General features: G+C 34.9%; 1 protein-coding gene across 1 annotated transcript; it reads right to left on the bottom strand.

Moving 5' to 3' along the window:
- Nucleotides 1-46,592: 46,592 nt before the first annotated feature.
- On the bottom strand, nucleotides 46,593-56,433 carry SLITRK6 (SLIT and NTRK like family member 6). Its single transcript, XM_071431003.1, has 2 exons — nucleotides 55,863-56,433; nucleotides 46,593-52,614 (listed from the first exon to the last, which is right to left on the bottom strand). The coding sequence occupies exon 2, from the start codon at nucleotides 52,594-52,596 to the stop codon at nucleotides 50,074-50,076; it is 2,523 nt and encodes an 840-aa protein (XP_071287104.1). The 5' UTR covers nucleotides 52,597-52,614; nucleotides 55,863-56,433; the 3' UTR covers nucleotides 46,593-50,073.
- Between the last annotated feature and the right edge of the window lie 15,656 nt (nucleotides 56,434-72,089).

Below are 72,089 nucleotides of genomic sequence, written 5' to 3'. Positions count from 1 at the left end.
GAAAGGTCACAGAACAAGATCAGTCTTCTAAAATATTTTGAGGGGTTAAAAAAATGATTTTTCTTTCAAACAATGATCTTTTGGGTTTTTTGATTTTTTTTTTCAGTGGTAGATCCTCTAGACATGGAAAGAGTCCAACAGAAAAAGATGTCTGACTCAGAGATGTATGGTACATTTGTGATTTAAATTAAAGTAACTAAATAATGTTATTAAATTCTGCTAAATTGTTTGACTTTACCTTATTTTGTATGCCAGTGTGTTACTAACCTTTGCACTACTGTATGAAGAAATACATTAAAACCTGTATAAACATACCAAAGAAATCTTACAGACTTGTTCTTGTGTTTACATAAATAGCCACAGAACACTGCCAAGCTATCATTCACTGCTAGATAAAGTTTAATTTTGGCTGTAGACATTGGTACTACTGAAATGCTAATTTCTATATTCTGTGTGTATAAATTTGTTTCAAGCAAATAATTTACCACTAGCATTTATTTCTATGAGACTATTACAGAATCACAGGATGGTTTGAAAGAGACCTTAAAGATAATCTATTTAAAATCCTCCTGCCATGGACAGGGATGCCAGTCACTAGAATAGTTTCCTCAGGGCCCTGTCCAGCCTGACTTTGAACTTTCAAGGATGGGGCATCTGCAGCTTCTCTAGGCAATTCGTTCCAGTGCTTTACCCCCCTCTGAGTAAAGAATTTCTTCTTAATATCTAATCTAAACCTGCTGTCTTTCAGTTTCAAACCATTGCCCTTAATCCTGTCCCTATGCATACTGCACTAACTATAAAGCAGTAAAACATTCTAATTGGGAAGATGGCAAACCACAGATTGGGCCACATTTCAATGGTTATCATCAGCAGATCATGCACACTGTTAGGGGCCTTGAATACCTGACATATTTTGCAGGCACTGGAGGCTCAAAATAGTCTAATAGTTTCCTACCACAGTTTGAAAGAGCTGCTAAGATAGTGCCAAGCAAACTCCTCTTGGTTGTAGCATATGATATAATGATGGATAACATCTACAGATTCCAGCTTGGACGTTTGGACAGTAGAAAAAGACTTTTGCATTAAGAGTTTGGATGAAATCTGAGTATGTTGCCCAAAGAAGTTGCAGAACATTGATCCTTGAAACTTTTCAGGAGTTAAAAAGCTGAACTGGTCCTGTACTAGCAGTAGTTCCTATATGAGTGGGAAGTTGTTCTCCATTGCCTTTATTTCTGTGACTCTTTATGAACAAAACAAAGCTAACAAAAAATCAAAACCAATCCACCCTAAAAACCCAAACAAACCCCACCCTTAAAACCCCAAACCAACCAACCAACCAACCAACCAACCAACCAACCAACCACAGCAACAACAACAACAAAGAGACTCAGATGTCTACCAGTTTCTTTTTTTTTCATTGACAGAATCACCAACAGTAAGCAGATGCCTGGAAATGGTCTGAAGTTAACAGTCTTAACATTTCTTAGAACAGAATTGGTTAGTCTGGATTTCATTATGTCGACAGATTTATTATTTCATTGTTCATAGAAGAACAAGAATAGCAATTGTATCATTAAGCAGAGAGACATGAGCAGAACTGGGCATCAGTACCATTTCACTTTTTTAGTAAAACTTTTTCCACTTTCAGACACACAGGCATTTCATGGGACTTATAAATGAAGGATAGTGCTAATTTTCTGACTGATCAGGCTCACTGACTTTGCTAACAAAAAATTTATATTAGGACAACCATTCATCCCCAAATCAAGCATTAAGAGCTACAAATCTTCAAAAACAGTGGAGTTAACACTTTAAATATAAACCTACAAGTCCTGATCTTCATAAAACCATCAATGCAAGCAATGAGACTGCATTAAAAGTCTTAAGGAAGATACTGTATTTGAGGAGTTAGTGACCATGAGCAACTCATATCTGGTCTGTTGAGGCTTGTACTTAGGGCTTGAAAAGCCTGCATAACAGTGTGTGACCAGAGTGCAACTCTCCCCCAATATAAAACAGTAAGGGAATGTTCTGGGACACCCTGGATAACTGTAGTTCCTTTGTGAAGTTCTTAGATATGTGTAGCTAGACATGTTCTAATAGACATAGAAAAGACCAGATTTCTTCTTGTCAAGACAAGATGCATAAATTTTGCTTACATCAGATGTAAGGAGCCATGGCAGGGGTGAAGGTGAACCTCTTCATGGATAGGCTATGCACAGTGTGCTGCAAGAGGATTGATCCAGTGTCCATCTGATGGTGCACAGAATCAAGTTCTCAGAATCTGAAGGAAGATAAAATTTGGTAAAATTTACTTGGTCTCCCTATTTTTCTTCCTCTTCCTGTCTTATTATTAAAGTATTTGATTATTTATTTGTTTATTTGGGTTGGTTTTTGTTTTGTTTGTTTGGTTTGGTTTGGTTTTTTTACTGTGCTGTTTGGTGCTATACCTTCCTTTCTGAGAACCAGCAAGGGCGCTGCTCCTTCTTCATAAGAGACAGAAGAGCAAATAAGAGGCATGGACTAATATGTAACTCCTGAAACAGATTTAGAGACCAATATCTCTGAAAAAAAATGGACCTATATCCATTTTACCTCAGCAAATATGGTTTCCCCATAACTTAGTCAAACCACCCTAGTTTTTATGTAAATACAGAGTTAGAAAATAAATTACTCTCTTTACTTTTCACAGGCTTCTTTTTCTATGTAATACAGATTTCAGAATAAAAACAGACGTACATAAGCTAGTGGTCTGGATATTTTACTTACATGGAGAAATAATTCTTGGTCACTTATTACTATAGGCAGCAGCAGCAGGAATAGTATATCTGGATATTAATATAACTCAAATTACAGTTTAAACCCTAAAAGAACAAATCATCAAACTTCTTTTATTAGTATGTTTTTACTTAAAGTTATTACAGATAGGGTTTGGGATTTTTAATTTTTTTTAAATATCTTGGACTTTTCTTTAAAGTTTGCCAATTGTAATTTTTTAAGTTTCCTACTGAGAAAGATTGAATTGTATGATAATTTTCTCTGAACTGAAAAAGCAAAATTGCAATGCAGTAATCCAAATTCTACAGTGTATTACATCCCTCTGCAAAGGTGTTGATCAAGCTGAAAATATTCAAACACATTTACCTAGAGCCTGAGGTACATATATTTCATTTTTAATTACCACTGGTCAGAAAATTTCTGCTTTATTCCAATACTGTCTCTCTAAAAACTATTAGAAATAGATAAATCAATTTAAAAATGCTTTTGATATGCAAAGAAGAATGTTGTGTAATGTGTATAATTTTGCCAATGTTAGCAGAGGTGATGGCCAGCTCAAACTAACCAAAACAAGGCCCAGAATTTTATATTAATCATTGGCTGACAAACATCTTGAGATAGACACAGTACATTCTTTCCTCAAGGACTGCCACTTCTTGCCATTGCAAGACATAGTCCTGTATGCATGAGGCAAAGTTGTTCACTTCACATCTTACTCCCAGAAATCATATTTTCTTGAATAATCATATCAGCACTAGTATATATTAATAGTGGTTGTTGTAATGAACTTTGGATTCACCTTCACTTACTGCTGGAAAAAGGTAAATTAATTTTTCATCCATACAGAGATTTTGTTTCCTATATTTTATCATGAGAAGGGGAAATAATTTTCTGTTTCTTTTCCAAAATTAAAAACTTTCTGAAGCTGCATGTTGCTACTTTCAAACTTGAAAAAACTTTTTCAGTTTTCAGACATCAGCTTTCAGAAACTTTTCTTCTTCTTTTTGATAGATTTTATAGCATAAGAATGACTTGTACAGTTTTAGTTTTCCTCCTCTCAAGCTGCCATTCTCTCTTCATTAATAAAACTATGTTTTCTTGTCTCAGTGTAAAGACCATCAGTAAGATAGTCTTACCAAATAACTTTATTCCCAAATGTACAAAACGAAGCTACTGAAAAATAAAATAATGCAACTTATGCTTGCATCCCAGTTGTATCATATTAAATGAGATATAAAAGATGATTTATAATGAATTATTTATTTGGTACATATGGTAATTGATAATATTTACTGAATAATCAAATTCTGTACCCAAAATTACATAGACAGAAAAAATAGTTCCTTTTTTGCTAACATCTCATCTACCATTACATCTCCACAACATCCTAGCTAAACTCATAAATTAATGTAGGACCCCATAGACACACTGTTGGAGTTAAGGAACAGGATAAAACATTGTTCTCTAGACACAAAAAAGGGCTACATTCCATTCCTTAGTATCTTTAAGCTACTTTCACCTTCATCTATTTGGAGAACAATTTCATATTGTATGAAAACTACCCTGGACATTGTCTCATGTCAGGACACTATCCACTTTGAGCGGTTGCATCTTCTCCAGCAGCGGCCATTCCCTGCAGTTAACAGCAGCATTTATTATACATTTTGTGACAGCCACATCACAGAACACTTGCAATATCTTCAAGCTTGCAATCTGTCACCTAAAACTCTGGTCATTAAAAAAAAAAAAAAAAAAAAGGAAAATCAAAAGCAATCCAGCTTTCTGCTGTTTAATGTACTTCAGCATTTCAGAATATTCAAGTGAGGTAGCATCCATCTATTCCTTATCATTTAAATCACTGCTCTTGTTAAATCTTCTATAATATTCGTTCAGATGTATCAAAATCACCTTGGCTGTCTTCTTCCTTACTTCCCTTTTCTTTTTCTAGTTTAAACTTGCCTCATCACTGGAGTACAGTTATTATTTAAAAATGGAAATTAGTAGAATGACTGAAAATCATGTCACAGATTTTAAGGACTTCATTTAATAAATCTTTTCTTCATTCCAGACTGATTTCTAAAAATTTTGATTCAAAAGTATATGGCCCAAATTTAAATACCTGCATTTTGCCATAATATTAGAATCTAGACATTTATAAACCTTACTTTGCATTAATGCCTAGATCCTAAGGGAAACTTCCAGGAGGCTTTAACAATCCATCAATTTACTGAATATATCTACATTTTTTAGTCCCCATTTCCAAGTTTAACCATGTGATCTTGAAGGAATGGACAAATAGTGGAGTTCAGAGCATGAAAACATTAATCTGTCATTCTTCATAACAGGTCATCTCTATCTGGCAAGATGATGAAATTGTCATTTTCTATGGCCACAGCTCACAGGAGTCCTTCCTAAAGCTGATTCCAAATAATCAGCATCACTATATCTTCCTTAACACATAATCTTTGAAATAACTGCCATTCATTTTTCCTGCAAAGATAAAGTACTCTTGAATTAACAGAAGCAGCAATAGGGTTGAGTTTATTAATTTGATGGAGAAAATTCTATTTTAGAGAAAATTCTATTCTATTCCTTTGTACCTTTTTAAGGCACAATGACTTAATATCATCTTTTCCGTACTTGGAATAATATCTGATTATATCTGAGCAAAATTTGTCAGTAGTCTTTATAGGATCTTAACATTGCATCAGGCCCCCAGCCAGGTAACAATTAGCATTGACTCTATGATTCACGGAAGGCTGATAAATCTCTTTATTATATTATATCATTGTTAAGAAACACATTGCTTTTATAGACAGTTACACCTGGATACTACAGTTTTATAGACAATACACCTGGACCTGATTGGTCTTCCAATCCAAACACCATCGCCATTGGCTAATTAAGAAACCACCCTTTGGTAAACAAATCTCCATAGCACATTTCACATGTTCACAATACCAGGTGCAGCAAGTGAAGACAATAATTGTTTCTCATTCTTTTCTCTGATCTTCTCACACACTTTGCCCAGAAAGGACTGGGAAAGTTGTGTGCTGATCTCTGTGGCCAGAGAGCTGCTGCCACAGGAGCTATCATTTGAAAACATTGTTTAGGAATTTAAAATCTTTGGGAAGTTGCCTCTCTTTAGGATAAGTCTAGAGTTTTTTGCCCTTAAAAAGAACTGAGCAATATAAGTGCTAGTTGTTTTATTCCATCTCAAACGGATGGAAAACAAAGTCACAAAGGTCTAGCTGTGTCCAAATATATTAATCAATGGATCTCAGCATGAGCTGTCACAATCTACTATTTTTTATCTTGAATGACTAGAAGGGATGTCAGTTACTTCTATGGAAAATAGCTAGGTTTGAATTATAGGAGTACTACAACTCTTCCTGATTTCAGACTTGAAGGCAGATAAAAGGAAAGTTTCTTGCCTCATTTATTCCAAAAATGTTTATTTTCAAAAAAAAAAGTGTACTTGCAAATATTTTGAAACATTCCTGAATTGAGAGAGATATCTAAAATACTATCCTGGAAAAGTCTTAAAACAGCAGAGAGGATTTGGTGGGTGTGGGTTGCTTATTTCCCTTGCGTAGGTTACTCATTTAGCATTAGGCTCATTTAGTCTAATTTTTGGTTTGACTATTTTTTTTGAGGATTGATGAATGAAAAAAATTCACTCTGTTATTCACTCTGATTTAGCACTGCCACAAGGACATGAAGAAGCCCTGAGATTTGGTCAGTTGGTCAGAGCATGGTGCTCATAATGCCATGGCTGTGAGTTTGATCCCTCTATGGACCATTTACTTTAGAGCAGGACTTCATGATCCTTGTGGGTTCCTTCCAACTCAGTCTAGTCTGTGACTGAAATGCAAAGCTCTCAGCTCTATATATCTCTACAAGCTCCTCCAGTTAAACATCTTCAAAAAAGTCAGTTTCAGGAAGACATGCAATTTAATATTCAGGTTGTAGCTTGACCTCTGTTCTTTCTTTCATTATAGTATTTATAGGCTTTCTTAGAGATTACCCACTTAGAGAACAAAAAGTCCTCTTAATATTTACTAGTTAATGAATTGGATCCTCTAAGTTTAAAGAGTCACTTGATTGTGAAGCTTTAAAAAGAAGTCCTAAGTTGTTTAGTTCTGGTGTGAAAATAAAGGATATCTAAGTTGGCAGTTCATTAACATCCTTGAGGCTTTTGTTCTCCTAACAATACTTTTATTACAAACTTTAATGCTCGTGTTTTCAGTGAAGAGAAAACAGTGAATAGATGATGAATTTTCAACAGAATGTGCATACTCCAAGTGAGACAATCAGAACTGCAAACAGGAATGCTACCTGTCCTGCTCAGCACCTTCTCATTCATTCTCAGAAAAAAAAACTAAAAAAAAAAACCAAAAACCTAAAAAAAAAACCAAATTAGATTAATATAATGCATTTATTTAGGAGTCATCTGATTTAAATGCCTGAGTGTCTACCTTGCTTATGCATAAATTGTCTTTAGATGTTTAGATATCAGGCTTACATGCAGGCACTGCTGTGATGCACCCAGGTGTCTAAGTTTTGAGTTTTTTTAATCACTGGCTGCAAAATCATCCATTCTAGCTGAGACCAGACCACTCAAGTCCAGAGAAAGATTCCATAGAGGCCCTGACACAATGAAATTGTGAAAGTCTGGTGTAAACCTGGAAGTACAGCAACAAAATCTCTGCTACTGAACAAACAAGATGATAAAGAACTTTTATATTTCCTTATAATTTCATTATTGGCCAAAAGACAGGGCATTCATTTCCCCCGGTTAAAATGTTATTTTCTACTGTAATGGTAACTTGCTAAGAGATATATAGCTTGAAAAAAATTGAGACCAGGAATCCATGTCTGTCTTACAGAACAAGGAATTTTTCATATGGCCAGGAACAGTTCCGAGGAATAGTTCTATTAGAATTTCTGGTTTTTTCTTATACAAGTAAAAAGTAATCTTTACATTTGGAAAATAATTTTAAGATACCTCCTGTGTTGCAGTCTAAAAGGCATAATTTAGCATGGTAACCATGGCTGCTGGTCTAAATTGTCTTCTTGAGAAATAAGGTTATGATCAGCAGATGTGTCATTTTGATTTTGTATTTTCGTGTGCTTTAGATTTCTCATCTGAAACGTTAAGGAGTTTAATTCCTTAAAAGGAAACTCCCCGAAAGCCCCCTTTTCATCATAATTGCTCAGTCTTAAATCATTAGACTGCATTTAAACATTGTAGCAAAGCCCTACTACAAGCTTTGATCTTGCTCATTCAAGTGACTGTACTTTCCACAAAAGAAAGAACCAAGAGGCAAAAAGTGTGGTAAGAAACACACCACTGCTGTGTTTTCCATTTATTTGTATTTATGTAATATTTATTTTCTCATCTGTTTTCTGCCTTCTGTCTGTAGAACAAAAAGCACAGCTCATTTACTGCTGCTTGCTACATACACATGCAAGCCTTATCCACAGCTGAAACACAAACAGATAGAAACTTTATAGATATATATTAGTCTTCACTAACAAAAAAAAAAAGCAGCATGTTATTAAAATTATTTGCTTAATTTCTTCTGCTTCTTGAATGACTAAATATTTCATTACAAGAAAAAGTTAGGTAGCACCTGTAGTCATCATAAGAGATAAATTTTGAAAATACAGTACAGCAGAGGAATTGTACATTAAGGAGTGAGTCAGACAAAGAGTTTCTAATGGAATTCACTTAGCTGCAATGCTAACCAGGTTCTGTACATGTCCTTTTTGTTATTTCAATAGTTCCCTGGAACTATACAAAGTGGATTCCACAATGTGGGTGTGGTAATGAAAGTACTTACTTTACCTTTGAGACTTTCAGTACATAGAAAAACGAGTTTGCCTAGCTATGTATTATGAGCTGTATTAGCTATAGCAGTAAGGAGGAGTGTCACAACTCAATCATACATCACAGGGGCAGAGAGATTTATGAAAACAGGAATTAATTCTGTAGGCATGCATACTTCTTCTCATGTCCTGAGCAGGAAATAAGGAGTTCTGAAATACAAGACAACAGGTTTAAGCAACTCCTAAAATTTACTGTGGCAAAAGAGAGCAGAGAGAGTTTAGAGTATGCATTATTTACAATTTCTGGCATTGTTTTTCATATTGATCAAAAATTTTGCACTCTGCTGTTTACTTCCGAAAAAAACCTAGCCAGCAATTGTATATACAAGGTATATACAAGGGTATACCAGAATAAATATTTCCATTCCAGCTCCAAATACTATTAATGTCAATCATAAACTCTTCTTTCTTTTTTTTTTCCTTCCTTCACGATTACAGTTTCTGTCATCTTTATTATATTCAGTTAACACAAAACTGTGAAGATGTGTCCTTTAGTCACCAACTCAAACAGCTAACTAAAGCAAACTGGTTTAGTCACCAGTAAATTATATTACTAAATGAAGTAATTTGAATTGTAATGCAAAGAGTACAGCTCAAGAAAGCTGTCATCTGAACTACTGAATCGTTATTTGAATTCCATCAGATTTTATATTTGTGGGTTTTTTAATTTAATTGTCAGCAGTTATTTAATCCCAATGATAGCTCTTGGATACATCTCTCTGGTACACTATTTACATTTCTGCTTATTTCTGCCATTATCTGAGAAATAGAGATAATTAACTTCTAAAAATTGTAGGTACAGAGTTATATTTCATTCAGGTTATCTTTTGATTTGAATTCCATATAATTTGAGGTTGTTATGCTGCAAAGAATATGTGTATATGTAATTGTTGTTGTAGTTCTTGTACAGATGAAGCTTTCACCCACAAGGCAGGATAAACTTCTGGAATTTTGAAAGTGAGTTTAGACATTTATACCCTCTCTAGAATTTATTGTTATAACATGCTGAACCAGATGTTCAACTTTAGAGCCTCAGTCTCGACCTACTTCTTATTTCAGGAATTGAACTTCTTCTCAAGTAAATCTTTCTTTTACAAAATTTTGGGGTGTTTGGTTTCCCCCTCCCCTGATACATTTTTGGATTTTTTGGTCAGTTTTTTTTTCTTTTTTTTCCCTTTTTTTTGGGAGGGGTGTTTTGTTTTTTTTTTTTTTTGTTGGGTTTTTGGTTTTTTCTGCACCTTCCCAACATTTTAAACTGATATGAAAGGCCACTTCCTTAAAGTAACAAAAGGCCAAATTGCCAAATTTGACATGTTTATTTCTTGGGAAACCACCATGTTGCTCATGATCAGACAAGAACCTAATAATAAACATTGTGTTCTCAGTCTGGATTATGTCTAAAGTAAAATATAAAAAAAAGGATTAATTACGCTGAGCAATTCAAGTGAAATAAGTCATTCTTTTTCTCCACCATTTTTTCTGGAAAATAGAATAGTCATGGAGACATTATGGGGGTCTTTTAGTCATGTGGGTATCCTAGAATCATAGTTCAAGATACATAACCTGCATTAGGAAGCTGAGACAGACTGACTGCTGAATAATCAGCTTGTCCCTGTTTGTTCATACAGCTGTAGTACAGGCCTTCAAGAAGAGTGCCAATGTCATCTGTAATGCTTTGGGACACTGAGTGGAATGAAACTAGGGGAAAAATATTGGTTCAACTTTTCTGAAGAGTTGTAAGTGTTGGAAAACTTTCCAGACAGGGAATGACATGACTCCAATCTTAAGACATTGGGATGAATGAAGAAAATATTTCAAGGCCCTTATGAGGAAGTGAAGCTGGTACATCAAATCTTAAAAAAAGTAGCTCCACTTGTTGTAGGAGAACATTCTTTGATAATATAATCCTGAATTATTTTTCAGACAACAGCAGATATTGAGGGAGATCAACATATTTTATGATTTTGTTTGGTTGAGTGCAATTTCTTTGGTCATTCAAAAACACAGTATTTAGTGAATTGTCAAAAGATTGGTGGAAAATGCTGGCATTGCCTTATGCTCCTGAAAAAAACAAAGAGGTATCTGAGACATGAGATCCTAAACATTGTTTCAATTCTGAAAACAGTGGTTGAAAAAGAATTTTCTGAGGTCCAGCATTTTAGATGGTGAAGTGACAGCTGTCATACGTAAGAGGTAGCCATAATATCTTTATCATTTATCTTCTATAGATTCCACCACCTTAAAGAAACTTCCTCTATAGTACTAAATGTTGTCAGCTAAAGGAGGAGGCATAGATTTATTGTATTGTCAAAAAAGATATGAGGGAAGGCAGTTCAGGGGAACATCTGTGAGGGGTAGACTTGTGTCCTGTATGACAGCATGTCTGATTACAACTTTGCCTTGAAAAGCATGAAAGAGCCTTTTCCAGAAAATACAGGATGACAGACGTACAGGAATTTGGTGCCAGGTTTGTCTTCAACTGCAGAATGCTCTCTCATGGTGTTTGTAGGTCTGCAGATGTGCACTTCTGGCTGGACAGATGTGCCTGATGTTCCTGTTTCTCTCGTGTTTCTCTGGGGATAAGCATCACCTCCTTCTCAGTAGCTCTACCCTAACATGAACTCCTCTGTCATAAGGATTTAGTTGACTGCAGATCTGTATTTCAAAGTTCCTCAAAATTAAAAATAGCTGTTTGAGTTTTTCATAGCATTTTACAGATATAATGTCTCTATAATTATTAATACAACTAATGGGATAATGCAATGAGCCAAGTCTGCATAGATCAACAGTGTTGTCAGAATGGTTTCATATTATATGTTACCTAATGTGTTTAATCACTGGCCTCCTTTACTCTAGACCTACTTTGGTGCATAGCAAACATAAGGCGCATGATTAGATGATTTTATCTCCACAAATGGAGTGCATCAGCATTTTGAGTTTCATACATATTTCAGGTGTGTTTCATCTAGCAGCTTTTTATGGCATCTCAGTAGAGAAAATCCAGATATTAGTGAATTAGAAGTGCAAGTCTCTGCTAAAATTCATATCTGGAGAGCTTTGTGAAAATTCAGAATTTTTTTATGCTTCTTAAGAATATTTTTCTGCAAATCAGACAATATTTAATAGAAAACACATGAAAAAAAGAAACTAATTTTGAGAGAGGTAAGGTCTAGTAGTATCCCTATAATTTGACTTAGAGTTTGCAAATATTTCTTCAAATCAATAGAAGGATAGTGTGATTTATCATGCTATAAATAAGATTACTACAATAAATCAGAGCAAGTACATCATAACATGGTCATTTTTCTCTGTGGATTTTGAAGGAGACCTAATATTGCCTGCTCAGACATAGATTTCTAAATTGTAGATATCTGGAATTAGCCAGCAAAGATAGATCACATATCAAGGCTCTGTATTTTAATGCCATAACTATTTGACTCAAGTAATTAGACAGTTAACAAAAAACAGTTGTGGAGAGATAAGGGCCAAAATACCACCTAGCTACTTGCTCACTCACTCTCTTTAGTGGGACAGGAGGAGAGAATAGGATGAAAAATCTAATGGATTGAGATAAAGGTAGTGAGATATCTTAGCAGTCTCAGCTTGACAGACTTAGTTCAATTTATTAGCAGTTAATGCAGGCTTGGGTGGTGTGAAAGAAAGACAAAAATCAAACCCCCACCTTTCTTTCACCCTTTGCCAGGCACTTCACTCTGCTATTGCCAGATCCTCTCCCCACCTCGAGCAGCACAGGAATGGACAGGGAGCAATATGGTTGGAACACAACAGTCTCACCCTTTGCTATCCTGCTCTGGTGCAGGCTCTTCCCATTGGGTGAGCTTCTTCAGGAGAAAAATCTGCTCCCACGCCAGGTCCCCATGGGCATAATCTCCTTTGGGAAATATCCAACTGCTCCTGTGTGCTGTCCTCCACAGGCTGCAGTGATTGTCTCCTCCGTGTGCCCTTCCAAGGGAATATCAGCTCTAGCAGTCTCCTTCACAGGGTAAAGGCGAGGATGCCCTCCTTCAGAGATTTTGCCACAAACTGTAGCTCCCACTCTTTACGTTCCGAGATTGGTGTTCACAGAACAGTTTCTTGCTTTTGTGTTCCATCCTCTTCTGTCTGTGTGGCATCTTCTGATCTTTCTTAAAAATGTTTTCCCTGAGATGCCACAATCTTGGTTGAGGGGCTCGGCCGTGCCCTGGGGTGGCTCAGCTGGGGCCAGCTGGAGCTGGCTCTCTCTGTCACAGACCAGAGCCCATCCTCCTACCCCTGGCAGCCTTGACACACATACAAAACCAACTCAGTAGCGTTTCTAATTCAGCTCATGGTAACCTTCACATTAAATGTACATGGAACAATAGCTCTGGTATCTTACAGAATTTCAAATCTGTGGGTAACATAGCAATATTTGAGTAATACTAAACTTATATCAAACTGTGTCCCAAATTTTACAAAAGGCAATAAAAATCTAGGGCTGTAGAGTGATAACTAGCTACTTTTGTTTCTCAAGAAAGGGTCACCTCTTAAGGTTTGTGGCTGTTTTATAAAACACAGGCACTTCCAGAAAAGTAGATCTGTTTTGAAGAGGCTTATAGAAAGTTAATTACATCAGCAGTCTAGGACTTCACATTCAGAGAAGCAATCAGGCATCAAATTGTTGAATAGATTTCAAATAAATGACAAGTAAAAATGACATTGGTATGATGGAAATTCTTAAAGAAATTTCATTAGCTACCTCCGGTGATGGTCCAAGGTGAGATGAGATGCACAGAGCAGTGGGGCTGAAGATAAAGCAGGACACCCTATAGTGAATTAATATTAAAATCTCAGAGTGTGGCACACTGCCAGTTTTTCTGAGAGATTTAGCTAATCTAATTAGAAGAGAGAAGTGAGAGGACAAATTCTGTGTCTGGCTGTCAGCACTGAAATAAGAAGGAATACTGAGCAGTAAAATGGCTGTAAACAAATACTCAACACAAAAATGATAACCAAATTGCACATAGTATTCACTACTCTACCAGTACTAAAACTGACTTCATTTTTTTTTATAGTAACTCACCATAACTTAGTCAATCATCTTAAAATTTTTGCAGTGGTCATAATGGAAGCATATTTTTCATAAAATATACAAGGCAAAATGAGACAAAACAGGCAGATGAGACAAAGAAAAGCTGATCAAAAATGCTTCTAAATAAACTCAATTATTTTTTTTTATGGATTTGTTTCAAAGGTTTGGGTTTTTTCTTTTCTGATATGAAACAACAAGATCAGGATTAATTCTAAATTCATCAACCCGTTACAAACAGAAACACTTGTGTTGAAAATCTTCAGATGATTGAATAAGGTAGTAGAAAGCACTATCCTATGAGGTCAGAATAGATCCTGTAATTAAAATATAATTTTATTGACTCATGCTTTACAGGACAATGCTTTGATAGTTTTATGACCAGTGGTATATAATAAGTTATCAATTACATAGTGCATATATATATTCAGTTACAAAATATTACTCATAGTATTTTGGTTTTATTAATGCTTTTGCCTATTTGGCGCTTATGCAAAAAAAAAAAAATCCTGTTGTATATAAAAAGAATTTTACCATCAAAGGCTGTGAATAAGCTGTATGTGAGGCTTTTTTTACATCTCAACACTTCAGAAACAATCAGCTTCTATAGTCTTATTCTAGCTACTTCTGATACATACAAAGTGGAAAACTGTTTTGGTGGCAGAATTAGGAAGGTGACACATCTGCATTAGATGGAAAACAATTAATTTATTTCTCTGCAGTTGGTGCACATCTGTGCTCATTAAAATCAAAGCCCAGACTTGCATTTTCTTCAGTGATGTAAGATGAAATAAAAGCTCATTTTAAGTTTAAAGTCTGAGTTATTCCCATCCTCAGAATTAAATATCTCTGTGATTGCTGGGTGTTATGGAGGGGGAAAGAAGCCAAGCTTAATGTCTGTTTTCTGTAATTTATCTGCAAAGTTAACTTTTGTCAGAACTAATAATAACATTTCCATATGGATTTTTTAGTGTTAAGTACACATTTAGCATTTTCTTAACATACATTCTTGCAGTACAGTCAATTCCTTTGGTTAATTCTGTATTACACATATCTAAAGATACAATGCTTTATTTGTTCAGACCCATCTTAATAGGAAAACTAAAAAAAAATATGAAATTCACTGGCTCTCAGCTGGCACAGAATATCCTTTTAATGATAAGACTAAATCCTGCAAGAAATCCTAGATTTTCACCAAAGTATCAAGTTAAAAACAAATAGGAAAAAACTAAAGTACTCTAAACAGGAGCGATACCAAAGATTAGATACAAAGACTGGAGAAGCCTTGATACACCTTCAGCAGTTGTCATGAATGAAAGGTTTAGGCAATTCAAAGAATGTCCAGCAAAGGTATTGGCAGAAGCAGGTTTAATTTAAAAGTGAGAGTGTGACAAAGTTCATTGGCAAGATCCGTTCTACTACTTACTAGATGGTAAAAGCAAAGAGAAAAACAAATCAGTTTAAAATCTAAAATAAATCAATCTATAATTAAAATCAGTGTGAAATTATCTGTGTGGATGCTGGGGATAGAAAAAGGGCACAGATGGGAATATAGAAAGGAAGAAAGGAGGTCCCCTATTGAGTCACCAGTTTCAGAGTGGACTCCCTTGACAAACCTGGCCTCAGACTTGATCAATGGTTTAGGCCTAAAGGTTTTAAGTACTTAAATTTAAGTACTTAAATTTAACAGCACTTAATCCATAGCCTAAGTTAAACAATTTAATAAAAGGTTCTATAGAATTCACTGTAGCCCAGCAGTAACTCACTTACAGTCCTAACTTACTTACAGAGCTAATGTACTTAAGAGTCTAAGACAGCAACATCCATAATATATTCATGTTTGGACTCACACAGACCCAAAGGAGCATGAGCAAGGTATATACTTGGGAAAAATTCCCCTTGAGTTCACTGAAGTACTTACATCAGATGTCTTTGCATCTGCTTAATGGTTGAAGGACTGGGGATATCAACCTGGGCTCTGCTGTCAGTTGTCCTTTGAGTATAGCAAACTTGAGAATTTGCTCTCTTGAGAGGCAGCTCACTTAGAGGCAGATCCTAGAATCATAGACTGTCCATGGTCAGAAGAGATCTTAAAGATCATCTTGAGCACCTCCAGGGGTGGGACATCCACATCTTTGGGCAACCCCTTCCATTGCCTCTCCTCTCTGACAGCAAAGAGCTTCATCTTAACATGTATTCTAAACCTCCTCTCTTTCAGTTTGAATCCATTCCCCTTGTCTTCTGTGGTTATATCAGCACAGTAGGATGTAAACTTGGTATCTCTGCTTAAATATGTAAATTGGGGGAAAAAAATGAGGGTTAGTATTACACATTACAAAATATTGACAGGGGCAGGCAGCAAAATTTTGCAAAATTCCATCAAGTTTTAGGAAACTTGCACTATATTTAATGTCTTTGAGATCTTTACTGATTTCACAAAGGTGATCAGCATTTCATTTGCTGGTGAGGGGAATGATCACAAAGACATACAGACAGGAATATGTCATAAATTTTGTTTCTGTAGGAAATCAGATTAATAAAGAAAGACTCCAAGCTTCTGATTTAACTGTAATTGCAGCAACCTATCATTTCCAAAGAATGAATTTGCCACATCTGCTAGGAAGTAAACAGTAAATGAAAAGATCAGGAACAGCTCAGAGGAAGAGACTCTTGAAGTCTCTTTACAGAAAGAGTGACTAATCTTGGTTCCAGAAAGTTTACGTTTTTTAATTAAGATGTTTTAAACCTCTGTGGAAGAGATGTTGTTCATGGAATTATTTACTTATAATGCCTTCTCACAGTGAAAGTAACTGTCCCTTGTATACTTATGATTTTATATACGCAAAAATTTAACACACTTTGCACATGGACATGCAATTTATTGTTAGCTCAGCCAAAATTTTAAATACCAAATATAACTAAAACAGTTATCTTGAGTCTGGTTACAAAAATATAATCAAATAATGTAACTTTATACAGAAAATTAATATTCTAAAACAAAGTGTCACTCTGGAATAGGTAAAACTCTTTGGTGCTGCACTCATTCTTATAATCTTTCCAGGGGTCCTAATATGATGACAGCCATTTTCCTCAGTAGAAAGGTGGTCTGTTGTGCAAAACATGGATAATATTTCAACTTCTTCCCTGCAGAACTTGCAGTATTTGTAATGGTGGTTCCTTTTTTATTGTCTTTGTGTTTGTTTGCATCTTTCTACTTATTACTACAGTCTAATACCTTTTCATTTGTTTCCAGTTACCCATTAAAAGTTGCACAACTGCTTCTTCCAATCTCAGTGGACACAAAGTCCACTATAATTTAGACAATAGGATATAAAGAAGTTACAGCATTTGTAAGCATTTGGCACTTCAATTTTATTTCACGCTTTAGAAGATAGAATGAAATATTTCAGAAGTGGCATCTGTTTTATGTATTTCTTCCCCTGATATTATTCCCATCCTGCTGGTTATTAGAAGGATATTACTTCTGAACATGATTTTAATTTCATGGTCAAAAAAAAATGCAAATAGACATTTTCATCATGTTATATAAAATTCAACATAAAAGATACTCTACAAGTTGCTACTCAAATATGCAGTCTGTCATCTTGAAGTAAAATTCAGACGTAATGCGTACGATGAAAAAACATATATGGTGTAGTTCAGAATTAATTATTTAGAACTTTACAGGTTTAACATACAAAGAAAAATGTCACTTTACTTTCTGCTGACAAAGATATAAATCATTTTAGTTTTAAAAAATTCCTCTCCATGATCATCCACATACATGGATGAGCAAGGACCAAAACAGGATCAACAGGATCATTATCTTTTGTAGAACAGTTAAGAGAAAGTTTTAGCCTTATAGTTTATTGATGTCATCAAACCAGACGATAAAATTTTCTTCTCTGTTGTCAGTTTTAACTTCTAAATCATGCCTAGTCATGCAGTAAAATAATGCAGCAAATATTTCCAGAGTAAGAAGAGACATAATCAGTTTTTTTAGGGAAAAAAACCCCATGTTATCTTATAAGGTGAAGAGAAACTAATGCAATATCAGATTGTCTGTCCAAAGGAAATCTTTAAATAACTAGAAAAATCATTAGAATATATTTGGATTTTGATAGAAGACTTTATGATATGAGGACTTCTAGAATTAAATATTCATTCTTTGACTAATAGAAATAGAAACTAAAGGACACATCATGGGTAGAACAATCATAAAGAGTTCAAAAATGCAAAAGTATACAGGAAACATTTTGCATTCAACAAATTATTTTGACAACAATTGTCAGAAACTATAATACTAAAGTTTTAAGAGGAATGTAGAAAAACTAATTCAGCAAGAGATAGGTCAAGGAAAATAAAAACACTCTGATTATTTGTTTGTTTGTTTGTTTGTTTGTTTTATGATTATGATGGTATAGAATAGGGCTGGATTCAAAGGTTTTCTTTGCATCATGATCTGCATCATTGACCTTTGTTTCAATAAACTAATGGAAAAAAATATATATAAAGCCTTGGTTTTATTTCTTGCTGTCACTGCTATAGTGCTGCATTTGCACTCTAAAATCTTGAGTATGTGACTTTTTTATACAAACCCGTGGAGAAAAATCAATTATGTCATAGTTGTCTTTTTAGGAAATTGTTTACAGAGATATATATCTGTGAAGATTTGTTATTATTACAGTATTACATTGTTGAATATATTATCTAAGTAGGCAATATTACATGGTAGCATGTAATTTGTATTTCTCAAAACCACTGGAAATAAAATAAAATTAAAAACTTCAACAGATTTAGTTATTTGAAACAGGAACAAGATTCCTTTTAAGAGAAGAGAATGAACTTTAATCTTTCTTTGTAACTCACTTTTTTTTTCTTTTTTTTTTTAATTTTCTAACAAGCATCACATCTGGAAGAAACCAAAAATGCTCTAATTATATTTCCACTGTATGCCAGTAATGATCAGTGTTTTATATTCCACTGAAGTTTGTATGGAAAGATTAAGGCTAGGTAGAGAGAACAAACAGCAGTCACATGTCCATGCTTTCCTTCTTTTGACAGGTTTAAACCTAACAAAATGTTTTTACAGACCTAAAGATATTTTACAGAATGGACAATCTTTTGGGAATCATTACTGTTAAAAGGCTAATGAATGCAATTTTAAAATTCAGTTGTTATCATAACTCAGAGACATGATTTCATAGTTCACTGTTAATTTGTTTTGACATAAATGACAGCAAGACATGGATCTCCAAAATTTCTTATTTCCTTCTCTTACTCCTTAAGACTAGTGTTTGGACTGAAATCTGTCTGATACTCTTTAAACCAATATTGATGGGGTACAGCAGGGTGCAACCTGCTTGGAAACATTTAAGATGCCTCTTTTGTTTCAAAGACAACAATAAAAGTCTCTTTGTTTCAAAGTGGCATTAAGTTTAACTTAAAAACAACTTATGTTGGTTTGGGCTGAAATAGATTTAATTTTGTTCTTAGTGGACATTTTCTGCTTCCCATGCTGCCAGTGAGTAGGCTGAGGGTGCAGAATTTGGCAGGGGATGCAGCTGGGACAGCTGACCCCAAAATACCCAGCAATAAGAGCTGGGGGAAATAAGGAGAAGGGGAGATTATTCAGAGTCATGGTATTTGTTTCTCCAAGTCACTGGAGATGCAGCCCTGCTTTCCTGCAGGTGGCTGAACACCTTCCTGCCCACAGAGCAGTGGGTTAATTCTATGTTTTGTTTCCCTAGCATGTGCCAGTAGTTGCTGTACCTGTTAAATTGTCTTTATGTCAGCCCATGAGTTTTCACACATTTTCCCCTCCTTGTACTGATAAATCTTATACTTTTTTATATAGCTTTGCTAGCTGAAGTATTTTCTTTATTGTGGTTTTCATAGGTAACACAGGCAGTATGCTTCTGCAATCTGTACATTAACCACAAAGGGTTGGCCTGAAATGAATATGCGCTATGTAGTGCAAGTCCTTTAAACATGGCATTGTACACATAAAGAATGCAGTTGTTGCTATTGGAAGAAAAAAATAGTGGAAGAAAAGTGAAAACAAAAAATAAATTGGACATGGCAGTTAAGGAGAGTAAAATAGATGATGAGGAGTACATTTTTCATGCATAAGATTGATTTCTTATGTTGGTTAGTAGCTAATAACTGTAAAATACAAAATGGAATGGTATATCTTGTAAGAGATGATTTTCCACCGAATTCCTATTTGTTTTGGATGGGTCCATTCTAATTTACTCTTCTGAACTAATTCAACCTTAAATCATCTTATTTCTCTCTGTCTTTGTAGCTCAACTAGGATTTTTCCACATACCTTGTCATAAATCTAGTTGTAGTCTAATAATGTTGCCAGCAGCTGCTGAAAGCTTTGTTCGGGGTGCTCAAATTAAATTCACTTATTAGTAGCACTAGAAAATGCAGGTCAACCTTTTTTTTTTCTTTATTTATGTCTGTGTATACGCAGATTGTGAGTGTTTATGTAGTGAAAGGAGATATAAAACAGATACAATAGCCGTAACAGCCATTTCTCTTTTTCTGTGTAAACAGTTCCAGGCAATCTCACATCCCTAGTTTATATGTTTTCCTTAGCACTTCCACTTGTGGCAAGAGAACTGCTTTATGTTTTACAAATTTAGACTAAGACTTTTCATACTTGTCATCTAGTTGAAGTGAAATGTGAAGAAGTGCTAAGAGATGCCATGTTGGATTTACTGGACAGCTATGAAAGCCCAATGCTGTCTTTGTGTGTAAACTGTAGCTTCTAGAAAGGAAGCACTCACATTGAACATTTCTTTCCTTTCTGTGCTGGTGAACAGAACATCCTCTGTATCCAAATATTGTGAGAATTTGTAACTAGTGGGATTTCTACAAGCCACACTGGACGAAGAACTGGTTTGTGGTCAGGGCTCAAAATGTAGGGGATAGGACTACATCTGACTGCTAATTTGTCAGCTGCAGCATTCCTCAGGGTTCACTCTAGGGCTAGTTCTCTTCAGGATTTTTATCAATGATCTGGGTGCAGAAGTTGGATGCACCATTAAGAAGTTTGCTGCTGTTATTGAGTATTGTCCCTGCACATGGTGGGGAGCATAGGATGGGATGGTATTTGAGGTCCCTTCCAACCCAAACCTTACAATGGTCCTACAAGAGGTGGGACAAAGTGCCTTGCAGAGGGATTTAGATATATTGGAGCATTGGACAATTAACAGTAATTTAACAAATTGGAATGGCATTTAACTTCACCAGGGATGAACTCATGCCAGGCACAAGTAAAAATCGGGAGAGGAATATGTGGAGAGCAGCACTGCAGAAAGGAATGTGACAGGTTGAGTGTGGGACAGATGTGTGCCCTGGCAGCCGTCCTGAGATCCATGAAACACAGTGTAACCAGCCAGCAGATTTCAGTGGGCCCAGGGAAAGGCCACCACAAAGGGCTTGAACACCGCTCTTATGAAGAAAAGCTGAGAGGTTTGGGGTTTGGGGCTGTTTAGCATAGAGAAGAGAAAGTGCTTGAAATATCTGATTGCTGCATTTCAATAGTTAAAGGGGGCTTACAAAAAAAAAAAATGGAGAGAGACTTTCTAGAAAGGCCTGTCATGTCAGTGGAAGGGCCAATGCTTTTAAACTTTAGGAAGGTAGATTTTTAGTGCATGTGAGGAAAAAATTCTTTACAAGGAAGGTGGTGAGATGTCACAACAAGTTGTCCAAAGAAATTGTGGATCCTTCATCACTGGAAGTGTTCACAGTCATTTTGGATTGAGCAACCTGACCCAGTGAAAGCCACCAGGGCAATGCAGTTGAACTAGATAATCTTTAATTGTCCCTTCCTACCCAAACCATTTAAGGCTCTGGGATATCTTTAACAGCAATGTGAAAAAGTAGCTTGACACTTGTCTGGAGCTTTCACCTTTATTGAATTTATAAAAACCAAAATATATATATTTAGAAGCCATGACAGATATGAGGGAAATTTTACCACATGAACTGATAATTATGTTCTGCCTTTATATAATTTACGTCAATAATTAACTTGAATTGAGAACATCCAATGGAAGAAACCATGCATATGTGTATATATAATTCTCATTAGAAATTAATCTCAGATAAGGATCACAGTTCATGTAAATCCATCATAGTTGTTATGAGGAAAATGACTGGTAAAATTCTAATGCTTTCAGCATTCTGAGATTTCAAATGATTAAAAGATAAAACCTGAATTTTTCAAGCTATGAAAAGACAAGTGTTAACCTCTCCTGAGTCTTTTTCCAGCTACCTGCCAGTCTCAGTACAAAAACTAACACAAAAATGTAGTACACTTTCATGTCCATAGAAAGCCTTTACAAGGATTAAAGCTTTGCACTATCTCTCCTCCATGAAAAAAATCTTTTTTCCCTTAGTGAGATCTTTTATAACTGATTTCTATTGTGTGCTAGATATTTTTTTAATGGATATGATTCAGCTTCTGGTTTCTTCCAATACTCCCCTCCCCCAAATAAGAAGCACAACCTGTTAAAATTGAATAGAGGTGGCTACAAACTGACATCTGTGTCAATGTGAAGAACAAGGGCAAAGTTTCTATGGCTCTCTTTTAAGAACAGAAGGACAGGGTTTTTTCCTAGAATTCTGGAAGTAGTCTAAAGGCTTACACAGGTAGTCTTCCTTTCTAAATGGAAGATGAAAGGACTGCAGAAAAAAAGAATCAATGTCCTGTAAATTAATAAATAAGTTCTTATTTGGGGAAATACTGAAGACAAAAGCTGGAAGTCTATACACACCCTGTAAGGTTCAATGTTTAATAGTAAGCTTCATATCATACAGGTGTTTTTATACATATATTGCTTACCTTTAAGTAGACATTTTTGTCAGAGATTAAATACCTTTGTGCTAAGTGCTTTCATCTATGTGCTGCAAGCATAAATGCTGCCTATAAATAGATGCTATTCTTAACTTTGTCATCTAAATAGAAAACTTTATACTTGCACTTTAAAGACATGCTGACAAGTGCAGTACTCCATAGGAGTAACCACAACTAGATCATATCTTATTTTTCATAATGGAGCTACATGAGGCATTACAAAAGGTGAAGTTGTAATTTAAAAACAAAAAAGCTATTTTTCAGTAACAAGACATTACAGACATTTAAAAAACAAAGTTTTTTTTGACTGTGAGGCATTAGAAAATAGCATTTTAGATGGGCCCTATTTTGCTGAAGTTTGAACCTTAAGTTTACAATAAAGATAATTTAATCCAATGTCAACTAAATACAGACAGTCACATCTAATATAAGAAAATATAGAATATATCAAGTTTCAAATCTATGCTAATCATAATTGTATTGATATTTTCTTTAGTGAAAAGTACATTTCTGCAATCATTTTTCCTATACCATCTTTTATCCAGAAGGTAATTTTTAAGAGTATGAAAATAAATCCTGAGAAAGTTTTTCAACCCACAGTGGGATTGAGCAGTGGGACAGGTTCCCAAGGGAAGATGTCATAGCAGAAAGCCTGACAGTGTTCAAGAAGCATTTGGACAATACTGTCAGGCACAAGGTGTCATTTTTGGGGTGTCCTGTGCAGGGCCATGAACTGGACTCAATGATTCTGATGGGTCTTTTCCAACTCAGCATGCTCTCTGATTTTATGATCACTCCAAACATATTAAAGATAAAAGATAACTCTCTTTGACAGGATGTTATAACACATCCAACACATCCACATTTCTAGCAGATATGATACAGGAACCTTGAAAAAATATTAGCCAAACAGAATTGCAGAAATAATTGTTTTTTCTTTAAATGAATACAACTCTTGAGAAAAACCCCTTTATATAGGAATTTTTATCTTTTTAATTGCAACATTAAAATATGAAAATTAGTTATCAGCTTCTCTCATTAGGCCATATCAACTTGTGTTTCTTAAGTTTTCTTAGGATAGATTCTCTAGACAGGTACTTCTCTCAATAGGTGTAGGATTTTGATGTGATAACCATGAATCTCCTTAAGAATCACTAAAATATTTCATAGACCTAGGCCATAACTATATATGAGAGGAAAAGAGAGTTGAGATGACAAATTCATTGCTGCTTCATAGTTAAATTTGAAAATTAAAGTAATAAACCTTTGTCTTAGTTAAAATAATATTTTTTTCTGGCATTTAAATGTATTTATAATCAATTTTCATTATTTTTACAAGAAAAGTAGCATTTGAAGAAATATTAAATCTTGGAGCAATTACATACTGATTTTGCCATGCAAATAAAATCTTGACTTTGTATGCACTTACTAACATTTATTTTAATAGAAACCATCCCCCTCCCGCCCCCCAAGTAACTACATTATTGAATTTCTTTGGCCATGTTTGACACCTCAAGGTCTGGTACCAAATTTAGTCAAGTCATGTCTGCCTTTCATTACATTAATGTCAGAAGACAGAGTTCAATCATTCTGCTAATAATAGACATCTTTTTCTCATTATTAGAAAATTCACCATCCAAATATGTCTTTCTCTTTTCATAGACAGCGAAGCAGCCTCTGGAAATCATCTTGGAAGACGACATTAAAACTTTCAGTTTTCTAAAATTCAGGCAGGTGAAACCTTCCCTAAGCTCCATTCTGAGGTCAACCTACCTGATCTTGAATAGACTTAGTCCTGCCTGGCTGAGAAGTCAAATGGCATCAAACATTTGGTTTATATTCTTACACAGTACAGCAAACGTTATTTCTGAATCTCATTAAATGCCTCTGTTTGTTTCAGATACGCTCTTATTTTTCATTCAAGTTTTTTCTTGGCGTGCTTAATTAGAAAAAAATAGTTAGCCAGTAAGTAATTATATTTTCTGTTAGAAAAAAAAGTAAAAAACAAACAACAGGTAAATAACAACCAAAGAAAGCAAACAAAAATCACTAAATCAAAAGGAACTGTTTTGATAATATGATATTGTTCTAGATTATGTCTAATTAGAAAGCTATTTTGTTTAAAAACAAGTCTTCTTTAATTAAGAATCTTTTAGTGCATGAGACATGTTTCTTTTAACAATATTTCTAGTCAAGTATCTCATAAACCAGAATTTTTTTAAATAAGAATTTTTTTTAGTTTTGGTAGCAACATCAAATCAGCATGTTATACAAGCAAGATGTAAGCTGTATGCATTACAAGGTATCTTGGTGAATTGGCATCTAACTATGGTAATTATTAGCACTTTTACCCTTTTTGCTCCAGTGCATCATGCCACTTGTCTTTATGTACTGCAGGGCCCTCATTCTGCAAATTGAAAAGCATTCTAAAAAGCATTTATGCATTTATTTCCTAATCTCACTATCCTCAGTTAGTCATTGCCAGATCCAGTCGACTTGACATAAATCACATGTCAAACTTAAAAATATTTAACATTTCAAAATATAATGCTCAAGAATATGTGCCATAGCCAGTTTACAATTATTTACTGTTTAACTCAGTGCCATTAAGAAGCCACTCTTCCTTCTATGCATTCCTGGTGGAAATAAACTGGATAATATTTTAAGGTGAGAATACCAGACTACAAACAGAAACAGAAACAAAGACTGTTTCTGAGATGAGAGACACTCATCTCAATTCTTTGCATTCAAACTATTGTCAATAATAATGCGAATGTTATCCAAATTATACTATAGTAACAACAAAGAGAGAAAATATCTACAACTTCATAGATTATACAAGTTAAATACCCTCAGGCTTTGGATTTCAACAAAATATGCATAAAAATATGCACTTCAACCATTAAACTAGAAAGGACAAGAAGACCAAATCCATCACAACTTCTGAGAAATTACTCTGTATGTGATAAAGGCCCTTAATGTCAGGAGGGGGATCATGAATCCCCAATGGAGAGAGAAGCTTTTTTCCAGACCAGAATAAAGTGCCTCTCTTTAAGAAATAAAGCATAAGGCCTGCAGTTCTGCTCAGTATTCTCTTCTAGCAAATCATTTCTGCTTATTTCAGCAGCCTGGCTTCATGGATTGCTTTAGGTCTGTAACAGTCCTCAAGCACTTCGAAGGGGTTTGGGCACTGAAAACAGAGTATGTATTCTACTCTGTGGCAAAATATATGGAAGAACAAGACATTTCCACAACAGGCATTTTTAAAGCTACCTGCAAACCCAAAGGCTTTATTGTCTAATGGCCAAGAGTTTCTTATCAGTTCTGTGTAAACTACTTGTTATCAAATTAGAGAAAATATTACTCTACCTAGCTGTTCTGCTTTCTGGTATTTTAAATGTATATATAGATAATTAATGAAAGTTGTTTTTTTCTTTTTCTTCTTTATGAGAAATAGGAACTCATAAATCTAATATTGTTTCAAAGTTGTAGCAGTTAAAAAACACTAGTGATCTAATGAGGGATCTTTTGGTATTGGTATAGTTGTTTATTTGTTGGTTGGTGTGTGGGGGTTTTTTTTGTTGTTTTGTTTTTTGGTTTTCTTTTTTCCTGTAGTAGTATAATCTGAGTGGTGAATCATCACGGAATGGAATAAAATTGAATTCAGCTTCTGAGTCTGCTAAAGCCAGTAGTTCCTGTGTTTTAAACATCCTCATTCAGAGCAGACACTTCAGAAAGGCAGATTTTAATCTGATATATATCCCTATAAAACCACTGTGTGATTTTATTTTTGCCTATTTTAAAATTGAAAGTACTGTACAGAAACCCATGGAAAAGAAGATTTTTGACTCAGCTGTTGTACACGCAGAATTTTTGCAGAGATGCATTGAAGTACAAGCTTGAATCTAGCACCTGTGTAACTAACTTGTGTAGTTCTGTCTTGGGGTTTCTTTAGTTTTAAGCTGTGGTCTGTGTGATGGGCTGACCTTGGAGGGATGCCAGACCTTCACCAGCCCCTCACACCCACTCAGCTGTTCTCTTACTCCCCCTCCTCAATAGGGCAGGCAGAGAAAATAGGATGAAAAAGTTCATGGGTCAAGATAAAGACACAGCTTGTGTGTTACAGGGGGATGGGGAATGGAGGTTGCAGTCAGTCCATAACAGTTCCTCTTTGATGCTCTCTGCTCATCCTGCAATTGGGAAGTGAAGTAACTGCACCAAAGGTATAATTAATTCTTTTTCAATAAACAGTGTCAGTATCATGGCATTGGCCCAAATGCTTTTTATTCCTGCCTCCAGATAGTTATTAAACTATTAAACTATAGTTATTAGTTACATAGTTATATTTATTATTTATATTAAATCTATATAAATTTATGTGAATTTTCATGGCCTTTGTGGTTACACAACAATTGTCGCTTTTCCATCATATCATTCTATTTTTCATTTAAAAAAATTAAATTTTCTGTAGTAAAGAAAGCTAGGTAGAGTCTCCATAAGGTTTGGACATTTTTATAGGTGTTTAATTTGATCACATCCATTAATGACTTCTCATTAAAATTTCTTTAACAACAAATTTCAACTTTTAAATTCAGTGTAACAAATAAGAGAATTTGAGCTAAATGCACTCATTTTGAAAACTGGAAGCAGATATGCTCCAAGATGGGATTGTAATTTGCTTTACTTTTCTAGCTATAACCACTCAGGACAAGACTGTCAACAGAAATTAAACATTTCTAGGGTAAGGAATAGATCTGGTTAACTTTAATGTGTTCACAATCTGATTTATTTTGTTGACTGTATCACAGACTATTCAAGAAGCAGTTAGTATAGAAGAAACCAAGAAGGATTTACACCTGACTTGAAGCAGGAACAATTTTCATAGTTGCATATAAAATACTCTTTTTGCTAAATGCTTCAGATTTTCTTTTGCATTTACATATAAAAGTATTGATTATTTTCACCTCTTGTAGTCAATATTTTAATTATTGCTACTAAAAACATCTATTATTAAACATAACACGATTTTTTTATGTCCAAGTTGGCAATCATCCTTTTTATTTTACATTATTTAATTTTTTTTCTTGGTTTTTTGTCTCTGTTGTGACTATCAGAAGTAAGTTGGTGGACATGGAGTGTTGGCAGTACAAAGCAATACCTGTCTTTCTAACCAGACACAGCTTTCACTGACACTGGACAGATCAAGACTGAATCTTAACAGCTCAGCCAAAGTCAAAACCACAGAGTTCAGCAGGCTTTGGATCCGGCTGAAATGCCCATGTTTTTGCATCTTCATTTTCCTCAGGCAAGCTAGTCCTTGCTTGCAGGAAACCCATCTGGTTCTGTTGTGTAGGAGGTGGCTGCAGGAGGTCAGGATGTGAGGAGCCCAGGCTGGTGCAGAAATGTGTTCTGATCCCCAGGAAGCCCCGGGCAGCACAGCCCAGCACAGCACAGCTCTCCCAGTCTCTCATGCGGAGAACTTAAAGCAGCTCTGGGCAGTAGCTGGGCAGTGGTTGGAAAGAAGTACCACTCAATCTTCCTTATTCCTCATGGATCAGAAAAAGAGAAGTTCATTCAGAGTATGTGCAGGAGAAAGGCTCTGCTGAATGGTATTCTAATGTACTTCTGTCAAAATTGTATTTGTGCATTTTGCAGTTTTATCCGAAATGTTTTTAGTTTTGTTTTGGTTTTTTTTTTTAATGTGGATTTCTTTAACATTGTCAAACATTAGCAATTTGTACCATTATTAAGGAGTTTATCAGTAGCGAAGGTATGAATTTAACAGCAATCTGACAGCAAATATTTTTATTGTGGTATAGTCACTAAATGCACTACTAAAATGCCAAAAAAATCATAAAGGACTTGGTGTTCAAGAGTCTTGTTAACAGCTCAGATCAGGTTCAACCAAAGGTAGGTAAAGCTTTGAAGAGAACTTTACTAGTGTCTTTGGGCAATTTCTGTGTTTTATACATGTATTTTGAAATAACAGAACGAAGACAAAATACCAAAGCACATAAATTAAATAGGAAGTAGGTACCTAAATCTAAAATTTTAATGCCTATTCATCTGTCACTGAAGTGAAAGGAGTTTATACTAATGCAGACTTTACAGATAGTATTACTAAACATTTCCAAGTTAGAAATCCTGAACATCATAGCATCTGCCCAATTATTCCTGAAAATCCTAGTTCAAGAAATAATATGACACAGAAAGTGTAGTTGAGCCTCCTGTATACTTCTATAATGCTTTTGATGAGAGGTTGTGAAATGCCTTTAAACAAACCTGACAGGCTGAAGTATCTTTTTGTACAACGAAAATCTGCACTTCAGTTTCCCCTACATGCATGAAGGATTGCAAATGTACATTTCTCATGCTCATGACAGTCACTTAAGCACTAAACAGGAGGCTGTCAGTTAGGTAAAAGAAACAGTAGTAATACTTTAATAAAAATATAGAATGGTTTGTATTAAAGGGCCTTAAAGATCATTCAGTTCCAACCCCCTGTTGTGGGCAGGGACACCTTTCATAAGACCAGACTGGTCAGAGCTCCACCCAATGTGGCCTTGAACACCTCCAGGGATGGGACATCACTTCTCTGGACAACCTGTTCCAGGGTCTCACCACCCTCATAGTAAAAATTCTTTCCTAATACCTAACCTAGATATATTTTCATATAATTGAAACCCATTTGCCCTTGTCCCATCCCTACAAGACCATGGAAAAAGTACCTCTTCTTCTGCACTGTGTAGGAGCCCTTGGTTTCTAACACAGGGTTCTCAATTCCCTTGCATGGATAACTCTGAGCACAGAGGCACCTATGCTTCTTTTCACATCTAATAGTTCACATGTGCTGTACAAACACACATAGTTTCCACAGTGTATGCTCAGGGGCTGGATACAGCTGAGTGATGGGTCAGAAAAGGTAAACTTAATTTTCCCAGATACAAGCCTTCAGAAGACAGGCATAATATATAGGCACAACTCATTTCACTGTTAAAGAATGTGCTAGGGGGCTCATCACTCTTCATTGACTTTGAAAAATATCCAGCAAAGTTTATATAGACTAAAACGCTAAGTTGTAAACTGTTAATCCATTTTGATTTATGCCTCCATTCCCACAAGATGATTAAGCCTTACCATTTAAATCAGCCTTCAAAGTACTCAACCTTGTCATGGTTTGGCCTTTTAATCCTTTAAAACTGAGTCCAGAGCAAAAATTTTCTGAATACATTAATTCAATTTCAAATACACAACTTCAATCCATAATTAGTCTTTTTTTTTTTCTATTTTATTCAATCATCCAGGGATTGTTAAAGCATAATGGCCTCTGGCTTTTTGAGGCCCCTTAGGCAAATCATAATGTAGCTATAAAATAAAAATAGTGTAGTCATGCCTACCACTAAAGAGATATTTGATATAATGTGTTATGCATTTTCTTGAAGCTCACCAATGAAAGATAAAACATGAAAGCCTGGAAATTATTAGAATGAGATTCCTCTCATTTTAGAGTGAGGGAATTTTGTTACATGTTGCATACACCAAAGAGATACAATATTGAAGTGAATATTAAATGCTCATAATGACTAACTATCACAGTCCATATATATTTTACCTTTTTTAGTAATTTGAATGTAAATTCAGGCTATTTTATAGATTCAGAAATTTAGTTAAATTTTAGATAGCGTTTTCTGAATTACGTGCTATGTAATTTTAGCCAATATGAAGAAAATCAGAAAAAAAATCACATTTAGCTACCTTTTGCTCTATTTTGTTTTAAATTTTAACATTAATACTTATCAAAAAGGAAGCTTTTGCTAGTAACTTTGCTGAAGATTCTAGAATGTTAAATACAGCTGCTTACAAAACTCATGGCATTTAAAAGATTAATTTATATACGTCATGGAATGCATGCTAATTCAATGTTATATTAAACATATGTATATAAATTTTAGACTGGTAAGTTAACTATATTGTGGTGTAATGTTCATAGTAATTCTTAATGTCTATAGCAAATCTATTGCAAATGTCTTTATTGTGCCTGCATATGTAAAACTGTAATGAATAGATTCTTTCCATAACTAAAATACAGTTTTTATTTCTAAACCAGAACCAGTATTCCAGTGAATCCTGGGGAGAAAAATGCATCACTTTTCATCAGTTAATAAGATGGGATGTGGTTAATTTTTTTTTGCATATTCCACAGAATAAGAAAGGCATTTACTTTTAATATGGGCATCTGTGTTTTAGCACAGATAACTTTGTTGATGCTGACAGTTGTTCTGTAGGCTAGAATCATTCACAAAGTCTCAAGCATGCATTTGACAGCAAATGCTTATATAAAATGATTTAAATAAGATGACAAAACCTATTTAGCAGTACTAATGTCTCTGAAATAATGGAACTGTTTCTAAATTATATAATTCAAGAGACAGATTGTGTCTGTACAGGCAAAACAATGGCAACATGTAAACCACGTGTATTCTGATGAAACATAATACATCAATACAATCAGGTGAGATTCTAGCAAATATTCCCATATTCTGTGGAAAGCTATTTGTTCTGGCTGCATTGGGAACAATACTGACTGGAATACCCTGTTACAGATGTTATGAATATAGGAAGGATGAAACATACAGACAGAGAGAAAGCAGCAGATATAGTTTGTCATTTATACTCATATTAGTCTGTTGCTAAAGGTTAGCAAAAATATAGTGTTGTTTGAAGAGCATATTATCATTAATACAAGTCAATATAACAATCATTGAAGACACTAAAACTCAACCCATCCAAAAAAATTCAGAATGTTTCACAAGACATGCAATACGAAGCTTAAATTCAAGATATTCAAGCCACTGGACAGAGTAACAATTTAAAGCTGAACTGGTCATTCTTGCTTCACCTCAATTCTTTCCTGCTGTCTCCACATCAGCCTGGAGAACACAGTGATCTTCAATCTAAACAAGGCCAAGCCATGACGTCTCTTCTTGTGGACCAGTTCTTTAGGTTTTCTGCAATTATTCCTCATCTTTCCTAAAGAATGGTGTAAATTTTGTGATCTTTATTATGAAAAATTCATGACACAGTGAGCGTCTCCACACTTGCTGTTGAGCTTGTTCTATGGGTGGAAGAGAAGTTGAAATTCTTTATACCAGGGAAAGAGGAAGTCTGTAACAGTAAAGTGCAGCCTTGAGAGCTGTCAAAGGCTCCTTTACGGTCAGGGGATAATCAGACAATTCAGGCAAGAGAGGCTAGAGGGACGTAGCACGTTAAGAGAGGCACCTACATTCGATTAGCAGACTAGTCTCTTGGCTCCAAGGGTTTTCTTACCTAGCTCTTCACTGACCTTGACAGATGGTTAGACAACTACATTTGGACACTTAAATCAGTGTCTCTAGTCTAATGCTGCATCAATTTTCATTGATTATTTAAAAAAAAAAAATCTAAAAAATTTTAAAAATTTAAGCTGTGGTGAACTAATAGAAGATAAACAGATGAAGGAGAAACACTCTCTTAAAATTATTTTTTTAGAATACTCTGTGGCCATAAAACCATTAAGAGTTTCTTATTTCTACAATCTTTAAATTACAGAAAATTGAAGGAAACATACATGTTATTTCTGACTATTCAACATACATACTATTGTGGAGAATAGCTGCAATATTTCCCTTGTTAGTAGCATCAACCCTGAGTGAATTTGTGTATTTTGTGAATTTTGTGTATATGGTGGGAGTGCGTGTCCATTGAATGGAATATGATACATGTTTTCTTTCAAAGTCTGAAGTCATCTCCACAGTCACTGTGTTGCAGCATATTCAGAATTGAATGTATTTGGAAATTCCTCCAGGTTAAAAAAAAAAAAATTCCTTGTCAACTGACAAATTTGTGCAGCATCAAAAAGTTTTAAAGACTGGAGTTATTTTAGTCAGAGTTTATATTGTCATTAATAGATATATCTAGTGCTTGTGTAAAGAGTTTTTTTACAAATATGTTATATGCCTATTATTGTTGATGTCTATTGTCCCTTATTATGAGTTTCAAGTCATCTGATCTGAATAAAAACACAAAAAATCCCCCACCTTATTGCAATTTTTTCTTTTGTATTATAAAAAAGGTTTTGATTTTATAACTCTTACATCTGATGAAGTCTAGAGAAAAAGCTGGGAATTTTGGTAGGTATGAGAAAAACAAAAACAATGAAAGATTTTAAGGCTAAATGCATATAGATTAAATAGCATTGTATAATATTGTAAAATATCTCAAACTTCTTTTCAAAGTTACGCATGCCCTCCCCACCGAAACACAGAAAATGCTGACGTGCCTTGTGAACGTCCCTGTATTGTGCACTCCTCCCACCTTCAGAACCCAAAGCATTACTAACTTTGCAGTTACTGACTCACAAACCCTAGTTTTTGATCTGTGTTTTCATTTAGAGGAGAATTTCAGATAATTTAATAGAAATGTATAAAGCTTCATGTATCAAACACTATTTGCCAATGGATCAGTCACAGCTTTGGGAGAATGCAAATTCATTTGGTGTAGTTTGCCCCTTTCAGTTTAGGCTGACTCACTTTCCCTCACCTGTCCTTTGCCTTGTTCTAAAAAGTGAGAAATGTACTCCTTCACGAGGAGAGGGAAATGGATCCATTATGCACTTTTTTCCTCTGTGTGGCCTCACATTATTTCTCTGTGTGGTTTTGCTTCTTATTCTTGCCTGAATTAGTCAAAACAATGGCAAAATTGTAAGTATAAATGCATGATTCAGGCAAATGTGATAGATAACATATTCACTGCAAAGGTAGTTTGGATAATAATATGTGAAAAGGAGAAAGCAGTACACCATTTCTAATAAATATATATGCTTCAATAATTTGCTTTTTATTCTCTTCTGGTATGGCAAATCCACTTAAATGTACAGTCCTAGGCTCCAGAGCTTTTTAATAGCATTACTATTATTTATCCTGTTCCTGTGCCACAGGTTTTTTTCCTTTTTTTTTCATTGATTTTTTTTCCCAATAGAAATATCTGTTTTCTATTTTCCATTTTTCATAAAGTTTAAACTTAAATCAAATGTTACCAGTTACCAAACCAAATGTTACAGCTACATGAAATGCAGTGCTATAGCATGTGATGAGACAGAAGATAAATTTGGAGATAGCTATAATTTATATCTATAAAAGCTTGGATATATGTATATTTTTATATGCATATGTGTGTATGTGTCTGTGTGTATAGAAATATATATATACACCTTCCCTTCAAAGGTGTAGTCAGCTTTTGGTGAATATATTAAGACATTTAAAGTTTTAATATAAAGTATATGGTGTCATTACCTTTAAAAGTCCCATAACTTAAGCTCAGTAATATAATTGAGCTTTATATATCAAGCCAGCTTTAACTGTTCAAGTCAGATTATAATGCTGAAGCAATATATGCTATACTGCTTCAACATATGTTATATATGCTTCTATAGTATTTTGCCCAAATTTATTTTTCAAAAGTTGTAATATATTATACTCAATACTTAAAGTTTTGGTTCAGCACATGAAGTACTACAAAGAAAAAAAAAACCCTCCCAGTAATATGAAAAGTCAATCTTCCAAAATGCTTTGTATTTGAAGAGGCCTCTCATAAAATCATAATCCTAATTCTTTGTTTGCCAGGCATTGGGCAGTCATGCAAATTACATGTTAAATATTTGTTTAGAATTATTTTCTACTCTGTGTACATACTTTAAAATAATTACTCTTTATGAAAAATCTCTACAGAATGAAGCCAAAGTAACACTTGTATTTAATAAACATCTTATTTTCCTCTATTTGTACTGAAAGGATGAGAGGCAAATGCAGACTTAACGTAGATATTCATATTCAGTGTTTTATGAACATAGTTTAGAAACATAGTAAATCGAAATTGTTTGAGCAACTGGTAAAATTATAGATAATCAGTATGGAAATTAATTTGATCAAATAATCAGGAAACCAATTACTTAATGACTAATCAGAAGTATGAAGATAATTACAGGAGGGAAAGAATTAAATTGAAGTGACCACAAAATCATGGAAAGCATTTTTACCTCCCAGCAATACACCTTCAGTAATTCCCCTCCAAACCCCATAAATGTTATATTTATAGACTGTCAGTACAATTCTTTTAGGCAGGAAAGAATTTCTACAAATGAGACCCAAGGGACCTGCACTGAATTACCTTTGCAAGGTATTTCCTGTGAACTTGGAAAAGTCCTGACAGCTCTCTGTGAGGATTCTGCCTCATACAGCTTTGGGGAGCTGTGATAAAGGTGTCTACATCACCTGATCTCCTATTATACTCACAAGAGAAAAAAAATTTTTTAGAGCAGATTCATCTGATTTACTTTAAATATCTACATTGTGATGAGACAATGTGTCTTTCTCTCAGCCACAAAAAAAAGACCCTGGGATGAATCCCATTTTACATGTCCTTCTTTTGAGAATTGTAAAATGAAGAATGTGGTCCTGCCTTTCTCCTCAGAAGAATAATGAGTTTTGAATCGGAAGCATTGTGAATTACACTGATTTTAAATAAGATAAATACAAATATCTGGATGTAGAAATAGAATTGATAGATCTAATTATCAACAAATAATGCTGATATATCAATCTACTAATGAATGAGCCATGACAGAATGACTTATATAGCTTAAAGGACAGAGAAAAATGTCAGATTTACAGGCCCATATATAAAATGAACCTGAAACTCAGTCCCAAAAATAAGTGTTTCCTGAGGTCAGATCTGTTCTTGTTCTTCTACAAATAAATTTAAAGTAAATATACAAGATTAGGTGAAGTTCTCAAGATCACAGACTCATTGAATAATTAGGGTAGAAGGGACCTCAAAGAACATCTAGTCCCACCTTCCTGTAATAAGCAGGGACATCTTCAACTAGATTAGGTTGCTCAGAGCCCCATCCAACCTGGCTTGGAATCTTTCCTGGGATGGGACACTCTTTTGGTGTTTCACCACCCTCATTGTAGAAAATTCTTCTTTATAGCTAGTCTAAATCTACCCTCTTTTCATTAAAACTCATTATTACCCCTTCTCCTATCTCAACAGGTCCATGCAAGAGGTTTGTCCCCATGTTTCTTACAAGCTCCCTTTGTACTCCCATGTACTGCAAGACCATGATGAGGTCTTCCTGAAGTCTTCTCCGGGCTGATCAACCCAAACCATCTCAGACTTTTCTTACAGGAGTGGTGCTTCAGGCCTATGATCATTTCTGTTGCTCTCCTCCGGACCCACTTCAACAACCCACTTCTTCCTGAGCTGAAGAACCCAGAGCTGGACACAGTACAGGTGGTGTCTCAAAAGAGCAGAGCAGAGGAAGAAAATCTCCTTCATTGACTTGCTGGTGAAGGTTCTCTTATCTTTCTGTCCAGTTTCCATTCACCAGCACCGCCAAGTACTTCTCAGAAGAGCTGCTCCCAGCCCCTTCAACTCCAAGCCTGCTTTGACACTGAGGGTTGTCCTGACCCAGATGCAGCACCTTGCATCATATGGCTTCACCTGAGCCCACTTTTCCCCTCTTGAAAAGCACCCTGTCCTTCAGGTATGTCACCTGAACCACTAAACTTGATGTCATTTGCAAACAGATTGAGGGTACACTCAATCCAACTATGTCACTGATGAAGACATGAAAAAATACTGATGCAAATATGGACCCCTGAGGGGCACCACTTGCCACTGATTTCCATCTGAACATTGAGCCATTGAGCATTACCTTCTGGATGTGACTATCCAACCAATTCCTCATCCACCCCATAAAATCCCCCCGTAAAATCCATCTCTCCCCAGTTTAGAGCATTTGGTGAAGCAATGTTGCCTGTTTCAAAGAACTTCCCTGTCCTTTATTATCTTAGCAAAGCTTCTAAGAGGATCTGTTCCATGATCTTCCCAGGGTCTTCTGTTTTCTGGCATTTTTAAATGTAGATGCATTGTTTCCCTTGTTCCAGTCACCAGGAACCTTACCTGACTGCCATGACTTTTAAAGTATGATGGAGAGTGGCTTGGTAGCTACATCAGCTGATCCCCTCAGGACTCTGGGATGCATCTCATAAGGTCCCATAGACTTATGTATGGTCAGTTTCCACAGTTGGTCACAAATCTGAGCTTCTCTATCCTCTGAATGACTATTTTATATTTTACTGACTGACTTTTTCTTTTTAAAATGTTGTCTGCTCTGTAAAGATTGGTGTCTGTGGTCTGAGGAACTGTGAGTGTAGGTGTGTGAATGAATGTGTGAGCACTAGGGAAGATCAATCTGCTCTTGATGGTGAGCAGGTGAAGTGGCTTATTAAGTGTGAAAAACAAACAGGGATAGAAAGAACCTTGTTTGTACTGTGTTTGGATGTGGATCAACTTCTTTTGAAATGTTTAAATCCAAAAAAACAATGGCTTGCTTATTCACCAAAACCAGAAATAAGACCTTTAAAATCTTTTTGAAGCATAATGGAAAATGAATTTTCAGATGTGACCTGAAAAACAGAGATGGGGACTGCATGATGTTTTTTGGGTTTTTTTTTAAGGAAAGGCATGAGGGACAAACCTGTGGTGGAAGTGTATAGACGTACACATAAATACTTGTGCATATTTTATGCATTTTACACACGAACATTTTTTTTAAATTGCTGTTCACTCATTTTCATTCAGAGGGAAAGTTTACAACAGTACTTGCTTTGAAGGAGAAAGACATCCATCTGTTTGTTACACTAAATGATTTCTAAGCTGAAGATGTGACATGTTATTAAACTTCATCTTCCCAACAATATTGCTGTTCTGCAATCATTACAAAGAAATTGTAGTCTGGAACAATACACAGAGAATATCAGTAAAAAAAAAGATGCATTTTAAATGGTTTTGTGAATACATGCCCCGTGGTTAGACATAACTGTAGAATTGTGTTTGGATGTAACCTGAGGTGACAGTTAAGGGAACACACTAATTTAATAACAGTTGATGAATTAAGAAACTGTATTACTTTTTAAAATCACTTAGGAAGTCTCCTTTCAAACCCCTTGGTAATCTGGCTTATTCTGCTGGACAGCATGTCAAAAAGATTTGGAAACACACAGTCTGTACAAACCACCATGTCTGGTTCAGCTTCTTTTTTCACTTTCTAAAGAAACTTACATCAAAGCTTTATATTTCCATTTCAATAAATATGCTCTGTTTAAGAGTTTTCTGTTTGGAACAAAATAATGCTGATTATCACAAAATTTATTCTAAACTGGATACATAACCTGTAGCATCCATTGCTTTATATAAATTTCCTTTAAATGGAGAAGACTATGTTAATGAGACAAAGTCCAAGCATTCTTAATGATGAACTACTCCTTCATATTTATATGCAACAGAAACCAAACCATCTACACAAATGTAAATTTCCAGGTAAACTCTTAATAGGATGGTATAAGTATCTAAAAATTATAGTCAAATATCACAAACTTTATAAACTCCATGTCACAAAAATATGTATGGCACAATTTGAACTTGGCAGTTGTGGTTTCTAAAATGTTTTCAAAACAGTCAGGGAATAATTATGACTGAAGTAAAAAACGAACTTGCATTCCGAAAGCATAAGGCCCAGTACTCAAGAAGTCCTCAAAGAAAGGCATTTCAGTTACTTTTTAAAATGGATTTAAATATTTTCATAATTACTCTTGATATTACATAATAGATTATTTCAATTAATTTTTTGCCAGTATGAATATGACTAGTGTTAGAGAAAAATATAATTAATTATGTAAAATTATTAAATTTACTATTTAAACTCTCAATGACTACTTCAGAAATTGCAAATCTTTAATCCTTCCTTTAATACAAAAAATTATATGCCCTGGTCTTGAACTTTCTCAAGTTCTTTACCCTATTTAACTTCTGGTAAAACTGTTTAGAAGTTCAAATTTTCAGACCAGAGATCCTTTAGGTAATTTTTTTAATTGATTTATTATGTTTCAACACTTGCACAGCCTAAGAAGGATTACCTTTCTTTCCACTATACTCCATCCCATATATATGGAAAGAAGTACTCTTCATTTGAATCATGCATGGCACAGTCTTGTTTGGAAAATAGAGTTCTAGGAGCAAATCTTGATAAACAGTACACACTATAGGGAAATACAGATCTTTTATTTCTTTAAAAAATCATCTTGGTAATTTAAAAAAGTAGGATGTGTAATAGGGAAAATGTTCTTGCTCTGGAAAAAATTGGAAACCATTAAATTCTGATTCACAAAGAAATACCACCATCAAAAATTCACATTTTAAACTAAATAAAAAAAATAATGAAAATGCAAAAAGAAAAAAGCTGTATGCCTTATGAACTAATGGTCTTTCAGAAAGATTATTGTAAATTGTGCTCTTTGGATTAAAATGGTACAGAATATGAAGTGTTCAACCCTCAGTCACTTCTGCTGATGAGAGGTTGTTAAAGGTATAATATAAAAATCAGTGTGCCTAAATATTGTGTCGGTGCTTAAACCTTAGCCTTTGTATGTTCTTTATATGTATTACTCAATCCTACTAATGCCATACCTGGCTGTCTACTTCACCAGAAATTTTTGTGAAAGTGTCTACTCAAACTTTGTTACAGGCAAAACATAAACACTAAGCCAAAAATTTATCGTTATTTCAATTAATGTTTTAGCTGTCCAAATCAACTACTACAGAAAATCCTTGCTAATAGCATGGATTTATTTTCAAAGCAAGCAGAGGTCCCAGCATCAGTAGTTGGAGGGACCATAGCGCTCTGGATCTAGTGAGGATCTTGGACCTTGTAATTTTTTCATGTGCCAGGATTTTGTCATTGATAATACATCTAATATTCACTACAAACCATAAAGGAAATAGTTGATATGCCATGTTTCTTTCATACAGACAATTCAAACCTTTTATCAAAGATGGAATTACTTGTTGAACTTCCTAAATTTGAAGCTTAATCTGTTGATAGGCCAGTCGAGTTTTGTATTCAAATGCATGTTTAATAGGAATGATTGACAAACAGATGTAATGGCAGCTGGAGTGGAAAAACTGATCCATCAATACAGCAACAGCTTAACAAAGGTTAGTAGGTAAATAGATAGAAAAACACACAAACCTCTGCCACAGATATGTTAGCAGTGAATCTTTTCCTCTCAAATTTGTGTTTCTGTTTTGCTAGTGGAAAGAGGAAAATATTCTCTTTAGGAAAGTCTCACAGGTAAAGCTAAAGACTTAGGCAGACGATGATGTTTAAATAGAAAATAAGAAATAATTTTGTAACATTAATATATAGCTTCCTCTTGCTCCACAGCAATTAGTCTTAAAAAAATTATGCCTATTCCTGCATATCAAGGAAAATTAAGTAGTTTGTAACGACTTAGGTACTTAAGAAGAAAGAAAAAAAAAAAAGGAATAAAAAAAATCAAACCCATCAAAACCTGAGGAAATAGGACAAGATCTTACAGAGAGGATAACTTTATATTTTCCTAAATATATTTTTAAAAAAAGGTGTTTTTCAGTAGTTACTATTTCATGTCTCTAAACTAGTTAGAACAGAATTGCAGTAAAAAATTTTGATCCACCAGTAGAAGCTGTTCCCAGTTGTGGAAATAGGTTCCTTAGCTCTTTCATCTGCCATGTGAACATTAAGTATAGGGTACAATTTCTCTCCTCCACAATCTCCTTTAGAAGGTTGGAATAAACATCAGCAACTATTCCAAAAGCAGCTCCCGCAGAGGCTTGCGGGGCTGGCAGTCAGTTGGTATGAGAGATCCTATCCAGGAATGCATTTTAAGAGTCTGGCATGCAAACCTAATAATTTGTATTCTTATACTAAGGTAATGAGAGCTGATAATCTCAGACATGCTACACAAATGAGCTGTTGTGTTCTACACACAATAGATCAGATTAAAAAGTTGGAACTTCAAATTTGCTAAGGACTGTAAGAAAACAGGAAGTAAAATATCAAAATATTTATTAAATCTTGTTCATAAACGCATTCATTTTAAGGAATAGAAAGCATGACTCCTAAAGCAAAACATATTTTTCTATCAAGTTGTACTTTGATGGAAAATTCCAAGTCAACTTGAGATGTAATTCTTTTTCTTCCTCTCCTCATATAAATATTTATTTGCTTGTTTGCATTGTGATTTTTTACACCAAAAGAGAAAGGAACAAAAATAATGAGTTATACACTAGTATGTTTATTAGGACCTTAAGGATCTGTGTTATTTTAAAAGCTCACTATAGAGATCCTTGGCCAGTGGTGAACAACAAACACTTAGTTGCTACCTAAAACCCCACAACTTAAATTTATCCAGGCTACAAAATTTTACATACATGAAAAAAGAAATATAAAAAAAAGAAGAAAGAAAATAAAAGACTAAATGAGATGGATGATAAATAAAATAAGTGATAGGTTATGCAGAGAACAATGGATACATACTTAAAATATCTTAATGAAGTTTTGTTTTAATTAAAACACAATGTTTTTCAGTCCTCTCTCGGATCTACCTTTTAGACATGAGACCAGGGATTCACTGCAGTACAAAGATAACACAACTGTGTATTAAGTCAGCCAAATTCCATAGCTGTGTTGGCTATTTGTTGTCTGAAAAACGCACCTTATGTAGGAATAAAAATTTCAAAACTATGTGGCAGTGTATTTACATATTTAGGTAGAAAACAAATATATTTTTTTATTGATGTTCTTTGTCAAAGATTTACCTGATTGGTGTCTAATGTTCTGCTTTTAAACTTTAGGAATAACAACTATTTTTTGTTTATTCCTAAAAAACTTTTGAACTCTTATGTTCATGTTTAATCTCAAGCTAGAATTTTTTCTATTGAATATTTTGGATGACTATCTGTGATTAATTCCGTCCTTTGCTTCGTCCACATGTGGCTAAATAATTGGTCTGGTAAGAACATGTCTGTGTATGTACTACCTTTCAGAGGTTTAATTTACAAGATTAATATATAACAGACCTATCAAAAGCATACAAATTATAGGCATTTTTATTAAAAAATACTCTATTAGAAAAGTTAGGAAACCACTTCCAGATATAGGTCTAGTTAGGTCTGAGAAATTTGGTTTTCACAAAGATATACAAGTATGTAATATTTGTACAAGTGCATATAACGACCTTACTAACAGCCATCCTAGGACAAATCAAAGACCCATTTAGTATCCAGTCTTCAAAAATAGCTAACTTAAATAGTTAAAGACTATAAGAAACATGAAAATATAATTGCATAAATACTTGCCCTAAATCTGTATGGAAGTACTGGGTTTCAGGTAGCAGATAACATATCATAGGAGGATTTTAAAAAAGCTGATTACTAAGTAGCATGAAGCACTGCACTTAGACCAAAGACTCTTGTTCCAATTGCTGCTTCATAATTTGAAAGATTTAAAGCAGAATTTTTATGTAAAATAATTTTTAATTTAAAACATACATTACTTATATACTCCTTAATAATTTGTCCTTTTGACAAACAGAATATATTGAATAAAAACCTGGAAGAAATTTTGAAAAACTATGATTGTTACCTTTGAAATGAGTGAAGAATTACACCAGCAGTATGTCATGAAAACAAGAATCATTAATTCTACTAGTACAGAAAGGGACACTCTTCAAGTGTTTCAGATAGTTTCTGTATTTTATTTAGAAATCTGACGTCATCTATTCTGGAAGAAAGTGCTTTTAATAATAAACTTATATAGCCAGAGTTCACCATCACCAATATACCACTATCAAAGAAGTACTGTTTATTTGATGCAAAATCCAAATGACTGTATCTGCATGTTACAGAAAGAGTTACACGAAAAGCTTTTATTTCATGTCAGTGTTTGGTGACTATTGCCTTTTCTTTAACTTTTTATTCAGGAAGCCTGTGTATAGAAAAGAAAGACTGTAGACTATTTTGCCCTAAAAAATCTTTTGCAGAATCATATTAGAACCACAGATATTGTCCCTGGAAGGGACCTCTGGAAGCTGCCTAGTCCAGCCTCCTGCTTCAAGGGTGTGAGGTTCCATGGATACTTTAGGTACAGTATCTCAATGCTGCAGTAGTGAAGATGGTTTTCTTATTATTCCAATGTATTTCAGGTGTTTATTATTCACATTTACCTTTATAACCCACACTGTGATCTTCTTAACATACCTAGGTGTTAGAAAAAATGAGGGGAAGAAACAGACCCATACCTTTTCATTTTTCAGGAGACCGTGTCATGGGAGTATTCAGAATAAATTTTGTGAGGTATTTTTTTTAGCATATGGTCACCCCTTATAGTTAAGAACAGGCTCTGGTCTTGTCTGGTGCCAACTTATGCTGTTTGGAAAACAATAGGATGCAACAACATCCCAATACTTTTGTAAGTACTTTTTTTCTGTATGTATCTGTGCAGACAAAACCACAGACTTCTAAGATGCTTCTGCATTACTCTGTATCTGAAAAACATAATTCCTTTGCTTTAATGGCCCTTGGACTAGGACCTTAATCAAAAATTCAGAGGGGAATCTTTTTCTTTACATAAATGCTTTTATATGGGGAATGATAAAGCTTCTGTATATTCTGCAGTCATTTTTATGAATAAAAATAATCATGGAAGCTGAGAGTGCAAGAACTTCAGATGACATTTTAGTCCTTAGAGCCTATAATAAACAATTACTTTAGAATTTATAAAATATGATTCAGCCTTCATACTACTATGTATGGCACCATGAAAACAGCTATCTTCTGCACAACATTTCCCTTCAGGAAATCCGAATGTGTGAGTGATCAGGAATGCCACCTGCCCCCCATCTCTCCAGAAGTGATATATTACTTAAAGACACTTGTGTAACATGAGGCAATTAAAATCTCCAAATATTAATCTTCATTTCATTATTATTTGATGGAAACATTTACCTTTTGTTTAAAATGGCATCTAAATCCTACATTAACACAAGATTTAGTGATGTTTTATGTTCATCCTTAAGTAATGTGATACAACATTGTGAAACACTGAGCACCTCAAGATGAGCAAGATAAGAAAAGCAATCCAAGTCTTAAACTGTTGCTCAAGAACCTTTCCTCTTTTAAAAATGATGGATGTTTTTCACTGCCATCCAAGCACCCAAAATTCCAGGGTGTCTGTATTCCAATAAACTATCCCAGAATTTTCAGCCTGGAGTCTTGTTTGTATCAAGCTTGAAACATCTCGTATCAAGTTTCATAGATATCTGATATCTATGGGGTCTCCTCAAACAACATCTATGGGATTTGATCTAACAGGTATATCTAAAGGATATTTGACACACAAGATCTTAAAATTGCAATGGCAACAGCTTTCCACTGACAAAAATCATGCTTGCATAGAGTATTAGTTAGGCCAAATCCTTCTTTTTTGCATGCCATATGAACTGTGTAAACATGATGTGCTGCACGAATGGGAATCCATTATATTCTACTCTCCAAAAAGCATATATAACAAAGATACAAAAGAATTTTTCTAGTTTGGTCTCCTTTCCCAGGAAATGTCCATTTTAAATTATTATTATTACACTACGCCATTTCAGTTGGGCATATGAGGGAAAGTAGTAGATTATATTTGAAAGTTTGTTATTTTTTTTGTTAATATGTCTTACAATGGAACTGTTTAACATGCATTCAACCCAAATATGCATCATTATGGAAGTGTTATGTTGGCTTTGAATTTTGAAAAATGGAAAGATGCTGAGCTGTCTTAATTTAAAACTAAAAATAATGCTAACTTTTAAGAGATGACAAAACAAATTTCACAGTTTCTTTTAAAAAGCAAGTTTATCCTGGCATACTATAGTATTTCTTCATGTATAAAGGGTTTCAGATTTCTTTCTATTTGAAAAAGTAATTACTCTTCTGTAGTTTATTTGGTAAATAATTAAAACTAGAAGAATTTTAAAAGTTCTAAACTTGTAAAAAAATTATCTGAAAATGAAATAGTCTGGATGAATTTTTTAACAAAAACAAACAGCTGAAATTATAATAAATAACATTTCTCCTTGAAACATTAAACCATATTGTTTCTTCTTTTCCGTATTCCAGCATTCCATTTCATAAACTGTAAGTAAAAATCAAGTAGAAGTAGTCCTTCCAGTAGTAATATTCACATACTGTGAATGTTTTGAAGTTAATGTCTTAGAACATGAAACTTTGGTAAATATTTTATGAAATGTACTGTGTGCGTGTACTCGCACTCTTGCATCTTGGTGAAGCTGAATAAATAAAATAAAAATTCTTCATCGCATTTTGCTTTCATAGAGCTGAACAGCATCTGGCCTTTTATGTTCTTCCTCAAGGTTAGCTGCTTTCCATTAGACTGTGGCTCTTTAGAATTTGTTCTGTTGTGTCAAAAAGCCAAGGCTGACTGTTAGGAGATGTGCTGGAAAAAAACCCACCATGCTTTATCTTTTCATTATGGAAAATATATTGATTCCAGCTACAGTTCACTTCTGTTTTAAGGAACAGAAGGATTTGCTCCTCAAACAACATCAAGAATATCACAAACTTCAGAAAATTGAAAAAGAAAGACAGTTTTTGACTTATTACACAAGATTATCTTCCCTGTCTCAGATCCCCAATGGTGCACCAATCATCAGGTCCCAGAGGAACTCACCACTGAAGACAATTAAAAAACTCTCCAAGGAGTAGATTTCAATTGCAACAGATTGTAATGCCAGAGGGCAGTCTATGGCTGAGCATGAAATTCATTAATGGAAATGCAGATATTCTGTGTTAGGGAGTACAACAGAAGACAAATGTGCCAGTCTTAAGAAAGTTTCTGATCTTTTGAATTAAGCGTTTGATTGGTCTTCAATCTCAGGATGATTTCAGTACATCTACATGAAACTTGCAGATTGTTTTGGCGTGACTAATAAAGTGTGTTGCTGTAGACATTGACATCCTCAGAATGATAATCCAGAATTCCTTCTGGTGATGACTTTGAGATTCAGTCTCCATTTTTTCCTCTTGCCACTACACTTTATCCTGTGAAATAATGTCTTATTTGTGATAACTATTATTTTTTATTAACATACAAGAAATGAATCTTTCTAAGGTGTTGTGGTTTCCCATCCTGGCCAAACTTATTTCTTCGGTTTAACACACTATACAATTAGTAATCTCTTTGTAGGTAAGTTAAGTGGTACATGGCAAACATCTTCCATTTGGAGTCATACAGGGAACATTTTTGTCTTGCAAAGAGGGGCTGAAAATTGATCCTCAGATTCCAATCAGAGAAACAATGACTGCAAGTTAAAAAGGATTATATTCAAATCTGATAGGTTTGACACATCACTAAAAATAAATACAAACTAGTTTTCAGTCTGGAATAGGTGACAGAAAGGTTGATCTGTCATTCAAATGGAAAAGAACATCTAAAAATATTAGGCCATTTCTGATTAGGCAAATGTCCTAATTGATGTGTACACTTATATTCTTTGTTGGATAGGGTTTTTTAAGTGCAGGGTTGGGTTTTATTTATTTTAAAAAGCTTGGAGAGGCATCACTGCAGGCAATACAATCAAGTGCCAGTGCTAAAAGTTTGTGGGAAATTTACCTGTAGCAGGAAGAAAAAGAAAGAGAAGACAATTGTCTTCTATGAAGTTGAAAATATAAGAACAGTTTAAAAGAAAAAAGTGTAATTAATTGTTTTAATATGTTTATTTAGGGAACAGGTCTGTTCAAATGTGAGGTGAAAAATGGTAGTGTTGGTTACCTTGAGGTACCCTAGCAACAACATCATAGCTGCCACTGACACCAGTGTGCTTGACGAAGAACTGTTCTCACACTCAATTAAACTCTCATCCTGACAGGAAAAGATTGGATCCACTTTGTTGCACACTGTCAAACATGCTTTGCCTTCCAACCTCCATTATTGTAGCTAAGTAAAAATGTATCAAACCACTTAACTGTGCCTATCACTGAAGAAAAAAAAAATGACAATAGGGTTTTAACAAGAAAATTTATGAATATCCTTCCCAGCTTTCTGCAAACATCAATAACATTAACAACACATTTCCAGTTGTTAGAATATTCCAAGAAACTTCTAGAAATGGATATCACATCCTTCTCTCTTATGTGATGCCGTTCTTATGTCATGATTTTATTTTTATAAGCAGACAATGATTTTCTTTAGCTGAAAAATGATCATATGATGTCAAACCTTTGTCCTTTTTTGTTATGGCAATGTACATTTTCCTTCTAGTTGGAAAAATCACTGTCTGAATGTAAGGCAGACCCCTCCCTTCTCATTATAAAGGCTCACTACATGGCAGCCCAGTAGGCAACGTGATGGTAGGAAAGTGGACAGTGAGCCACATCCTGGAGATTCCTGAATATTGCCAAACCACTTGCAGTGTTATACAGGCTGCCACAGAGCACAGTTGTCCTTATAAAGTGAAAGGCATGACTCTCCCTTCTGAAGGGAAGCTAAATGGTAAAGGTCTCTTTAATCCTGCTGAGCGAGGCTCCCATACAGCTGTGTAACTGACTTGCTTTGACACTAATTTAGCTCACTCTTCCTTCTGATGCTTTGAGACTGCAAGGGAAAAGAATGTTTGCCACACTGTTGTCCTCAACATTCTGCCAAGTAACCGTTAGCAGCGAAGCAAAGTGACATCTGTGCATGTGGCAATTGTCTTTAGTCTGAAGCTATTTCTCTTAAATCTAAGCCAGAGGGCTTGAATCACCATTTCCCCTCATCTTGCCAATTGCAGGGTGTTATTTTTACACACTTTTTTTTTTTTTGGAAATAACTGCTGAAATCAACGACACTGAAATAATAAACTCTGTTATCAAGTACCATTTACTTTTGTATTCTGATTTTTTTCTTTACTGATTTTTTCTGATTTTTCCTTTATTCTGATTTTTTCTAATTTGAGATATCTGAGAATTTGATCAAGAACAATTTAATGTGTCTGATTCAGCATTCAAAGCTTTCTATTTCCATTAAATAAATTCAATTTTTAACTGTATTTAATTATTCTATATAATAAATTTATTTGATTCTTTTTACCTGTGTGAAACAAAATTCTTTAAATGGAGACACTTAGTGTCATTTTAATGCTCTAAGCCATCCCATCTGTCCCCCAGTTGCTCCTCCAGATCCAGGCATGGGTTTTCATAGGTTCTGTGCTCATGAAACACATTTACATGAACTTGAATATGCAAGTACATCTAAAATAACATCATATAACTCATTTAATGCAAAGTTATTGCACGCACATTTTCCCTTTTTTCTCACCCCTACCTGCACAAGCAATATTCAATATTGTCTTTCATAATTTGGAATAAAGATAGCAACAGAACAAAATATATTGTTGCCACATTTACTCTTCATAATCTTCCAAAATACACAGGTTTTCTGATTAAATTATTCTCAGATATAGAAAGAAGAAATAATACTTCTCTAATAACTGAAATTTTGATTTATGAAAGCCAGGTTTTACTTGCATAAAAAACTGGTAACACCTCAAAAATATTAATAAGGAAGTTGATTTGTTAACAGAGAAAAAAGATAGATCCTCAAACTACAGAAATTAGTATAGCACCATAAAAGTTGTTATGTCTATGCAAATTTGAAAGAACTGAGAATCTGACTTTCATATGTAATATAGGAAATTTTTGTCAGAAACTTATGTAGAAGAATATGAAGAACTCTAATTTGTATATACAAATAGGTAAGACATGGACAGCATTTTGAACTAAAGAATATATATCTTTTCACTTTGAGTTTATCAAGATTTCAATGCTAAATTTAGCATACATATCTATACATGTAATAATTAAGCTGATTTTTCACTTTACAAATAGGAATTAGAAAAAAAAAACTCATGCATAGTCAGTTTACAAAAGATTTGCTTGGAGGAAGATAGATGCAGATCAGAAATTGTGTTTTGGCACCACATCAGTCATGCACAGAAATTGAATGACCTTACTGAACTCAGGATAAGAAGCTTCTGTCCACATGGCAAGAGAATCATTGTGTTTAATTCCCAAGTAGTTTTAAACTTGTGCATGCAGAAGTTGCTGCCTTCTTTAAAAAGTAACCTTTAAGAAAAAGACATTTAAAAAACTCTTTATTTCTTTTTCATTAATAGAGAGCAGTTCCTTGATTAGCTTGAAAATTAGCCAGGAATAAGCTTTTTCTTCTCTTGTGAGTTGGAAAGAAAAAAATACAAAATTATACAGAATAAATAGTAAATATAAATCTAGCGAGAATTCATTGCAAAAATAAACCTGCAGTGTTCTATGTGTTTGTAACCTATTTTTCCCACAACACCTTATTTTATTCTAATTTCAGAAAATATATTTTTGTACAAATAGCTATATACTATTATTCCTCCTTATGTGTGTATTGTTGCAGTTTGCAATTCTGTCTGAGCGTTGCTTTTGGTTAGGGTGGAAAAGGACCTGTATATGCACTTGGAAATTCCTAGCCACAGCAAACTCATTTCCTTCAAGAATATTTAAAGCCAGCACAGAAGTTATTTATATACATATGTATATATATATATATTTATAAAAAAAAATCAAACTTATTAAACACAGTAACATATTTACAGCTGATTCTCAGTAGCTTTTCAAATTACCCAGGATTATGAGTTGAAACACCAGTGATGCACAATATCTTATAGCAGCAGCTCAAGAAAAGATTGTCCAAACTTAGGTAAAGCTATCAGATAGGGAAAGTAGCAAAAGGCTTGCAGTTTTCTTTGTTGAAGATGTTGGGTAAACATAGATGCATATTTTTCCTTCCACATACTGATACAGAATTCACATAAAGTTCTGTGTAGAATACTTAAATATTTGCAGGCTCTGGGTGAATACACAAAAATATTTTATCTGTTTTCCTTTTTAACTGACATTTAGTATGACAACTCTTCAACTCCTTTCATATTTATTATAAAGGTATGTAAGGTGTAGTTGTAGACAGTGGTCATGTATGCAGTGCATGTACTAACCTAACATATACACTCTAAGGTTATAAATACAAACACAGGTGTTGGAATTTTCTTTTTTTTTTTCTTTTTGGTCTTTTTGTTGTTTTAAAGGAATCTAATTAAAAGGAGGGAAAAAAGAAGGGGTAAAGGAAATGAACTTTTTTTTTCCATAGGTTGGGAAACAGAGACGTGAACATAGAGTGGCATATACACCTTTTCAAAATGATGAGGAATAGTGCAATAAGCAATCTTCCTCACACAGTTCAACCATACTAAATTCTTGCTTAACTTGGGGTTTGACATATTGCCTGCTCGCAACCCCATGGCTTCCCACAGTGATCCCTGAGTTTTTTCTTTGCTAGGATTACTGCTGTGCTTAAGTTCTGACTGTTGACATGTTTTTATAAGGCACTTTTATTTACAATGATTCCACCTTAAAGTAAAATCACAGAAATTTGGCCCCAGCCCAATGTATTATCACTTCACGTTTGCTGCTCCAGGACCTCCAGATAGTCAGGCTCAGCATGTAAATTAGCCTTGAGCTCAAAATACTCATTTTTAGTTTGTTCTAGAAAAACCTTTCTTGGCCTGGAGTACATGAGTGTCTCCATAAGCTTCAACTCTTCATGTGTTCCAGGATAACGAACTTCCATGTCAGGCTGGAGCTGGACAATATTTTTTCTTAGGTATTCTGTGATCCCTAGTTGCTGCAGCTCTCTCTCTTTTTCAAGAATGTTTCTATACAAGCAGCTAGCATCCTGAAAAGACAGAAATTCAGCAGATTGATCTGTAGCCTTGTATTTGACATTTGGACCTGTAAGTGGTGAACTGTTCTCTCTTTCCAGGAGACTTCGGCGAAGGTATTTGGAATCATTAGCTTCATTCTCACTTCCCTCCTCCTGCTGCTGCTCGGTGTGCTTGGGGCTGAAGGACGGGCTGTGGTACACCTGAACCATTGGGGTGACGATTCGTTGTTCATAGAGAGTGGCAGCTGGGCGCTCCGTGGTGTGGTGTGTTGTCTTATGCCCATACATGCTGTACTGAAGGTGAACAGGGCTGCTGTCCCTCACTTGTTCATCCACTTGCTTCTTTTTGCATCTCCTGCGCCGGTGCAGAACAAGAACAACTATTCCTGCTGCACAAAACACAATAGTTATAAACACAATGAGAAGTCCTAATATTAGAACAGAAAGTGGGACAGCATCTGTAAGAGACCGCAGGATGGTGTCTGCAGTGTTGGCAGTAGGAGAAGAAGTTGTCACAACTACAAAACTGGCATGGGTTGGTAGGGGAGGGCTGTTTATTAAACCTGGACACAAGACTTCACTCTTTAGGGATTTCAATTCTTTCTTTGCTAAGTGTCCGGGAGATTTACAAAAAATATCACCCATCATGGTATTCTTACTCAATTTTTGTATCCATTTTTGCAGTCCCACTGAATCACAAGTACAGTCCCAAGGGTTGTCTTCAAGTTCAATTTGTACCAGCATATCCAGTTCATCCAAGACATTGCTCACAGGCAAATGAGCAAATTGGTTTGTTTTCAGATTTAGTCTGGTGAGGGGAACACCTGAAAAGATATGGGGTGGCAAAGCCTGCAGAAGGTTGTTATTTAGGTAGAGAACTTTCAGTTTTGGCATTACATTAAATGTCCCTGGCAAAACTTCTTTGATGGCATTATATTCAAGGTACAAGTACTCAAGGTGCTGAAGGCCAAGGAAGAGATTTTGACTTAGCTTCGTAAGATGATTGCCATTGAGATATAGTTTCTGTAGTCTGGTCAGATTCATAAAGGAACCTTCCTCGAGGATCTCAATGCGATTGTTCCCCAGGTGAAGCATTTCCAGGCTGGCATAGTCCACAAGATCTGATTTCAATAGCGTCTGAATAATGTTTCCAGCTAGGATAAGCTTTTTAGGGTTTGGAGGAGGGGGTCCTAAATCAGACAAGCTTTCAATATTTCGCTCCTGGCAGTGCATAAGAACTCCTGAGAGCATATGGCTGGTGCAGTGACAAGGGACAGGACAAGAGATTCCTGGAAATGTAGTAGGCTTGGAAGTATGAAGCACTAAACTTGGTTCTTTAGTAGGAGCTTTCAGGAGAGGAATCACCTTAGTTGATAGATAATTATCGTTGATAGAGGTGGTTACAACCAAGGGCAGTGACCCTGAAGGATCTTCAAGTTCATTAACAGGATGGGTGGGACAGAGAGATTCTTTTTTCAGCCGGCTTAATATGCTGCCTTTGATAACTGAAGGGCTATTGCATACAACATCACCTATTATGGACTGAGGAGGCATGTTTTCTAGCCATATCTTCAGCTGCAACAAATCACAGTTACAGGCCCATTTATTGTCTTCCAACTGAAGGTCTAGTATTCTTCCAATATGTTCCAAAAAGCCAACATAGGGCAGTGTCTGTAACTGGTTTCCACGCAGATCTAAATGGGTCAATGGCACAAAACGAAATATGTTTGGAGGAAGATACTCAATGGCATTATCATTCAAAATAAGCACTTTAAGCCTGTTGAGCTTGCTAAAGGCACTTGCTTCAATCACTGTGATGAAATTGTTGTCTGCTTGAAGAAACTCCAAATTTTCCAATCCATTAAACGTATCTTCTTTAAGTGTTTCCAAAGAATTGTGATTGATATGAAGTTGCTTAAGAAGGCTGAGACCATTGAAAGCCCCAGGCTCAATATCTGCTATATTGTTAAAACCAAGATGCAGAGAAATAGCATTAACAAGGCCAGCAAAATCATTCACATGTAACATACTCAGACCATTGTTTAACAAATTAAGATGGAAAGGCCGTGATGGTGGGACGTTTATTTCTGATATCATCTTGATGTCTCTTTTGTCACAGTTGATAATCATGGTGTCATCCTTTTCTTCACAGGAACACAGACTCTGACAAGATCCTCTGACTGAAGAAAAAGAAGGCTGTGACTGGAAAGGATCGGATGCAACCACAATTGAGCATAGAACGAAAATCCAAAGCTTCATCTTGTCCAGCAGATTTTACTAAAAAAAAAAAATAAATTAATTAATAATAGAGTCATGATTTCACAGGGTTTGGGTTTTTTGTTTGGGGTTTGTTTGCTTGAGTTGTTTTGGTTATTTGGTTTTGGTTGTGTTTTTTTTTTTTTTTCTTTTTGTTTTTCTTTTCCCTGGCATAACAGGAAGAAAAAAACATTCCTAATATTCATCGCTGAGCTACTTCTCCTTCCAAGTGCTATCATATCATGCAAAACAATTGAATTATTTTCTAATTAGAGAATATAAATTTAGTTTTATGTACTGAATGAATAAACAGTCATAAGGGGAAATCTTCAGTACTTTCATGCTGATAGCCAAAGTAGGATGTCATCAGGAGTCTGTTGGTTTTATTCATATACTGTATAGACTGCCAGTGGAAAACAGTAATAATTTACTGTTCCAAGAAACTTATATCAACGCTAATATAATATTTTGAACCATTGCTTTCTGTCACTACAGAGCACTGCAAATTTTAAGATTACCTTGCTAAGATTAACTTAATGTTACCCAGCTGCTGAAGAGAAATAAGATTTGGTTTGGATCAGTAATGTGTTGTGAGCAAAATCCCATTCTTGCAGGATACAGGGAATCTCTCTACAGTTCTGCATTATGTATGGAAATCAAAGGGTATTTCCTCTGAAATCCTTGTACCCACAAACTGAAAAGGACATAGACAAAATAATCATCTCTCTTTGCTTAAATTTTAATGCATATGTTGTAGTCTGTGGGTGAAAGTGGGGCCGCAGCACAAAGTAGTGCAACATTTGCATGTAATGTACATACTGAAAAATTTGCGTACACAACGTTAAAAAAAGAGAACTGAGAATGCAGTGTGTGCCAGAAAAAACAAGCAAGCAAGGGCAAACTTTTTGAGATAAATATTAGACTCCTCCCAATGATAATAATCATCAATTTCCTCAGTGAAATGTATATGGACCTGACTGTGCTTTACAAATTAAAAATTATTACCACTATCAACTATATGTTATGTAATATAATTATCACCTTTCAATCTGATCTTAGACTTTGAAACACTTGATAAATGCATCATTACAATACAGCTATGGAGTTGCAAGTAAAATTTAGATGTTTAAATCAGTCACTTATTATTGGCTCGAATTAAGTTGTCCTATAGTCTATTAGAGGATTCTCTGTTTCTTTCTGTCAAGGCTGCCTAATTAGCAAGACCAATGGTAACTCTTGATACATAACATAAAAGTAAATAATAACAAAAAAATCCCCTAAAATGCAATGGATTATTTAAAACAGTAATGTTTATGGGGTGTGCTATTTATTTGAGTACTGAACTAAGCAAGACTCTTAAGTAATCCATCTAATAAAGGTCAGAATCTTTCAAACTAGGCTATTGAAAGATGAAGTACAGAATGTCACTACACTACCAACTGTGTCAGTTTCTGAAAGATTAGAATGTTTACAAGGATCAATTCAACTGCATGCATGAACATTTTTATAGTGTGGTCACATGATTTGGCATCTCATCAATGCATACTTTGAATATCATGCACCTTTGTTACTAGAAACACTATTTCCCAAGGCTTCCCTGAGAACAGATTGCAAAGCTTTACACATGCAAGCACTTAAATGCTGTGGCATGAGTATTACACACACACACACAAAGAACAACAGCAAGTGTGTCCACAGTGAATTTTGTTTTTCTCCATGAGTAGCTTCTGATAAGTGAGAGTAGAAATACGAGTTTATAAGTAGTAAGTGCAATTCACAGTGTGAGAAAAAGTGTCCTTAAAAATACGAGCTTTTATCTTTGTTTTAGTAGTTGCAATATAATTTTGTTGCCTCATATAACCCTCCTTGAACTCCAGCTGCCCATGTTTAATATATACGTCTTTAAGTCTGTTTTCCCAAGAAGTATTTGATAAGACACATCATGTCAAGATGTTATTTTAAAATATGCAGAATAATTCCAGGATCATATTATGCCAGAGACTTATTCTTGCTTTACATGCATCACTATCCTTTCCAGTTACCCAAGGTAAAAAATACAAGCTCTTGACACAGATGCTGGCTTCAAACCTACACTATGACTAATTCAACTTTATTTCTGTACACTTTTTCTCATTAGAAATTCCAGCGTCAATCCGTATCAAATTCAAACAACACTTATAAAGTGCCTGAGCAAAATTAAATGAAAAAAGAAATCTTTAAGGCATGTTGCATTCTATTGCATATTGAGAAATTAGGTTACTAAAATGAAAGCCTTCCTCTCAGAGATGAAAGTAACAACATTTGTAACCAATTGGAAAACATTCACATTTTAATCATCGTCATACTTCTGTAAGCAGCATTGCCAGAACTCTCTCACACACACATATATATACCCACACAATAAAAATTAATAGGAGATTTTTATTCTTTTTCCTTTCTCCAGTTTTTTTTCTAAACACACAGAAACATGTAATGAAGTTCTCAGTGGGCTACTATTGTAAAATAAAAACTGCTCTTGTGTAACAGATTAACATTGAACTGAAAGAATTTACAATACAACAAAATGTAATTTGAAAGACTTGAAAAACTGACCTTTTCATGTGGTGAGGTTTTTCAGCAAATTCCACATGGTAAGTTAAGTTTTTTTTATCTGCTTTCATGTAAGTCACTGCTGACTGCATTCTGTAACTAAACTCTGTAGGAATTCTAAAAGACTAAAAAATGTCACAGTTTTTTCTATGAGGCAAAGTTGAATACTTCCAGAAGTAGTCACCTTACAGCAAAGGCATCTCATGATTGCTAAGTAATAATTGATTTGGTTTTAAATCATTGAAATAGCTTCTTTCATTATGCTTGGGGGTTTATTTGTTTGGTTGTCTTAATTTAGCTATTTAAAAGAAAAAATGACTATTTTGATGATTTTCAAACCCCCAAGCTACAAAATAGCAATTTCTAAAAGCCTTTGGGATTTTTTATTAAATTCTTAAGGGAATTACAGTCAGATGATGCATTTAAGACCATTTTTGCGCTTGAAATAAAATCAAACACCCATTCTTCTACCTCAAGAGGTTAAAGAACAACCCTTAATGCACATATTCTACACAGTAATCAGTTTGAATAAATGTCCCTGCAAACTGTTTAAAATACAATATAAACTGCCATCATTTAACATAAAAATTATACAAAATCATGCAGCAAAAAATGCAACTTTTACTGAGGAGTGAAATTCTCATGTGCCTAGCTAATTAACTAACTGGAGTCTTTCTTACCTGAACAGCAGCAACACTCCCTGGTACACTCAGTAATGCACAGTTGGAGCAGCTGTTTCCATGCAATATAATTTTTTCCCTCTGAAAAATGCGCACTTTCTTCTGAGTTTCCCTTTGCTGCAAGCTCCAGTAATACTACAGCTCCATAAAGTTAAAATCCTTGTTCAGAAGACAAAGTACAAAGCAATCGATTGAAAAAATCTTCCAGGCAGCCGTGCACGTCAGACCATCCTGTAAGCAGTTGTCCTTTTTCCTCAATTAAAATTCACAGCATACTTCACAGCTAGGCTGACTTTTCTGCATATAGTTAACTGTTTGCAAGCATTTGGATGCAGTAAACAAACAAGATGCTCAGCAGAGCTTGACTTGATCACTTGGTTTGTCAGAATTTTAGATGCAATCTGCTCCTGTGTTCTCTCTGTTCTTTCTAGTCTTTCTTGTTAGCTCAGTTTGTTATTAGTCAGATTGCCAGAGGCTGGGAGGTAGGCGTAAATAAAGAGACTTCTTGGCTTTTGACTCAGCCTTTAAGCCCTTCCCCACCAGAGAGCTTTAATCTGCCAATGTCATTTAATACAAGATACAGCTCCACCTTGAGACAGATCAGCTCCTCCTCCTGCAATTTCTCTCACCTCTTTTTCCCCTTATCTAAGTGAGCCTCAGAAAGTAAAATTCAGCTAAATATCTTCCAGATTTCTTAACGGCTGTTAATACCCGATTTTGCAAAAAATCAGTAAACATCCACTGCAGCTCTTACAGTTTGTTCTCTTGGGCAGTCCTTGTATTTAGTTTTTATCTGCAAATGCTTGCTTTAGAAACCTGAAAGCATTCCAGCCCAAATAGACTCCACAAAACACACCACAAGGGAAACTTTGTCCTCTGGAAAATATGTCTATGTTGAAGTGCAGAATTATTCAAATATATAAATGAGACTGTAAAGCGGTCAATCCAGTCCACTCAGTGTGAATGGGGTAGGGGTGAGCATGCACAGTTGCACATACTTTATTATGGAAAAATAAAATTATAGTATAGGAATATTAGTGCTTATGTTTGCACAGTGACTGCCGTCAGTCCTTTTTAAAACTGCCCATCCTGCTCTCTAGGAAGAAGACTGGGTTGATTGTAATAGTCTGTTTTACAGATGTTAGCACAGTGCTGGTATCTGTCCGTGTGAGATTGTATTGCATTTCCATGAAACAATGCTTAGATAAAAAACGGTCTGGTTTGGGGGAGGGCATTTTTAAAGGCATGTATCATGCTTAAGGTATTATTTTCTTTGTGCTCATAAACAAATAATTAGCAGATACAGTACAGCTACAGGAAAATGTTTATTCCATGCAAGGAGGGTTTTCCTTATCCCTCCTGCACTGCATGGGATGGTTTTATAAGCAGCAAATGCTACTTCCTTGTTCATCCCGCTGCCACAGAGTCACAAAGCCTTTTGTGAGCAACAATAGATGTGGTGCTCCAGCATATTTGCCCTCTACAGCACAACATTTCTGGTTTGTTTTTCTGTTGCTTGGTTTATTATACAGACTGTTTACTAGAGTTTCCAACCAGTCAGATTCCAGTAATTTCTTTTGCACTGATGGACCTCTAGGTGGCCTCATTGACCTCAAAAGGGCTATTGCAATTTACTGTTCCATGAGCTGAAGCCTATCAAGATTCTTTCCAAAAAAAAGATTTTTGCTCATACACATATATGTAAACTTTCATATATAAATTTATATCTATATACATTTATGTATTTATATATATTTTATATATAATTTGAAAAAAAAATTAAAAATAAGAGGAAATATTCCTGAGGAATTGTAACAATTTGGTTTCCATTCTTATCAACACATCACTTTTTTTTTTTTTCAATTTGCTACTTTTAATGAACCTTGTCAACCTCAATTTGCAAGCCTTTTACTGTTAAGGCTCAAAGTTTCTCAGCTGTCTGTGACCAGCCAAATAAATAATTATTTTCTTTATTAGTTTTGAATTTATGAATTTTAAGTTATATTATTTCTATTTTTACTGAACATTTTTCAAGTGTTAACACTTGTGCCTGGCTGTTTGAGATAGAGAATATCTCTAAATATAGATATTCACATTAAAAGTGAAAACAATATCATTATTTGCTTTTGAGTTGACAGCCACAAGAGTAAAACATGATCACAAAAATATTTCCAGAAATCAATTTCTAAAAATAGGTCAGAGTTTCCTGACCTAAGCATACAGAATTAAAAACCACTGAGAATGTTTATCAATAGTATTTGTGATTCAAAACCTGCATATTTATCAAGTTTATAAAAATTACTAATGTTTGTTTTTCTACCATAAATTTATGAATCATTAAGCGGATTATTATAGAGAATGTGATTCTGCAAGTGCATCTGCATGTCAGCTGAACTGACACAGGGTTTTTACCCTGTACTTCAAGTCTTAATCAATTGCTCCAACAATTTTAAATGTTGTGAACATTGGATATATAAAATCTAAAAATGTCAGACTTACGTTTACTGCAGGAATATGATTTGCAGATTGATCTTCAAAATGTTAATCTTCATGGTGACTTGTTAATTTGTAACTTCATTGTTTAAACATAACAGGAGGAATAGACATTTGCATTTGCAATTTCAGGGGATAGAAAATATTTTTTCCCCATCATTCACAACTCACTGTCACTTCTCAGAATGCACACAAGGAGCCATTGATAGCACACAAGATGTAGGAGGTAAATAATATATCCTTCCATGCTTGCAAGAAGTTTCAAGTCTGTATCAACAACTCTTCACCTATATTTCTTGCAACATGAACCCTTTGAACTCTGCATGAGTACAGGTCTGACAGCTTAATATACGATATTGAAAGGAAGCATTTTCCTGGAACCACTAAGTAGCATCTGACTATTCACACATGAGAGAGCCTGCTGAGGAACTCAAAACTCATGCATATATTATAAATTAAAATTGTATATGGAAGAACTGTCACCAAGGCTAAGACTTAACTAAGAACATGGCATATGCACATACACACAGAACAAAACAAAAAAACCCCCATAATGTAATGTACTATAATTATGGAAGCTAACAGTGCCTACTATATTATTTAATTCAGACACAGAACACCTATTTCCCTCACAGAACTAATGTCTCTTTTTACATATTGGGATATGTCCTACTCAAAACCTTCTGCTCTGAACACACTGTGTGGTTTTTTGCAGTCATGAACATATTGTCATTGTGTAAAGAAAGGTAAGGATTCCCCTCTACAAGTGATACACTGGCCTAGCGACTACTCTTTAAGCATTTAGTTTCGTCTTTATATGACTCTTATTGAGAGGCAATTCTTTGAAAAATCTACTGAAAAAGATCTTCAAATTGTAAGGAAACAGGTTAAATAAACAAATTTCTATTATCCTTATGCATTTTCTAACTAAATTAATTTAGACTCATATTTGTATACTTAATATATAAGTACACCAATCATTAAATCATAAAATTGTAGAATGGTTTATTTTGGAAGGAACCTTAAAGATCATCTAGAGAATCACCTCCCTCATCCTGTTGGCCACCTATCTTATGCAGCTGAGGACATGGTTGTCTTTCTAGGCTGCCCCTACATATATGTGACATTGCATACATTGGTATTTACCATCATGCAAAAATCACATTTCCTGAAAAAAAAAAATTTCAAAGAAAGGTGCATTGAAGTTAATATTCTTTCTGTTTCATTTTTCAAGTTAAAAAGTCATATGGTACTTTAAATGTTGTACTTGAGTGAAAATGCATTTTATACTGCTATACTTAAGAGCATGATTCCTTACAAAATACTGCATTCTTATTCATTTAATAAAATATGATGCAATGGAAACAGATGAAACCAAGATATTTTCCCTTACATACTACTTTAGTAATCCTGTTTTTTTGTGTAAGTCAGTTCACTGAAAATATGTAAATGTTTCTGAAATTTGTGGTTTCCTTCCTCAGTATCTGTGCAATAGGTCTTGAATCTTCTTTATTTCTTTGTTGTTTGTTTGGTTGGTTTTTTTGTTGTTTGTTTGTTTGGGATTTTTTGTTGTTTGTTTAACCCCTTGACAGAGAACTTCCAGTTCTTCACAACGTAAGAGTTAATTATCAAAGTTAAAATCTCCTACCCAATTCTGAGATCGTTCATCTTGTTCATAAATATTGGTATTGGAGTGAGAAATATTTCTTGAATCAACCTCTTGGAACAGACAGATTCTCCCTGCCTTTCCTCCTGAATTTGGCGATATTTGAATGTCAATTGAAAAAAAAATGCCTAGAGGCGACTGGTCTGTAGAAAATAAAAGTCACCTGAGTATTTGCAATCTTCAGTTATGATTAATCAGTTGGATATTTTTCAAAGTGTATTTTGCTTGCCAATGACCCAAGAACATACACACAAAAAATTGAGTCATGGTTTGGCATTTTGTAGCATGCCAACAGCACAAAAAGATCCCTACAAATCAATTTTTTCTTAGTAATTTCTGAAATCCCAGAAGCCTTGTTGTCCATTGACCTTAATTACTGTTGGTTTAGACTGGAGTGATCTTCTCCACTACCATATAGCCATTCAAAACTTTCTTTGAAGCCAAATGGGATAAAGTACCTTTTGTCCATGTACAAGAGAAAAGCCAGTGTGAAACCAATCGAATTTGCCTGGACTTCTATGGACTTTGACTGCTTTCTGATTACTTTGGGCTTCCAGTCAGTATCCATTTTAAAAATACTTGTAAGTTTATATATATTACTTACCTTTTACTTACTTTTTTCTTTTTAAACAATGTGTTACAGTCAGCCAATTAATTACCATCTGTACCTCCGAGTAGTCAGCTTCAAATTATAGTTACGAATATTCCAATTGCATTACAGTCAGATTTCCTGACTTTCAGGCCTGAGAGAGCAACTGACTGTCTAGCCCTCATAAAACTTAAAAAAATATCACTTCAGTATCAATAGCTGATGAAGCTCAAAGATAAAAGAATTGTGTAAATATTCTCAAATTAGTAATGGAATATTTTTTTCTTCTGTACTGCAAGAGAAGGAGAAATAACTACTGGGGGTGCAGAAATCAATAATCAGAACAGAAGATATGATGTGATTTGCATATGTTTACATTTATTTTTTTGGTGTTACAAAACTCCTTTTTTATTCTTTTTCAATAAACATGAGTAAGAAAACATGAAATATTGAAACTGCTGTGTAAAACAATTTTCTTTCCTTTTGCCTATGAATAATGCATTGATATTTAACATTAGTATCCTATTAAACACAAATGAGTTTCTACATGCTGACTATGCCTAAGTCTATTCATGATAATGTGTGCTTGTGCCTAACCTAATTGCACATTACATGCTACTGCTACTCCACCAAATCCAGCTAAAATAGATTATATCAGGCAACTTGGAAAAACACCTTAAGATTAAAGTCTGCAGTAGCCAATCAAGTTTGGTATTTGGCTAAATTGCCAATAGCCATAGCAATTAGTTTCTTTCTCTTGAAGGTTCTATATACACAGTAAGATTCACAGACCCAGGACTAGTTTAATGAACTAGTGGATTAGTATTTAAGCTCTGCTTTGCAAAAGATTTTATCTTTTTTTTTTTTTTCTGAAAAAGTATACCCTTTACAAAGGCACTGTGTCCTGAACTCCATCTTTGAATGCATCATACAGGAACTGAAGCAAGTAAGCACGCCTGTCAGAGAGCACACTGGATCTGTAAAGTATAGGTAGTGTTCAGTAGAGAGTGGATCTTGATGGCTGGCAACATGCTTCCCACCACTCTGGCTTCCCAATGGAGGATTGATGGGATTCTGAAAGTTCATTAAGTCCAAGTTTGTTGATCTGTTGTCCTTTTATTTAATGTATGGGCATATTTAGGTTAATTTGTCTTGTCTGCCTTAAGATGCTAGTCCTTGGGACACGCTACTCTGGAAGTCACTAATTCACTGTGATTCTAGAATTTAACTATCTTAAGCTCGCAGGTACCAGTGAATGCTGGATAATTTTGGAATGCAGCTGATGTTCAAAGCAGTGTGTATAGCGTCATATTGTAGATTTGTGACTAAACCAGTAACATGTGCAACAGTGTTTTTTACTACTTCTGAGAAATACTTGTACCATGTAAAGACCTCCCACTCTTCCAACTTTGCCCCACCATGGGTAGGTTTGGGGTAGGCAAGAAATTGGGAAGGGACACAACCAAGACAGCTCTCCAAACTGACCAAAAGGATATACCCTACCATGTAGTGTGATGCTCAGCAAGAAAAAGTAAGGGGAGAGCTGGTTTTGGGAAACTACCGGTTGCTCAGGGAGAAAATGGGCACTGCCCTACTCATGTGAGGTGATGAGGGACCACTTTTACATACTTTCCCCCCTCTCTTTCCTTCCTTTATTGAACTGTGAGTGTTTCTCTTTTTTCTCTTTTGGTCTTTCTATTCTCTTCCCCATCCCTCTGCGGCTTGGAGGTGAGCAGGCTGTGTGGTGCTTTACTGCTTAGGTGGCTAGCCCAAAATACAGAAGTACAAAAAAGCTCCCCATCTCTAAATCCATAATGGCCATTTCCCCTTTTGCACTATATCCAGGAAGCCAGACTTCTCAAGAAGTAGTAGAACTGGAAAAAGAACCCCAAACACTTTATTTTGGCTTTACTTCCCAAAAGTCTGTAGGTAAATTCACTGTTTACTGATGCAGCTGATGCATGGATGAGTGAAGACTGCAAGAGTATTGGGCTCTAATTGGAAGTACACAAGCTGTAAAAATCTGAATACACCTGACCACAGATACAACTCAGGAAAGGTGTGACAGATCTGTGCTATTACATGCAGTTACCTCCTTAAGTGTGTTTTCTTAGCTTACTAATCTGCCACATAGCCATACTCCTTGTCCCTACTCACACTATTATCACAGAGCAAATAGAGCACATCAGAGAAATTCCATTTATTAGTTATAGAACCCACTTTCAGCCTTTCTGTCAAAGTGGGAAGAAGACACAAACCTACATCTGCCAATAATCTCATTTCTGGCTTCTATTTTCAAACAGACATTTATTTTTAGAAAGCAACTTTAATAAATATAAGGTTCATGTTAGTCACTACAAAAATAAAAACATTATGTAGAAAGAAAATACAATCAACAGAGTAAGGAGTATACCATTTCCTAGATTTAAAAAAAAAAATTAGGAGTTTACAGCAATTTTCCATTTATTCAAGAAAGTGTATAGTTACATCTAAGCTCATTTGTTCAGAAGATATGTCAGATTTCTCTTCAGAAAATTTGTACCTGAGGTGTATAAAAAATGCTGAAATGCATAGAGAGGTGTATTTTAATCACTTCAGCATGGTATATCAATAACTTGCATTGTAATTTTGATGGCATGACTTCAGACTCATATGGTTCTCTTTCCAAAGAGGAATGGGCTTTTACAACTTTATTCAGCATTGCTTTTTATTGGGCAGATGTGGACTCCTACCTTGTTTTTATACAATCAGCTAATGCAGACCAAATGAACTTTTGTTTTCACTTTTGAGGTAAGAATAGGAATTTTTATTCATGTAAACTGCATCTTACCTTGAACTGTAGTTTGTGGTTCAGATATTGGGATTTCTTACATGGACCAAGAAGAACATTGGTACAGCAGAATCAAACATTTTCTCTTCTGTAAAAGGGAAGAAATTCCTCTTTAGGCTGAGGAAAGAAAACTCAATTTAGTGTCCTCAGGGGTGAGGAATAGGGACAGGAGCAGGAATATGTCTGCTGAAAAAAGATGCAGAAAGTAGGTCAGGAAGAGTGAACTTCCTGTTCTTTCTTCTATTTAAGAAGATTAGAATAGGGTAAAGTAGTGACTGTATTGAGAGAGTTCATCTCACCAGCTGTGATCAGGTTGTTGCACACCTCTAGTTTTTCTCAATGACAATAACAGATACAAAAGGCAGGACTATATACATTATTTCTGCTTTCAAAAATCTATTGCCCTACACTCTACCTGCTATGTAGCTTTCCTATGAATAAAGTATTTTCTGAGCATTAAACCTTTGCAACAAATTGGCCTCATTTTTACGTGGAATTTTATAGACAAAGCAGCTTTGTCTAGAGCCCATAGTAAGGACAATTTCCGAAAAAATTTTCTGAGTTTTCCATAAATCTTTATGTGATTGAAAGATGTAACAACTGACCAAGTACTGGCACCTGTGAAAAGCCATATGGATTTCACTGAGTCACAGAGCAGCAGCAGGAGTGAGCTTCTCCGTAGGACAGCTACTGAGTCAGTAGCTGGGACTGGTATTCTGCATGACATCAGGGGTAGATTTTTTTCATGACCATCACTTACAGCATGGTAGTCACTATCTCAGTCCAATTAATAACTAAGAATATGGATAGTGAATTAATAAAATGTGCAGTGTAACGTGACTGAATAAGTATTAATTATTTATCCCCCTCTGTTTTCAGGTTGTAGTCAAATTTGTTTTGAAGTAACAAGAAAAAGGGTTTCAGAATGAACCATATTTTTCAATTTAGAGAGCTGCTCTTTGTTGCATATAATCTGTCTTAGTTAGGAAAATAAATATCTATATTTATTACTGAAATATTTTGCCTTTTTGGTTTTTTTTCTGTGTAAACAATGGCCATATTTTTACCAAAGCTGAACTTGGTTTTTTTCATTGACATTTTACATCTTTCAGAGGCCTACTATGCACAAAATCGACATCTTGATGTTGCAATGACTTCAAATCATGAAGCAGGTTGCAGAGACAGGTTGTAGGGTCTCCATCTCTAGAGATACACAAGTCCTGATTGGACCTGTTCCTGGTCATGCTGCTGTAGCTGACCCTGCCTGAGCCACAGAGGGTGGACTCTATTATCTAAGCAGATCCCTGCCAGTTTTGGTGGTTCAGTGATTCTGTGAAAGGCTTTGGTAATTCAAATTCTGTTGGGTTCAGAATTTTAAGGCACAATACTTTAAAACAATTATTAGAACTGGATTACTATACCTCAAAACATTATAATTAGTATGTAATTGGTTTTATTCAAAGTCATGTACCATGGTATTGCTTTTACTGTGGAGAGAAATGTAAATAATACTTTAATTATCTTAAAATGTAGTGTAAAATCTCTTCAATACCATGTTAAAGTAACACAATTCATACTAATCAAGTCATGTGATATTAGCTTAGAGGAATCCCAGTATATCAAGAAGCTCATTTAATGACAACGATTATAAGTACATGTTCCTTTTTAAATGTATTATTATTCAATCTTGCAGGACTCTAGACCAATCTTTGACTAATTTATAATATTTATGCATTGTCTGGAGTAAAGCAGGCAGCAATTCTGCTGCAATTTAAAATAGTGACCTAATCCAGTTTTGAAAGGTACCTTTTTAGGATGAAAAGGTGGTCCATTAATTCTCTTTTACTTGATATTTCTTGTTCCAATCTGTTACAGTTTGACCCCCTCCAGAAACTAAGCACCATACCAGCCACTTGCTCATTCCTTGTTCCAACAGGATGGGGGGAAGAAAATTGGAAAGATAAAAGTGAGAAAAATTGTGGGCTGAGAGAACAGTTTAATTATTGAAATGAAATATACAGTTATTATTATTATTATTATTATTATTATTATTATTATTATTATTATTATTGTTATTGTTATTGTTATTATTATTATTATATAGTACATTTTAATGAAAAAAGGGAAAATATAATAATAAAAAAGGGAACCAAATAAACCTGAAGGAAGACAAGTGATGCTAATGAAAACCACTGCTAACCACCTACCAACTGATGCACAGCTGGTACCTGAGCAGAGGGCCCCCCTGGCCAACCTTGCCTTTGGTTTTATCTCCCAGCTTGGCACTGTATGGTATGGAATATGCCTTTGGAGGGTTTGGGTCAGCTTTTCTGGCTCTGCTCCCTCCCAGCTTCTCATGCACCCCCAGACTCCTCGCTGTTGCAGTGATGTGAGAAGCAGAAAAGGCCTTGGCTCTGTGTAAGTACTGCTCAGCAATAATGAAAACATCCCTGTGTTATCAGCACAGTTTCCAGCACAAATCCAAAACACAGGCCTGTACTAGCTACTGTGAAAAAAATTATCTCCATTCTTGTCAAAACCAGTAAAAAAGTGTGCAAAACAGATAATCAAATCCACTGAGATTTGATTATCATGAGTTTATGCTCTTTTAAAAAAACTGCCTGCACTTCTGTGACATTTAGTATATAATTTTGTAAATGTATTTTATTACTATCAAAGGATGTAACTTTCAAATCACTGGACACTTTGAGTGAACTTCCAGCTAAAACATGGACCAAAGAATAAACATTTATAAAACCTAATTTGAAGATCACAGGTCTTCTGCCTAAATTCTAAAGGTCACAGGTCTTCTGCCTAAGTTCTAATTCCAAAATACTCAAGTAATTGTATTTTCTAAACCACAAAACAAGCAAGCATTGAAATTCAAGGTACTGATGCCAGTACATTGGTTATTAAAATATCGATCATCTTTTACAACCAGGCAGCATAAACACAGATTATCCTTTGAATAATCACTAAAGCTCAAACAAATCACTGAAGCTCAAACAAATATATTTAATTAATTCATTTGATTTATTTAATTTTATTATTTAATTTAATTTTATTTGTTTATTTAATTAAAATGCACTACACTATTCTATTCAAACAACACAGAATCAGTGAATCTCTATTGGCTCTTTATTGCAAAAATACAGTGTATTTTTCTATACTAGCAATGCTGCCACATTTTGTTTTCAAACTTTTACATTAACTATTTTTATGTTTCGGTTAACTTTTTTTTATTCTTTTGATACTGTCAGCATTATGCTAATTATTTCATTTCCTATAAATATGAATTGCATTTCTGAGCTGCAAGCTTTTAACTGCATCTCTTTTTAATTGTTGAAGTATCAACTGTAGAGAGCTTGAACATTACTGTACTCATTTCTTATTTATGCAGATAGCAAATAAATTATAATAAATAACAATGAATGTCTGAATTTGAACTTTTGACTGCAGATCAAAATAATGCAATGTGAGTAATTAAAATTATATATAGAGAGAGCATGGTCTACATAGATGTGTTCATATGTAGCAAAGATATAGAGTGCATTAACTATGTGTTGTCTTGTTGCTGTCCAGTTGTGTCACTTTTGTCCAGGTGACATTGATTGAGATTAAGACTAATGCTGAGGTAAATAGGAAAAACACCCATTGATTTCTACCAAAGGTTTTGTTGACCCTATAGAGTTATTGGAAATAAACCTATATATTGGGATTTTTTTAATAGAAAATTTTTTATAAACAAGAATTGACCAAGGAGTGTCAAGTAATATGTTACCATTAAACATGCTCACTCCTTTCCCAGTACTAGCTTGCAATTTGAATTTCTTTTTCATCTTTTATTCTCTGACGCTTGACCTACAAAGGAAGAAAAAAACCCAGCAAAACATTGCTACCCAATGTTCTGAATATTAAGAGATTCTCGTAGTATGTAAAAATTGCTTTCTTCATCCATTTGTATTTATTACCCTGCATCATAGAGATAAGATATGAAGGAGCAGTTTCAAAGTGCAGGTAAGTTACATACAAATGTAAATTCTGCAAAAATTTGTTCATTAGCAGAAAGGACACTGATCAAGTGGCAGAAGTCTGGTGGCATGATGGCAGATCCTCAGCATGAAGCTGCTGGATCTAAGTTGCAGTATGGTTGACTTGAGAGTCAGGTGGCAGCACAGAGCAAATGTCTCTCCTGGTTGTAAACACAATTCCATGATACAGACTGTTTTATCAAGCAAAGAATGGGCAGCTGATAGGAACTACAGCAATAATTTCATATTTTACAGTTTATGTGAGAAATTTGTTATGATTAATTTTGCATCATGTTTTTCACACCACCACAGAAAATCACACTTATCATTCGTAATCTGTAATTCCTTTGTAACCGAATAAGAACTTAAGTGAAAATTATTCAACAGGAAAAGAAAAAAATATAAGAAGAACTTAGATGATTTTTAAATCATGGTGCTCATTACATTTCCTTTTTTTATATACATACACACTGATAATATACAATCATATTATTATGACTCATTTAAAATGTTTGTCTTTGGGGTTGGAAGGGTGGAAATTCACCAGAGAATTATTTTCATTCTCTATTCATTCTGAAAGTATTAGAGAGTATATAGAGATATTTGAAAGCATTAAAATGTCCTGGTCTTCTTTGCCAAAATGGAAAGTTTCTTGTGAAAAATAATGTACCTAAACTCAAGTGAAAACTGAACTTTCAGTGAAGGCAGGCAGGACTGCCTCAGATTTATAGCCCAACACCACCCTCTCCTGGTAGTACATCTCAAATAAAATGCCATCAGTTGACCATCTGAAAATTGTAGGAGTCTTTTTATATTGATTTCAAAATATTGAGATCATTTTACTAATTAAACAGTATTTTTAACTTACCGGAGAAGCAAATTGTTTCCTCCTGTTGAGAACTGTAATCCACTAAAATAATATCTTCTGGTTTTATTAGTTTTCTAGTTTTAGCCCCATGAATCTAAGGTATTTTATTTTAGGTACATTTAAAAGTATGTACAAACTTCTCCAGCCTTCAGACTGTTCACAGCCCATATGTAGTTAACACTGTTATAATTTAATCACTTAGAAAACTCTTATTTATTCCCTCTACTGATTAATCTAGATTTCAAATGGTTAAGGGAAAAGTATCATCAAAGAAAAAATCATAAATTTATTAAAGTTTAAAAATAATATGAAAAAATGATGAAAATAGCACTTGAAATACTGGGAAGAGCAATAAGCAATGAAGTAATGTATTTAGATAACCTATTTGGTTTATACCTTGCTGAGGAATAGCAGCTTTTCCTTCTCTCTATATACCTGCAAGTTCTTTGGAACAGCTTCTTTTGCCTCTATATGTTTCCTATCACAATCAGTGTCAAATCCTGACAGAGTCTATTGGTAAAATCCCAACAGCTATCTGAAGAAGTGTATTGCTACTGTAAAAGCAGCAGTCTACCCTGTCATGCTAACTCCAAGAGAAAAAAAGTCATAAAGGTCACCTGGAATCAATCCTGTTCACATCTTAATTATTAGTGATCCCAAAAGTAATAGGCATGTGAGTGTGGAAATTGAAAATTGATGACCCCTGGCATGAATTAGTTTTCAGGGGTCAACATCTTTTCCATAGAAAATAGATGTTTGATTTCAAAGCTCAACTTACTTTAAGAGTGGGAAATTTATATCTTTAAACACTGTTTCATCCTAAACCGTGATATCCCACAAATTGATGTATTTCATTCTTTCAATATAACTATAATCTATGAAACAAGATAAAACACTGGTTATAGGAAAGTTTCATAGAATCATAGAACGGTTTGGGTTGGAAGGGACATTAAAAATCATCTATTTCCACCTCCCTGCTGTAAGCAGGGACACCTTCCAGTAGAACAGGTTGTTTAATGTCCCATCCAACCTGGCCTTGAAAGATAAATGATCATTATCTACTTTTAAACAGCTATGAAGTCTTAAATCATTGAAATGTTGTGAAAAGCTGGCAAAGGACATGCTGTAATATTGCAACAGAATAAATGATAAAATACAACTTGGCAGTTTAAATATAAAGTTCAGAGTTATAAACTTTCAATTGCATTATTTTTACCGTCCAGTAAGAAAGACATTGTGAAATACAAGCTTATCTTATGTTTTTCATTATTTAATGTTTTTCAAACTGTTTTTATTTCATTCTATTTTAAATGGTTTCAAACTTTATTGAGTTATTAGCCTTTGATGACCTGCTAGATCTTCTCTTTTACTATCATAAATAACAGTACCAAGTAAATACAGCTGTAGACTACAGTATGTTAATGATAGTTTAAATGTTACTTCTTTATTTTAAGTATCCTATTTTACTCATATGCTACAGTAGCATACTGAATAATCTGAATTCAGGTTAATTCAACAAGAATTTTCCATCCCTTTTCCTATTTTTAGTTGACTTGTATGTATTTTCTTATATTTTCTAGAAACTAATCAAGGACATTACATATTTTAATTTGTTGTAATAATCTGTGCACAAATTAAAGTACTTGAAAGCCAAAACCTTACATAAAGAGATGCCATCATATATGAGACAGGATTATTTTATTTCCATTAATGAACTTGTACTTATCCAATTTATTATGGGGTGAACAGAAAATAATTCTTGTTCTTTTAGTGAGTATTTAGATGTGCTGGGTGTTCTCAGACTAAAACACACAGAAGATATTTAATCAGATGGTGTCTATCCTAAGACATTTGTTTTCCTCATGACTCTATCTTTTTTTCTTCTCAGGGATTCAGAATGTTGAGTCCCCAAGAACTGTCTTTTTTATCTTGACTATAACATGATCCTGCCCATGATGTAGTAGCTGAATATCTTAATTCAACCACATATTTTCTATTTCTGTGCTTCTACTTCTGGGAAAAGCATTCAGAATCATAATAAGCACAACAATTTACTCATCCTATAATATGGCTACAAGCTGATGATCTCAAGGACTACATGATGTCTTTCATTCTTACCTTGTTGTTACTTTATGCAATCTTGAAAACTATTTGCTCAGTATGTGAAAAAAAAATTGCTCTTCAGGGAAATGATAAATAGAAGCCTTCAAATTAGTCAGCATACATTAATTTATCTTATCTGATTTTAAATATTCTAGAATCACATGTATGTTTTTCTAAGGGATATTTTTACCCTATAAATCTTGCAGATATCATAATTTATCTTCTCACATTGATTTGCAGTTTTTCATTATAGTGTCAGGGCTTTGAGGGCACCACTAAGCTTCAGTGGGTTGGGCCAGTGTTACCTGGAAAACCCTGAAAATGAACCCAGAAGCTCTTTTCAGCTTAGACCTGGGCATCCATTGCCTCTAACCAGCTCTGTCCCCTGATGTTTCTGACTTGCTGATGGAGGTCTTGGTTTGACTTCAGCTGTGAATTTTCACTTTGTGTTTTTCTAAGGATCTTTGGACTGTTAGGGAGACCTGTTGCTGACACCAGACTGCATTTGTCACCCTTTTTTGCTGCTGTGGGGCTGCAATCCCTCAGTAAGGTCAGGGTCTGCACTGGGGTTATCTTGGCTCCATGCTCCTTCTCCTGGGAAGCAAACTCATTCTTTCTGCTCCCTGGCAGATGTCATCAGGTCATATGGCCAGCTGGCAAAAGATTGATTTGAAACTAACAAAGAGAACAAAGCAATAATATCAAAGATAAGTAAAAGGCACTGTCCATAGTACCATTGCTTGCAATTCAGACGTGCAAACCAGTGATAAAACCAGAGCAAAGATTTATAAGTGCATTTGCAAGCATGCAAGAATAATCCTAACTTAATCCTAGAGAAAGGAATAAGGAGCCATCAACATGAAGGTCATACCTTTCTTGACAAAGAACTCCAGAGACTGAAAATGGCAATACCTGCCAAATGCAACCTAAATGAAGCCACCAGCCTTAGGACCCTAAGGAGCCTGGGAAGGGTGAGCATATGAGCAGGAAGAGGGGCATAAAAGAAGTGTGTGCACAACAGTTTAACTGCATCATTATTTCTTATTCATCCACAACAATTAGATGCAGACTAAAACTGATTAGACTCTTAAAATCTTTTTTATATTAACAATATATTCTTGATTGTACTTATCTGAAAGGTGTGCTTCCTCCTTGTCCTGGTTTAGGGCAAATTTGGAGGAGAATTTCCAAAGGAGGGCCCCTCCAGTAAGCAAACCCACACGGCCCCTCCCCCCAACTGGTTCGGGAAGGATTCCTCAGAGAGAAGTGGAAAGAACCTGTTTATTTAATAGGCACAGCAGCCCCCAGCACACAAAATGAACAATACCAGATGGCAACACTCTGAAAAGAGATGACAAATTCAGAAAGTCTCTCTTGGGGGTTGTCCCTCTGTTCTCAGTCCCTCCGGCGCTGGGGCAGCTGCTGCAGGCCGCAAGGTGCAGACTCTCAGTGTTTCCCAGGTCCCAGTCCGGAGCAGGTTTGAAATGGTCAGAAAAAGGAAAGGAGAAACAGTCCAGGAAGAAATTGGACAGTTTAGCTAAACTAGCTAATGAGCAAAAGCAAGCAGAAGCGAAGCAAGCAAGAGGGAGAGAGCAAAGCAAAAAGCAAAAGCAGCAAAAGCAAAAGCTGCAGTCTCTGTGTCCCGCC

Source organism: Agelaius tricolor, unplaced genomic scaffold (assembly GCF_023055355.1).
Source record: "Agelaius tricolor isolate 1412-34295 unplaced genomic scaffold, bAgeTri1.0.p SCAF_7, whole genome shotgun sequence".
In the NCBI taxonomy this organism is placed as follows: domain Eukaryota; kingdom Metazoa; phylum Chordata; class Aves; order Passeriformes; family Icteridae; genus Agelaius; species Agelaius tricolor.
The sequence above is the reverse complement of the archived record's forward strand: the minus strand, read 5'-3'. Positions and strand labels throughout refer to the sequence as shown.

Coding starts and splice junctions, on each gene's coding strand:
- SLITRK6 (XM_071431003.1), bottom strand. CDS start 52,596: ATGAAGCTTTGGATTTTCGTTCTATGCTCAATTGTGGTTGCATCCGAT.